This window comes from Lathyrus oleraceus, chromosome 4, assembly GCF_024323335.1.
Source record: "Lathyrus oleraceus cultivar Zhongwan6 chromosome 4, CAAS_Psat_ZW6_1.0, whole genome shotgun sequence".
In the NCBI taxonomy this organism is placed as follows: Eukaryota; Viridiplantae; Streptophyta; class Magnoliopsida; order Fabales; family Fabaceae; genus Lathyrus; species Lathyrus oleraceus.
Genome location: NC_066582.1, coordinates 53,599,395 through 53,671,483, shown reverse-complemented (window position 1 = coordinate 53,671,483; position 72,089 = coordinate 53,599,395). Strand labels below are relative to the sequence as shown.

Here is a 72,089-nt window from a genome sequence, read left to right as displayed (position 1 = left end):
GCATGGTTGTCACTGTATGTGGAGAAGAAGAGTATATTGTCAGTAGTGTGCAAGCCTTCAAATACGTCGAGATGGATGGTGAATTCTTTGAGACTCCTTCTCAGTCATTTGAAGTGGTTCCTCCACTCAGTCCTGTCCTTAAGCCAACTCCCCTTGTGCCCAAGGTTGTTCGTGCTCCCCCTGTCATGATCTCTCTGAAAGATGCTCAAGCCGCGATTGAAAATGGTGATCGTGCTGGTTGGGGTCAACTGATCAATGTACCGTACAAGTCTGATAAAGCTGGCCTGGGGTTTAACTCTGGAAAGATAGTCAAAAATCAGATTAATGCTATGGAAGATGCTGATAGTGATTGCGACTTAGATAGCTGGATTTTCCCAACAATTGGTGACGGACTCAACAATTGGAAGACTGAAGACATTATCCCGATTTCCTTTAGTCAGGAGTAATTGTTATTGTTTATTCTAGAATTGCAAATTTTAATTTTCTTTTACAATCAAACTTCTTAAAGCATTGTGTCTATGCCCGAGGCACAATGGCTAATTTGTTAGGGGTTTGTCATTTTCATAAGCATATTCATATTCAATAGATCAATGGACTTTTTGCATTCAAATATTGCGCTCTTTATCTTTCCTGTCATTTTTCAAACAAGCTATGTTTCTTGCACACACTCACGTAACAATTTGCCGATCCATATCCACTCTGGATCCTGTTGGTAATGACTCTGCTACTGTTCATTATGACTTTGAAAATCCGATCTACCAAGCCGAGGATGGAAGCGAGGAAGATTGTGAAGTCCCTGGAGAACTTGCCCGACTACTGCGAGAAGAAAAGACTATACAGCCGCATGAGGAATCAATTGAAATTGTAAATCTGGGTACTGAAATAAACAAGAAAGAAGTCAGAGGTTTCTTGGGGCACTCGAATTACATTGCCCGATTCATTCCACACTTGACTGCTACCTGCAAACCCATCTTCAAATTACTGAGACAAAATCAAGAAATGGTATGGAATGATGAATGCCAAGAAGCTTATGACAAAATCAGGAAATATCGCCAAGAACCTCCAGTTCCGATGCCACCAGTTGAAGGAAGACCTTTAATTACGTATTTGACCGTGTTAGAAAATTCAATGAGGTGTGTTGGGGCAACATGACGAGTCTGGTCGAAAAGAGCATGCCATATACTGCCTTAGCAAAAGGTACCGACTGTGAAACAAGATACTCACAGCCCGAGAAAGCTTGCTGTGCTTTGGCCTGGGCTGCTCGCCGACTAAGACAGTATATGTTGAATCATACCACCTTATTGACTTCTAAGATGGATTCTATCAAATACCTATTTGAGAAACCTGCTGTCTCCTGAAAGAGTTATCACTGACAATGGTACTAATTTGAACAACAAGATGATTACTGAACTCTGCACGCAGTTCAAAATAAAACACCATAACTCTTCTCCGTACCGGCCAAAGATGAACGGCGCCGTGGGGACTGCTAACAATATCAAGAAGGTCATGCAAGAAATGACAGTAACATACAAAGACTGGCATGAGATGTTACCCTTTACTCTTTACGGTTATCGCACTTCAGTGCGCACTACGACAGGGGCAACTCCGTTCTCTTTAGTCTATGGAATGGAAGCCATCTTACTAGTGGAAGTTCAGATTCCCTCTCTAAGAATCATGAAAGAGGCGGGCTTAGATGAAGATGAATGGATTCAGACTCGACTCGATCAGATAAATCTGATTGATGAGAAGAGACTTGCGGTTGTTTGTCATGGGCAGATATATCAGAAATGCATGACCCAGGCATTTAACAAAAGAGTTAAGAGACAGGTGTACCAACTTGGCGACTTGGTGATCAAGCGTATCATTCTACCACAAGGTGATCCCAGAGGCAAATGGACTCCCACATACGAAGGGCCATTTGTGGTTAAGAAGGTATTCTCTGGTGAAGCCATGATACTCGCTACTATGGATGGTGAAGACTTCCCACATCCCGTGAACGCGGACATAGTTAAAAAATACTACGCATAAAAGAGACCCGCTAGATCGACGTATCTAGGCAAAAGTAAGGGCATCCCGGCGAACCAAAAGGGTTCGGGCAAAAATTAGGGATATATAAAAAAAATGTACACCCGGCAAGTCGAAAACCTGAAAAGGCGGCTTGGGCAAAAAAGGGTATCCTGGTGGACTGAAAACCTGAAAAGGCGGTCCAGGCAAAAATTAGGGATTAAAGCGTATGACTATGTCCCGTTCTCAGTCAACTTTCATCCAAGTTCGAGGGACTGACCAAGCCAATCACTTCTATCCGACAGCAAGGGATGAGATGCTCGAAGACATAATGACAGTAGTAGGCTTAAAATCAATAGGACTTCTTCCACATAGCTTTCTCTTTGTTTTCGACAATTTCCTCTTACTAGGATTTCTGTCTCCTTGTACACAAATCGCCTGTTTATAGGCCTCCTTTCAAAATCAATACAACCCTCTTTCAAAAAAAAGATGCTTTTGTTTTTACTTTTCTGTTTTGGTTGCGTAAATGTCCATTGATTTAATTTGAATTAATATGTGCATTTGAATATGATAAATGTTTACCAAAATATATGCGTAGAATAGCAATAGCAATTACTACCCGACTTCAGGATCGAGGAGAAGGTCTAACCATGCTTCCAATGAATCCGCTACCAATTCTATTCCCCCAGCAAGTCTGTTATTCCTCAGAAGAAATTAGCAGTATTCCCCGGCACAGCCAGTTACTCCCCAACAGAGGTCGGCATCATCAGACAGATTGATCATCTCATCCATCCTCAGCCAAGATCTGTGGAATATTTCTACCATCAGACGGAATCAAGAACCCCCTGCCGAGAAAGGGTCATCGTTACAAATATCTCCAATCAGTAGATGGGGATTTATTTTCCCCAGTAGAGTCCCCAAGCAGAACTTCTCATACGCATAACTCATTCATTACATCATTTCACAGCATACGCATGCATACAACATTCGCATTTATTTTAGCATAACACGAAACATCTCATGCATCATGACATAGCATGAAGCTAACTTTTTCTTTGCAGGTTAATTATCCTCCTGATATAGTCAAAGTAGAAGGTTCATTCAGACAGACACCTTTATCAATCACATTCAAGATTCAGATACATATTTCAAATACAGTTCATGGGAACATTCATTCTGACAACACTTCGATATCCTCCTAACGATGGCATCTCTAAGCCCATCCCAGACATTTATTGCAGGTACAACATATACAGGTTATCAGATACAGCCTAACGTACGGTTCATTCTGATTCAGCCCAACATATGACTTCTTCAGCAACTCCAATGCGGTCTAACGTACGACCCATTTGGACCTTCAAATCCTCAGATGCTGCCTAGCGTACGGTACATTCAGGGGTGTAGTCTAGCGTACGACTACTTTCTTTTTCAGATGCAGCCTAACGGACGGCTCATTCTACAACTCGGATACGATCTAACGTACGATCCATTCTGAACTTCAACAACCCCAACGCGGTCTAACGTACGACCCGTTTGGATCTTACAACCCTCAGATGCTACCTAACGTACGGTACATTTCTGAAGTGTAGTCTGGCGTACGACTACCGCTTTCATCATCAGATGCGGCCTAACAGACGACTCATTCTGCGACGGTCTAACGTACGACCCGTTCGGATGTCCATCCCCTCAGATGCTACCTAACATACGGTACATTTCTGAAGCGTAGTCTAACGTACGACTACCCCTTTCGTCATCAGATTCAGCCTAACATACGGCTCATTCTGCAACTCAGATACGATCTAGCGTATGGTCCATTCTGACCCTTTATCCCCAACAGCATATGACACACTCCGACTCCCCAGCGAAGTCGGCAGCCTAATGGATGACTCATTATACGGTCTAACGTACGACCCAGTGTGGCACCCATGTCTTCAAATTGGCCTAATATACGGCGCGATCTGAAGCTTTCGTCATCAAACCTCCCGGATGGCATCTTTAAGCCCATCTCCATCAAGACCAACTGTCGATTCTCAAGTGCAAATTTTTGGGGCATTCTAGTGTTCAATAATCTTCCACCTCCAGACCACGAATGGCATACACGCCATCCTAACTCTCTCGGTTCAAGAATATTGAACAGGGGCAGCTGTCATACCCCAAAAATTACCCATCATTTTTCCTAAAAAAAAAAAAAAAAAAAAAAAAAAAAAAAAAAAAAAAAAAAAAAAAAAAAAAAAAAAAAAAGAAAATTTTTTTTTAATTAATTAATTAATTAATTAATTAATTAATTAATTAATTAAATAATTAAAATAAATAAATAAATAAAATATAACAAATTATTTTGGACTTGGGTCTCCCTCATTCCAAGCCCATTACCCACGAAATTAGTCTATAAATACTGAAGTTTCAGTAGGGGAGTGACACTTGGAGTTTACACTGGGAGATTTACTGGAGAAAGAAGGAAGAGAAGCAAAACACTCTGAGGTTTCCTTGGAACAAAACCTTGAGGAAAAAGAAAGAGAGAGAACAGAGAAGGACGGATAGAAACTTTGGCATAGGAACCCTGCCTACCCGGAGAATTCAGAGTAAAGAAACCCTGAAGGCAGCCCATCTGCACCGAAGCCATCGCCGTCCAATTCCCGCTGCCTAACTTATTCTGATACTACAAGTGGTCAATCCCTTCAACCTTGAATTGGCAAACAGGTTTGCGTATCTCTATTGTTTATACTTTCAATTGGCCATATCTACATATATAATGTATCATGATTAAATGTTGATATATAATTTGCTTTCGTATGGGAATCTAAATACGCCTGAATACCCTGAATGTTTGACCATGTTATTCCTGTGATAAAATGCCATAAAATTCAAAGTTCCTAACATGGGGCTGTTTTCAAATTCAAAATCCGTGACCTTCGCTAGGCGAGGCAGAGGCGAACGAGACAGTACCTGATTCTTCTAGTCTGTTTTTTTTATGTTTTTATCATAGCCATGCATTATTCATCCTATCCTATTTATTGTTGTGATATTTCTCCGGTGTAATCTTCGATTGCACCCTGATTTGGTGTTCTGACATGTTTCTTTTTTTGAGTTTCGTAAAGGTTCACATATCCCAGGAAAAGGTTATTGGCTAGGTATTCCACTTTATTTGTGGGATACCCTTGTGGAGTTTCACCCTAAATTAATTTTTAATGTATTAATTTCTAATGTATTAATTTTTTAATATATTATTTTTAATAATTTTAATGTGGAGTTTCATCCTAATTATATAATTAATTGTAAAACTTTGCCTTTGAATAAGTGATCTTGGACCTCTCTTTGTTGCCTTACGATTACGATATTACGGTCATGTCCCGCGAACGTGGGGATACCCTTAGCAAAGACCCTTCGGTTAAATCATCATAAAATAAATTATAGTCCCTCGGATGTTGCCTTCGAATATACAACTTTGTCCCTCGATGACCCTCCGATGTTGCCTACGGTTAAAAGATGATAGTCCCTTCGAATGCTAAGGTATCCTCGTAACTGTTGCCTTCAATGACCAATCGATGACCCTACGATGACCCTTTTACATCCAAAGGATAAAACTACTTATTTCTCAATAATAAGGACAGTTTTACCCTCATAAGGATAGGAAATACTCATAAAGACCTTGGGTCGGTATAACTCTTAATTGCTGGCTCACAACCTAAAACATTTTTTCACACCTCACACCTTTCAAAATACCTTCATAAAATCACCACTTGGTATACATTCATACTAGAATCATTACCGAGTTATATTTTTCTAAACAATTTTCAAAACTAAACGAGATAACTACTTTGTATATATTCATACAAGAATCATTACAAAGTTAAATTCTCTTTCCAAAAACAATTTTCCAAACAATTCACAAACACTTTTTTTTCAGACAAAAATAATATAAGTGATCGAGCAATTAAGAGCCCATGGATAACCATGGATACAAAGGGTGCTAACACCTTCCCTTTGTATAATGTACCTCCCGAACCCAAAATCTAAATTAAGGTCTTTCCTGTTCTTTTCCACCTTTCCTTATTGGATAAAAGAAAAGTCGGTGGCGACTCTTGCTAACCGCGACATTGCGATAAAAAGCAAAACACAAAAAGTCCAGTTCACCGTATGACACTTGGTATACATTCATACTAGAATCATTACCGAGTTATATTTTTCTAAACAATTTTCGAAACTAAACGAGATAATCACTTTGTATACATTCATACAAGAATCATTACAAAGTTAAATTCTCTTTTCAAAACAATTTTTCTAAACAATTCACAAACACTTTTTTTTCAGACAAAAATAATATAAGTGATCGAGCAATTAAGAGCCCATGGATAACCATGGATACAAAGGGCGCTAACACCTTCCCTTTGTATAATGTACCTCCCGAACCCAAAATCTAAATTAAGGTTTTTCCTGTTCTTTTCCACCTTTCCTTATTGGATAAAAGAAAAGTCGGTGGCGACTCTTGCTAACCGCGACATTGCGATTAAAACCACAAAAAAGTCCAGTTCACCGTATGACAGGTGGTAACGTGTAATAATGTGGAGAGTTTTTTTTTAGTCATGCTTTTCACTTCTTTTCTTTTGTCTTTCTTTTTGCTTAGAGTGTACAGGGAGAGAAAGAAAAAAAAGTAGGTGACGTTGAGAGAGGTGAGAGAGTGAGTTGTCAAGTGAGTGTGTGGGTACCAATTGTAAAAAATAGGAGTCCAATGCTAATTTCATTTTATTATTATTTTTTTAAAACAATTATTATTATTTAAAATTTTCTATTAAAAATTCCTAATAAATATTTCGATTTGAATAAATTCTAATTATTTTAGTTGAATAATTAACCTAACAAAAAATAGTGATCGATTATAAATATAAGCCAGATATAAATTTGCTCGAAAAATTAAATCGTACACACTAAAATGATCAACACAAAATATACTTATTGAAAAAATACAGTGTTTCTTCAAATGCTGAAATAAATTTTCATCGGTTAAAAGGCTCAGGCGGGTCAAAATGCAACCGAAACAGTCGCTGAAAAATATAACGGGTATACCAGTTTAAACTACATGAATCGTAGGTTAATAATACTGGCATCTGCCATTTTAAATTTGAAATTTTTTACCCGCTGATTCTTGCACGTTCTTGAAAAAAGATTCAACCGATCTGTCTGTAATTTTAATAAATTTATCCTGACTGATATTTTAGGTATTATTAATGATAAAATGCATGTTATGCTGTACATATGATGTAAACTGAAAATTAAATCGAATTTATGAAAATTTAAAATGTCGAGACAAAATTGGGGTTTGACAGCTGCCCCTATTTCATTGTCTTGAACTAGAAGGTAAGAATGACAACAGTCTTCGTACATTCGTAGTGGAAGGTAATTAAATACGAAAAGACCCAAATTTTGTCCTAGGAAATGCAAGGAAGAAAATATAGGAAGAAAATACAGTGAGAAATAGTGAGAGACGTTATCCTAAAGTAAAATGGAACAGTCGAGACTCTCTGGGAATCGTCAGAACAGCATCCTGGACGTCATAATCGAGATATTCCGGTAATAGGATGATACCTCAACTACATCTAAGACTTTCTGGAAAATCAGCAGAACAATGTCTTGAGCTGAAAACACGATATTCTCTGGGGATCAACGGAGCAGTTTCTTACATGATATAATCGAGATATTCCAACAAGGGAATGATACCTCAGTCGTATCTAAGATTCTCCGAGGATACTAGAGTAGTATCTTGAAAACAAATGAGATTCTTCAAATTAATGAAACAATATCTCAAATAGATAAATGAAGCAGTACCTCAAACTGATAAAATTAGATTCTTCAGGTAAATGAAGCAGTATCTCAAACAGATAAAATGAGATTCTTCAGATAAATGAAGCAGTATCTCAAACAGTAAAAGTGAGATTCTCTGTATCGGGTCGAAGCAGCATCTTATATGATAAAATTAAGATGTTCCAGCAAGGGAAAAATACCTTAATTGAATCTAAGACTCTCCGAGGATATTAGAGCAGTATCTCTAAGAAAATCTGGCATGAGACTCTTCATATTGATGAAGCAGCATCCCAAACAGTAAAAGTGAGATTCTCTGTATCGGGTCGAAGCAGCATCTTATATGATAAAATTAAGATGTTCCAGCAAGGGAAAAATACCTTAATTGAATCTAAGACTCTCCGAGGATATTAGAGCAGTATCTCTAAAAAAATCTGAAATGAGACTCTTCATATTGATGAAGCAGCATCTCAAACAGTAAAAGTGAGATTCTCTGTATCGGGTCGAAGCAACATCTTATATGATAAAATTAAGATGTTCCAGCAAGGGGAAAAAATACCTTAATCGAATCTAAGACTCTCCGAGGATATTAGAGCAGTATCTCTAAAAAAATCTGAAATGAGACTCTTCATATTGATGAAGCAGCATCTCAAACAGTAAAAGTGAGATTCTCTGTATCGGGTCGAAGCAGCATCTTATATAATAAAATTAAGATGTTCCAGCAAGGGAAAAATACCTTAATTGAATCTAAGACTCTCTGAGGATATTAGAGCAGTATCTCTAAAAAAATCTGAAATGAGACTCTTCATATTGATGAAGCAGCATCTCAAACAGTAAAAGTGAGATTCTCTGTATCGGGTCGAAGCAACATCTTATATGATAAAATTAAGATGTTCCAGCAAGGGAAAAATACCTTAATTGAATCTAAGACTCTCCGAGGATATTAGAGCAGTATCTTAAAAAAAATCTGAAATGAGACTCTTCATATTGATGAAGCAGTATCTCAAATAGTAAAAGTGAGATTCTCTATATCGAGTCGAAACAGCATCTTATATGATAGAATTAAGATGTTCCAGCAAGGGAAAAAATATCTTAATTTAATCTAAGACTCTCCGAGGATACTTAGAGCAGTATCTCTAAAAAATCAAAATGAGATTCTTCAAATTGATGAAGCAGTATCTCAAACAGAGAAATGAGATTCTTCAGATAAATGAAGCAGTATCTCAAATATTCGTTTGTTGGGGGAATTTTAAGAAAAGACTCATTTTGAGGGAGATATACTGGAAATACTCTGCAGGGGAAAAAGCTCATAAGAGACTTTTTAGGGTACCTCTGTTTGGGGAGCAATGATTGTAAATAAAAATATTGGGAATATCATATTTAATCAAAAAGTTGAAAAATTATTTGCTGAGAAATAATCCCACGAGCATATGCAGGGTAATAACTTTATTCGGAAATGAGAAATGTCCAAGATACACATAAATGACCTTGGATCCTGATATTTTGCATTTGATTTTTATATGATGTTCCACTTTAGGTGGGAATACCATGAATGGGATGATGCATGAGATGCATGCAAGTATGCAATTGCTGGGGATATTTGGGATGTGCATGTAGGAATGCGAATGATTTTTGTTTTGTTGAAATTCCCATTTTGTGGGAGTGTTATGCATGAGTATGCTGATAATTGATATGACTGTGTTTTTTTTGAATTTTCTGTTTGGTAGGAAAACCATGTATGGATGATTCGTGTGATGCATGTGGGAATGCAACTAGGTAATTGGATATTTTTGTAGGGTTTTATTCTTGAGTGTCAATGAGGTTGGACTTTAAATGGGAACTGCCAGATAAGAACTGGTGAAGAAGATTGAACTGCCAAATGAGGACAACACTTAGAGGATATGTTACCAGACGCGAACTGGTGAAAATAATTGAAATGTCAGACGGGACTGAATTTGTTTTTATTTGTCAGACAGGAACTGATTTTTAAAGTAGGCTATCAGACGAGAACTGGTGAAAATAATTGACTACCAGACGAGAACTGGTATCGAAATAGGTGACCTACCAGACGAGAACTGGTATTAAGAGATAATTTACCAGACGAGAACTGGTATTTGGAAAATGATTTGTCGTACAAGAACTGATTTTTGATATAGTTTTCCAGACGGGAACTGGACTTTGGAATAAGTTGCCAGACGAGAACTGGACTTTGAAATAAATTGCCAGATGGGAACTGGGCTTTGAAATAAATTGCCAGACGGGAACTGGTTTTTTTTGAAAAAGGTTTGCCAGATGGGAACTGGGCTTTTGAAATAAGTTGCCAGACGAGAACTGGACTTTGAAATGGCCAAGCGATGTTGGGCTTTGGTGTCAGATTTTGTGTTTCAAGGCTTTTTGATGTCAGGTTCATGTTATGGGGGGTTATGCCTGATAAATGATATGATATGCATGACTTTATGCTAGAGCAAAGCGACGTGACTAATGCATGATGATGATTTATGTAATGATTGGAAGATTTCCAAAATGCCCCTGCGCGGGTATTGGAAGAGAAGGTTTTTTTTTGCAGAAAGGCTTTTGTCTGTCAAAAGGTTATTTTATGGGGTAATAGCGTGATTCCCCGACACTCATCTTGAACTCTGCAATTGATGACGTGTGAAAAAGCTTTCGCTTGAACATCTTGAAGTCAGGGAGATGACTTGCTCCTGTACGACTCATCTTGCCCCAATGTGATGGGTCTTTGCGAACGTTTACCTCGAAAGGATTTCGAAAGCAATTGTACCATAATTTGGAGATGGCTTGCCCCAAAAATTTGATCCATGAAAGGATTTATCCTTGGTTAACTGACTCTTGGAGCGGTTGACTTTTTTGTGCTCTTAAGGTATCTTGCCCCGGTATGAGCGTTGAAGCGACTTAACTCACCCTAACTGAACATTGAAGGGGTCTGCCCCTGGCCAATAGAACCTCTAGGTGATCTTCCCCTAGTTAATAGAGTCCTGAGATGATTTGCTCTGGATCAACTGATTCTTGAAATGATTTTCACATTTATTAACAGATGTTGGAGACTGTTTAAGACTGACCAATTCTTGGAGTAATCTTCCTATGATCAACTGATGTTTAGGTGGCATGCACCTAATTTGTGGGTTATGAGGTAGTCTTGATTCGGGTTAGCACCAACGAATGTCCAAGTTCCTCTAATTGTTCCTTATTGTTGGAATTTCCCTGACGTCAAGTACTGACTTGCAGTTAAAATTGCTTGTTCATAAATGGTAATTTTAATGCGATACTCATGCAAGTTTTGAAAAGAATTTATTTGAATGATGTGATAATGTGTGACGAGTGAACCATTTTAATCCAAACGCAATGATGATTTATCAATGTGAAGGATACAACAAGAAGATTGTACCAAAGTAAAAGATTAGCAAATTTTTAGGAGTCAGTTTACGCAACCTTGATGTAGTATGCTTTCGGAATAAACCCTAATTCAATTAGGTCTTTTAAGGGTTGTAACGTGGCTTGGTTCATGGTTATCGAAACAAAAGGATATAAGGCTCAAATTTTGTTTTAACCCACCCTTCTTCTTAATAAACTCCAGTCCTATGCTCAGTTAATTCGTCATACACATTCAACTTTTAAGAGAGTTTGCAGGTGTAAGATCTCTTGAAATGACAGTCACTTTATTTTGCTCTTCATGGATATTAGTGACCCTTTGATTCTTGATATGGTGGTCACTAAATCTTTTTTTTTATTTTGTTGAGGGTTTTCATGACCTCCTTTGATTTTTGTTTTGATCCCTAACTTTTGCATGGACTGCTTTTTGAAGCTTTAGTCCATCGGGATTGCCCCGGTTTTTGACTAAGTCTCCTTTTGGGGTATCGACTTAGCAGGCTTTTTATTGATTCCCTTTTTTAGAATGTGACTGCCAAGTTATTGGTCATTGAGGAACAACCGTCATAACATTTTAATTTTTCAAGGTTCCTTCGACACTTTAGGATGTGTGCGAAGAATGTCATGTAGTTGATCCACATACTGGATATTTCATCTTGTGATTTGAATGCATAGTCAGATTAACTGAACACTACCCTGCCCCAGGTTTAATGTAAGGTTTTTTAGATCCGAAAGAAACTCCTACTTCAAGCTCGAAGTGGTTGACTAGGGATTAACTCCTTATCTCTCCAGTGTTTGAGAATTTGAAATAATGCATGTACATCATCAGCAGAATTTTATCCGAAAGCATATAGTCAGCAATTATGGGTAACTTGTTTTCGTCATCCTCCCTCAAATCTTTGCTAAAATAAAGGTTATGACAAAGAAAAGTGAATGGGAGAAACACTAATGTATTTTTGTTTTTGATATAAGAGAAGAAAAAAATGAGCGAATGCGAGATAATTAATTCAAAACATGCATCATTACTTCATCAATATTACCATTAAAAACAACAATGTTTAAACACAAGCAGCTTTTAACAACAAAGAAACTACAAATGCAAAAATAGAAACAAATCAGTCCAACGATTGCCAGTGTTGAGGATGTCTGAACAGTAGAGTTATCAACTGGGGTTTGCACAAGCTGAGGTTGGGTAAGACCATTTACTGTAGCTAGCATAACATTCTCAACAACTGTAGTTTGCTGAATGTTATCTTCATTCTTTGCTAAAACTATCATAGCTTCCACAAGTGGGTTTGGCTGGTTTTTCATCGAGTCAACATCTCCTCTTAATGTAATGTGACTTTGCTCTAATGGATCCATAATCTTTCAAGAGCTACTTCAAGTCTGATATGAGTATCAAGAAATCAACTGCAGGTTATGGACGAAGGACGGATGAGTTTTTTTTGTATTTATTTTTTTTTGGTGAAAAATGATATGAAATGTATGATGATGAATGCAAATGCAATGATATGTGTATGAGTGTAGTGACATGTTTAGGATCACAAGTTCAAGGTGTTCTTAGATGGATTAGAATAATGGGTGAATGACAGGTATCTCTGAATAATGGGACCCCATGGGTAGGCTCTACAATTGGTAGGTTCCTAGAGTCAAGGATATTTCTTGAGAACGTCACTGCCGTGACGAAGACTCGTCGGACAATAATATCCTTAAGAAGATCTCGTCTAGGTGAGGTCTTCGTAATGTCCCAATAAGGAAGGCTCTATGGGGATTCTACTACACGACTCTCGAGTCCAGGGTTCTAACAAGGCTCTCAGAGTCATAGATCGAGGTTGGAAATATTACTGTAAGGTAATAATACGTCCAAGGGATCTCATATGATTGGGGCTTTCATATTGACCCAATAAGTCTGGGACTTTTCAGGTAGATACTACATAACCGCCAGATAGAGTGGGTTAAAAGGTCCCTAGAGTCATTGATCCAACTTGAAAATACTATCGTCGTGACGAAAACTCATCGGGCAATAATACCTCAAGAGAATCTCCTCAAGGCGGGGTCTTCGTATCTTCCCAACAAGGAAGACTCCTTGTGGGCGCCCACTACGCAACCACCAACTTAATCTTATGGTTTTTCTCAGACTCGGGTGGAGAGCCTATCTCACAAAGTATCACCGACCAGAGAACCCCAAATAAAACATATTCAATAAATCACAATACAATAATCATGACAGCATAACAATAACAGAATAAATAACAAACAGATAAAATTAACACACAAATACAAAAACTGAACTAAATTAGGCTTCACCCTCTTTTGCTTGGAGCTAGTCCCCAGCAGAGTCTCCATCTGTCGCATCTCGAAAAATACGATTCCTCGCGATGGTCGCGGAAAAAATTACGTTCGAACAGAGTCACCACCGAACTTTATTTATCCCAATGAAGGAATAGGAAAATATCGATAAAACCTTTAGAAAATAGAATAATGGTCGTCGCAACCATATTCGGGTTCGGGAGTGGATTACGTAAGGGAAAGGTATTAGCACCCCTTACGTCCGTTGTACTCAACGGGAACCTTTTAGTTCTAATGTGCGTTTCGTGTGTTAATTTATGTTTGTTTGTTATCTTTGGGTTATAAAATATTGAAAATAGAAATGGATGAGAACCTCGGAAAGGAGAAAGGGGAGGTTTTTTATTAGTGTGCTCGCGAAGATACAACAATCTCCTGCCTACGTATCCTTATGGTATAATAAGGAAATCAGAGCATTCGTAGTTCGGGGACTACGATTGGTTGGTGTTTTTTACCGAACAACTATTTAGATCGCGTTCTAAAGGCTAAATGTTGGCTTGTCTACTCTCGGCGGAGGCTTAAGCACTAGTTTGTTTTGCGCATTAGAAAGGATTAAACAGTGTTCTTTCTGAAAAGAGTTTTGATCACACGAGGGTGACAAGCTGGATTAATATGTTGGATGTTTTGATTGGTTAAGATGTTTTGATCGCACGGGGGCACGGAAGATATATATATATATATATATATATATATATATATATATATATATATATATATATATATATATATATATATATATATATATATATATATATATATATATATTTGATGTGTTGAGATATTTTATTGGATGACGATTACTCGGATATTCGAGTAAGACAACTCGTATCCTAACAGTCGGGAAAGGGAATAGAAGACTCTAGACCGCTTTCTGTTTCATTTGAGTAATTATGAAAAGGATTGGATAATAATTAAGGTGTTTTGAATGGATGACGATTACTCGGATGGTCGAGTAAGACAACTCGTATCCTAATAGTCGGGAAAGGGAATAGAAGACTCTAGACCGCTTTCTGTTTCATCTGAGTAATTATGAAAATGATTGGATAATAATTAAGCTGTTTTGAACGGATGACGAATACTCGGATAATCGAGTAAGACAACTCGTATCCTAATAATCGAGAAGAGGAATAGAAGACTCTAAACCACTCTCTGTTTCATCTGAGTATTTATGAAAATAATGTGGTATATGGTTGACGTATTTTAGAAAGAACGACAAATACTTGAATGACTGAGTAAAACAACTCATATCCAAGCATTTGAGAAGAGGAATTGAAAACTCAAGATCATCTCCCTTTTCGTATAGTTTTGATTTGAGAATAATTTGACTTATGGTATAAGTTGATGGAAAAATGACAATTGTTCGACTGACCGAGTAAGAGAACTCGTATTCAAATAATTGAGGAGAGAAGTTGAAGACTCAAAGTCATCTCCTTTTTCATTTCATTATTATGAGAATATTTTGATTTAATCGGGGTTTGGAAATCTGTAGAGTAACGACAATTATTTGACTAACCAAGTAAGAGAACTTGTATTCAAATAAATCGAGGAGAAAAATTGAAGACTCAAAGTCATCTCCCTTTTCGTTTTGTTATTATGAAATAGTTTGATTTGTTTGTGCTTAGGTGGATGAAAATGACGACTATTTGACTAACCGAGTATGAGAACTCGTATTCAAATAATCGAGGAGAGGAATTGAAAACTCAAAGCCACCCCCCTTTTCATTTCCAAATGAAATGGTGTTTGATTGTGATTGGGTATTTTAATTTGATTTGGATAGAACTACTCGACATTGGACCGAGGTTTTAAATTTGTGTTTTGAATTAAGTGAATTTTATTTAGTGAATTGATCATCTAATCGATCAATTAACGACCGACTAGGTCTCATTGTAAGAAAGCCCAAAAGTAAGCTGTGTGAGGTTGATGGCGATGCTTTAAGCGATCGACTTACAAAGGTGTTTGAAAATGGACTTGATATTAAATAGAGAAATATGTGATCTTAACGGTTTAAAGTGATTTGGAATTGATGATGCAATTGAATGAAATCGTGATTGACATGATAGTGATTTTTTGTAAATGAGTGTGAGATTGTCGTGGAATGAGAGTTGAGATGATGGTGAAGCAAATTAATGACTTTCTAATAAACAGAATTAATTAATTATAATTTGATCAAATCAACTATTTTAATATAATAAAAAAAATCACCAATAATCATTTGATTTAAACCAATATATTCAAGATAATTAAAATTAATTATTAAAATTAATTAATTTAAACAAATCTCGATTAATTAATTAACTTATTAAAAAAAATCCAATGTTATTTATAATATTTACAATATTCAAAGACTAACAACAAGGTCCAGCTAAATTGTATAAACAATAATCTAACAATTCAATTATCACTTGAAATTAATTGATTAATTAAACTATATTAACAATAAAAATAACAATTAGCGTAATTAATAAATCAATGTGAATCCCTTAGGTCTCTCTGGCTGTGGCACGTAAAAGCAACAACACAACAACCAAATTTCTCTTTGGTTCTCTTAACATTAACACAATCATAATCCCTCAAATTTATTAAATATCATAGTAACATGGATTTATAATCCCTCAAATTTATTAAATATCATAATAACATGGATTTAAATTAAATTAAATACACAAACCACTAATCTCCTCTTTATTTGGAATAGGAGAAATAATATTATTAAAAAAATGGTGAGTTACCGGTTGTTTCATTATAATTTAGAAAAAAGTAGTTTTTATTGTACAGGAACAACATAATGTACGAAAACAACACAATGCCGATTAAAAAAAAAAACAAAAAAAAATAAAAATAAATAAAGATTCTCTAGATCTATTTTTTACTGATACAAAACATTGAGTTTTCAAGAACCGCACACAAATAGGAGCATAAACATGGTATATATGACTAAATCTTGAAGAAGAAGATGAAAGAAAGCAAACCTACCAGGAACGATAACGGAATGGAGACTAGGGATAGAGGCACGGTTGTAGTAAGTGCGGATTACAGCGTCATCGGAAGTTGTTGTGGATGGCCGACGTGTGGTGCGGTGAAGCGGATTTCGCACTGACGGTGTGGAAATTATTGAGCGGCAGTGCGTATGGAAGTAACAGGGGGAGCAACGGTATGTAAAAGAAGAAGAAGGGTTCGCCGGCGTTTGGTGGTGTTGCGCAAGGTGGTCGGAGTTGTGAAGGATGGTGGATGCGTGGTGCAGTAGTTTCGCGAGTTTGTTCACAGTGGAGTGAGGGAGTTTTTAGAGAAGAATAATGAATGTGGGTTGTGGTTTGTGAGGAAGGATGATTGAAGTGTGGTTGTCGTTGGGATCTTATTGCAAACCGTTGGCTCACGTGTTGGCTTGGATGTGTTAGCCTGTAGCAGCTTGGCATTTGGAAGTGTGCTACTGTAGCTAGTAGCAACTGTGGCTTTCGGCGCCGGTGTTTTTGGTAGCTGCAGCTGGTAGCAGCTTTTTTGCAGCGCATTTCCTTTCAGTTTGCTGTAGCAGAGAGAATTAAAGTGGATGAGTGAGGATAGCCCGCGTGTAGGTAGGGTGGTAACGTGTAATAATGTGGAAAGTTTTTTTTTTAGTCATGCTTTTCACTTCTTTTCTTTTGTCTTTCTTTTTGCTTAGAGTGTACATGGAGAGAAAGAAAAAAAGTAGGTGACGTTGAGAGAGGTGAGAGAGTGAGCTGTCAAGTGAGTGTGTGGGTACCAATTATAAAAAATAGGAGTCCAATGCTAATTTCATTTTTTTTTTAAAACAATTATTATTATTTAAAATTTTCTATTAAAAATTCCTAATAAATATTTCGATTTGAATAATTTCTAATTATTTTAGTTGAATAATTAACCTAACAAAAAATAGTGATCGATTATAAATATAAGCCAGATATAAATTTGCTCGAAAAATTAAATCGTACACACTAAAATGATCAGCACAAAATATACTTATTGAAAAAATACAGTGTTTCTTCAAATGCTGAAATAAATTTTCATCGGTTAAAAGGCTCAGCCGGGTCAAAATGCAACCGAAACAGTCGCTGAAAAATATAATGGGTATACCAGTTTAAACTACATGAATCGTACGTTAATAATACTGGCATCTGCCATTTTAAATTTGAAATTTTTTACCAGCTGATTCTTGCACGTTCTTGAAAAAAGATTCAACCGATTTGTCTGTAATTTCAATAAATTTATCCTGACTGGTATTTTAGGTATTATTAATGATAAAATGCATGTTATGCTGTACATATGATGTAAACTGAAAATTAAATCGAATTTATGAAAATTTAAAATGCCCGGACAAAATTGGGGTATGACAGATATGAATATCAATTTTGAAGAGAAGGTGAGCCATTGCAGAGTTCTATAGGAATTAAGTTGATGCACTTTCATCGTTGAAGTTCAAATAGTTTCTTATTTGATTCATGTATTATTTCCTTATACCTTTTGATTATGTTTAATTTCATTATGAATAGTTAAAAATTCATCTGTGAGACATGAGTATTTGATCCTAGGAATACCACCGTACTCTTATTTGCATCTACTAGTTTAATATATTGATTTATGTTATTTATCCAATGTCTATCATAATATTTTTTATTGATTGATTACTAATATATTGATTTACAATTTACTTTGTGAAATAGGGGTGAAATTAGTAAACACTTCAAATTAAGTATTTTAGTTTACCACCACATAAGGATAGAGGTGGGTCATTGGAACTCGTATATGTATGTTAAGTCTAAATGCTTAATCTTAATCCGTAACTTGATAATGGACTGATGAGTTTGTTTAAGGTATTAAAGTTTTAATTATTAAGACTTTGTTTGAAAGTTTGGACGGAAAGAGAGGGGAAGACTTTGAAAAAAAGGGAAGGGTATAGTGGAAAAAATGGAAGGATTTTGATTGGGAGGATTTTGGAGGGTTTATTTTTTATTCATAACACAAATTTTTCCTAATTTGAGAAACTCAAAATTTGTATTTGACGAGGGATTTTGAGGACTCACATATATTCTTAAAATATATCTTATATTGTTATAATATTCTAAAAATTAAAAATATAATAATAATAAACATTCATTTATCATTTCTAAACAAAAGCACGGTTTTAAGTTAATTTTCTTTTTTTTTACAAATCCCCTCCCCAAAAACTCTTCATTCTCCTCCCTACCAATCTCGCAAACAAAGTTTAATGGACTAAGATTAAATAATATTAAGAATGAGTAATCACATGAAATTATAACTTTAAGTATAAAAGTCAAATAAGAAATACAAGAGAAAACCTAAATTAGCCTTAAAAATATCATGTGCATACTTGTGCATGACACATGGAAAATTGTTTTTTAATTAAATTAAAAGTAAAATATTTTTCCTCCATTTTATGTAATATTTTGGGAGTACATACAAATGCAACAAAAAACACATTAAAAGAAGATAATCTCACCTAAAATAAGAACTAAACATGTGTACAAAATAAGACAAGACATTTGTATGCTAAGAATGGTTTTTTTAATGCTAAATATTATATAGGCTTACATGCAGATTTAGTTCCCCAATTTAAAATTATTTTTTAAATTTCTATTCCTCCTTTAATTTTTTTTAGCCTTTTGGGTCCTTCTATTAAACTTTTGTTACATTTTTTTTGTCCATCTACATATTTAAGCATGTGACATCAAAAAATCTAAAGTGGTCCTAAGTATGTGGTGTCAAGTTATTAAATGAAAAAAAAATATTTAATTCTTAGATACATTGTAAATGGTCATGAAAATGATTCAAACATGAGTGTGTTTTTAAAATCAATAAAAAGATGGTTTTGCAATGTCTGTAACAAAATAAGATATATTATTGATATGCTCAACTAAACCCGTACATCCTTTTATGAATGTGTGAAATATATGATGAATGTGCCATTGCATTTGTTGAGGATTTCTCAATTGATGGTAACTAAAGAAATGTCCAATGCTTGAAATCTCACATTGATTTGCTTATAAATAATTTTTTTTGTTTATAAAGCTCACATTAATTAAATATTGTGTCTTAAATGGATTTGGATGACGTATGGGCCATAGGTCCACAAATTTTGTTTTAAAAATAATTTCTAAGAATTAAATTTGTTTTAAAAATAAAAATATAAAGAAAAGTACTTTTTAAGAATTAAAATTTTAATTAAAAATAATATTATAATTTTATATTTGTTATTTTTCATTTAATGACGTGACACCACATACTCAGGATCGCATGATGCCACATACATAAATGAAAAGGGATTAAAAACAAAAACCAACAAAAGCTTAGAGGAACCAAAAAATTATTTTTTTTTAAAAGGGGACTAAAAGTTTAAAAAAAAAAAGGAACTAAAATTGTATTTAAGCCTATTATATATAAATAGAGGAAGACAACTGATACCCAAAAGTACAAAGAGCGGAGAAGCAAGGGTACAACAAGGTATGATTTTATTTTATCCAAGTAAAATAATAATTACTCCCAAGGTTTATTCCAACATTTTACTGCTGTAAGAATTACTTATACACATGTCAATATAGTTCTAGACACAGTGAAAGTATATGAATTAAAACATTAATATCATTCAGAGTCTAGATGACAAAAATTCCCAGAGGAATTCTGACTTTGACATTATGACTTACCTTTTTGCTTACCTCATCCTTCTTTAGAATACAAGTTTGGGATTTATGAGTTTTGAAGAGCTTTATTAAAGGATGTTGGTTATGTGATAAACACCAATCCCATAAGTGTTTCTTCATTTTGTATGAATGATTATCTGGTTATTGATTATGTCTTTTCACCCACAATCAAATCTCCAAAATGATAGGTTATTTGTTTGAACTTCTTCAAAGATGTTGGTGTATCATCAACTTCTGGTTCTGACTGTTTATTTTCTTGTTGTGTACTTCCAGAAGTTATATCCTTACAGTCAGAATATCTAATCTCCATATCTGTAAATCTTTAAACTAGCTTTGACTTTTCAGAGCCAAGCTTATCATCAAAATTAACATGAATTGATTCCTCAACAATGTTAGTTTCAATGTTGTATACTTTGTAGCATTTTGAGTGTTCAGAGTATCCTAACATGATATATTTTGTAGCTTTAAATCAAACTTGTTAGTGTTAAACATAAAATAAATACATCAGAAGTAGAAGGAAAGGAACTATTACCAATAGTTCTTGTACCGATTATCTTACCCTTTTGATCTCCTCCAGAACCTACAGAGCCACGAGGTTTAAGTTCCAGATCTTGGAACATATGCCTTTTTTCCCTTTATGTGGTTAGAGCACCCACAGTTCATGTACCAGGATTGGTGTCCCAACTTTGTTGCTAAGGATAGCTACATATATTATTTTATCTTTTGGTACCCATGTCTTTTTGGGTCTTTTGTGGTTAGTTCTCCAAGAGGTTTTATCAGCCCAAGGTTTATGTGCAAAATAAATATTATGTGTGTGACCATATGTGAAGTAAGAGTATGAAGCGTTTGTTTTTATCACAATCTATTTGGGTTTAGGCTTGAACATAAAGTTCTTTGATTTAACATAACCAATTCCTCTTTTCACGTTCCCACTTACTCTATAGATCATCGAAGCCAACTTGCTTCTATCTATGTTTTTTGCTATGAATTTTTAAAAAGATGCTTCATATCTCTTGGAAGCACATTCAGAGTCCATATGAGTTTCTAAGAGAATTTATTTTTCAAGTTTTTCATTCTTGCTTTTTATGTCAGAGTATATTTTTTCTAAACTACCGACTCTTTCTTTTAAAATAGATTTTTCTTTCAGCAGTTCACTATGGGCTTCAAAATCGACTACATGAATATGTTTCAAATTCTTGTGTCTTTTTTTAAGCTTATGAATCTTTTCAAGAATCTTAACCAAGGATAATTCTAATTCCGAATGAGTGAGATGAGAAAATACTTCGTTAGAGTCTAAGTCTGATTCTGAATCTAATTCAAATTTAAATGCTTTAGTGCTAACTTTCAGAGTCATGTTAGTCTGCTATTCTTCAGAGTCATCTTTTGAATATTTAGAGTCATCCCATTTTCCATCATAACCTTATTTTTCTCTCTGAAGAATTTATTTATAGGCTTGAGTCTTGGACACTCATTCTTATAAAGTCCATGCCATTTGCACTCAAAATAGGTAACATCCTTGTCAACTCCAAACTTCTTCTGCCCAGAGATTGACTCAGATCGTCCACCTTTTATTTGTAGCCTATGAACTTCGTCTTTCTTTGCTTCTAGAGTTGGGTGACCCTTTTAGAGAGTAGAGCCATGTCTTCTTCTTCTTCAAAGCTTTCTTTAGAATATTCTTCTTTAGCTTGAAAGGCTTTAGCATTATCAGGCTTGCCTTTGGACTTCAGAGCCACATACTTTACTTTCTTTTGGGCTCATCTTCTTCAAGCTCAATCTCGTAACCCCTTATAGAACTTATAAGTTTTTATAGAGTCGTACTGTTCAGATCCTTTGACACCTTAAGTTATGTCATCATTGGCCTCCATTTCTTTGGCAGACTTATGATGATTTTCTTTACGTGGTCAGAAGTGGTATAACCCTTATTCCGAACTTTTAATACATCTACAAGAGTTTGAAATCTTGAGAACATCTCCTTAATCATTTCATACTCTTCCATTTTGAAGGCTTAATACTTATGAAATAAAGCCAGAGCCTTAGATTCCTTTACTTGTTCATTTCCTTCATGAGTATTTCTTAAGGAATTAAATATAGACTTAGCGGAGTCTTTGTTTGTAATCTTTTCATACCATGAATAGGAAATAACATTCAACAATGTAGTTCTGGATCTATGAAAATTCTTGTGATCCTTCTTTTGTTGCTAATCTATTTTTCTTATTTCAAGATTTGTACCATTTGCATATGTAGGGTATGTGTAACCATCTATTACCATATCACATAAATATATATCACAATATATGAAGAGATTTGTGATTCTATCTTTCCAATAGTCGGACTTTTCTCCATCAAAGATTGGATGTTTAGAAGAGTAATGATCTTTATTATTGTTTGCATGTGCCATTTTATGTTTAAAAAATTAGATCTTTATCTGACACAGTTAAGTGTTTGATACAAAATAGTCAATATCAGAACCGGATCTTTGATGCCAATTGAAGGTCAAGAAACACATGAAAGAGGGGGGGGGATTGAACCGTTAACTAGGTTAGTTCGGTCCACTTGTTAGAGTGATTTTGCCTTCTTAATAGGACCTAATCCAATTATCAAATTGATTACAATCTCAAAGACTACTCGTTAATGACTTCTCAAGGATTATAACTAAACTTAGTCCCTTAAGATATTACAGATCAAAGACTACTCGTCAATGACTTATTGAGGCTACAAACTAAAACCTAGTCTCTCAAGGAATTTAATAACTATTAAATACAAGATTTGTGTTTATAATATTGCTTATAAATAAGCAGTTACAGAAAGTGATAGAATTACTTTACACTTAAGAATATATGAAATTGAGTGCTAAGTGTTTCTCTATATTTTATATTTCTCAATATTTATTTTCGCTGTTGAAATTCTTTCAGCATTCGTATATATGTTTCGTCAATGAAGTTTGTTGTAAAAGTTCTTTCTTTCCCAACATTCTTTGTCCTCTTTATATAGATGATGAATAATACCGTTGGAAGAAAAAATTAGAAACTTCATAAATTCTACAGTTGTAATAATGGTACAAGGTTGAGTAGAAAATCGTGGATAATGGAGAGAAAATCTTTGATAGTCGTTGATAGTACATTCCTTGGGAATATCAACATATTTGTCCTTTTGATTTCGCCGCTCAAATTGCACTATCTTATATAATATTCATTCAGTCATTTTCTCTAGATCACTCGCTACATATTAGAGATGATTTGAAGCTTGATCCGAGTTCAAATCCTTGAAGGTAAACTTCAGAGTCTAGTGGAAATGAGGCTTGAATCTATCTGGGAAGTTATGGATTGTTTACTTCAGAAGCGTTGATTAAGATATCCAGAGTTAACTTTAATTAAGCACTTCTTCGTATTCTAACTTTGGTTCAAAATTTTATGATGTCCAGAGTCCAGAGTCTCTCTATCCAGAGTTTAGAGTTTATCTGTCCAAAGTCCAGAGTCCCGAGTCTTTTTTATCTAGAGTCTTTCTATCCAGAGTCTAAAGTCTGTTTTGTTCAGCTTTGTTCAACATATGGCTTATTCAGAGTCTGCTATATTAAGTGTCTAACTTGTTGTTCAGAGTCTGCTTTATTTAGTATCTAACTTGTTGTTCAGAGTCTGCTCTATTTAGTATCTGACTTGTTCAGATTCTGCACACTCAACAAACGATTAGAGTACAAAATTCTTCTTTATAATTTGTTATCATTAAAACTCAAGGACATCTCACTCCCCTAGGATCTACAATAGCCTTATACTTAAGAAGATTTACCCAAATCGAGATCTTATCCAACAATAGCAGCCAAGAAAACACCACCACTTAAGAAGGGGTTGAGTTGCCCCAAATGAATGGTGTAATAAAATTCACTCTCGTAGTGGGAAAGATAAACGAGGAGGATTACTCCTCGAGAGTAGAATAGATCGAGTCAATAAAAAAGACACCAACTTTGCCATGTCTCCACTACCATATGTCAAGATCTTGAGATGTGAGCACATATCGAACTAAGAGGAAAAGATGTTCGACCATCTCCTATTCATACATAAAAAAGGCCTCATTCATCTAGAATCCCAATGAATAATCCCATATACCCAAACCCAACCTCAACAAAAAACTTACCAATATGACTAGAGACACTATAAAGCCTAAGAAATCTGACCCTACGAGGAGTAGACCTCAGTCAAGGGTCGTCCCAAAAAGAGGTGAGAATATCATTATCCAATCTTATGCGAATACCATCCACAAACCAATCAGTTTGATCACCTACTTTACAATCCAACAAAAACTATCTTTGCATCATATAAAAGATTCAAACCCCCAAAAAGAATAGACATTATTAAATCCATATCTGAAAAATAAGATATATCCCATAATCTCGTCAAATGATTAATGTTTATAATTACACATACAAAATATTTGAATTATACTAAAAATATGAAATCACTCTAACCTTGTTCAACCCATGACATCCATGCATCCATCTGTCTTAAAAAGAGTTTTAAAATTTTGATTACAAAACAATAGTAGTACCAGTTCTAGTTAACCATTACCCACTGACCCGGCAGTGCAACCCTAGACCCGGGTCAGACCAGACTCATCAATCCTCGCAATAACTTCCACACTGTCTGCGTCTTCTTTCTGAGACCTCGCCGCCGCCGTTCCTCTTCCCGTTCTCCCATCCACGTCACCTCCCTCCCTCCCTCCCTCGTTCCTTCGTTCTTGTTCTTCTCCGTTTCCGCTCCATTCGCGTGCACCGTCACCTCCTTGTCCTGACGATAACCTCGTCACACTGAAGCCTCACCTCCAACTCTTTCACCATGGCTTCAGCACACATCAGAGACATTCTAACTGCTTTCAATCCTTCTCTCGATTTCTTCGCCATAACCACCGGCGACGGTCGAATTAAGGTATCTTCCCACTCCATTCTCTTCATTTTGCGCTTTTAACATCAGTATTTGCCACTTTTCACTATTCATTTCTCTGCAATTTCTCTTTATAGATATGGGATACGCTCAAGGGTCAAGTACAAACCGAGTTCGCGGATTTCAGTTCAACTCATGATACTAATTTATTTGATACAAAAGGACATCTCTCTGTTGATTACACATGTATCAAGTGGATGTCTTTTGAAAGAAAGGTACCTAGGTTTTGTTGTTATTTGTTTTGGAGTGTATTTTTTTTTTGGGTAATATTCAGGAATGATACTTAGAATTGTTTTATTTGCAGAAGAAAAGGAAACACTCATCCTCTTTGTTGGTGCTTGGAACTGGTAGTGGTGATGTTCTAGCACTTGATGTTTCTGCTGGTCAATTGTCTTGGAAAATCAATGATTGTCATCCTGGGTGAGACATGAGTTTGTCTTGTGATTTTCAAGTAAACTTGAGTGTTACAGTATTTTAGTGGATAATAATAACACTAATGTTAATGATTGAACACTATGGTGTGATAATTAGAAATGGTAAATGTAACCATTGTTAATTAAATGAATGTGATTATTGGGTTTAAACTTTGAATTCCTTGTTGTTATATGACAAGTTGATTTTTATTCACATTATCTTGCTTCTTTTTGTCTTTCTTACTATTCAGTTTGACTGCAGAGGTGTCAGGGCCATTTCGTCTCTGGCAAATGGATCAACCTTTTATACTTCAGGTGCGGACGGGATGATATGCGCAATAGATTTCACGACAGGAAACCTGCTGGAGAAGTTTAAAGCTTCTTCGAAGGCAGTAACTTCTATATCAGTCTCCCCGGGTATGTATCCTTTGTGGATATTACTGAATTCTTATTTTTTTAAATGTGGTTAGGACATGAAACCACTGATTGCTGTTGGGATACTAACCGAATCGATTTGCATGTCTGAATTGTATGCGACATATTGTATAGTTTGATTGAGGTTCCTTGAATTATTTTTTTTACCCTATTGTGCGTTTTAATTGACAACAGCATTGCAATTTTAATTATGCAGTCCGTCTAGTTGCGTGCATCCTACTTTTGTTATTATTAGAATGAAAAGGTTTACCTTTCTGCCCCATGTTTTGTTGATTGGATGTTAAACTATAAGCAACATGTTCTGGTCAGAAGGGTTTCAGTGAGGCATGATTAAGATAAATCTGCAATGTTTAGGTAATATTAATATTATGATAATGATTTCTGATTTAATTGTTCTTTTACTTACTTTAGATGGCAAGAAATTAGCTACTGCAGCAGCACAGTTGAAGATTTTTAACTGTTCTAATAAAAAAAAGATTGAAAAGTTCTCTGGTCATCCTGTAAGTTTCATGTTTTTTTCTTTTCTTTCCATAAACTGTGATCATACCGTATTTTTTGTCTGTATACTAATTGTTTTTAATTTAACTATCAGGGATCTGTTCGGTGTATGGTCTTCACCGAAGATGGCAAGTATATCCTTTCGACTGCCGCTGCTGAAAGATATGTTGCTGTTTGGAAACTAGATGGCGCTAAAAAGCAGTCTGCCAGTTGTGTTCTTGCAATGGAGCACCCTGCTGTTTTTCTTGATAGCAGGTGCATTGATAAAGGAGAAGATGATGAGGCTGTGTTATGTGTTTTAGCCATATCAGAAGTTGGTGTTTGTTATTTATGGTTTGGAAATAGTATTGAGGAACTACGAAATGCAAAACCCACAAAAATATCATTATCATTGGAAGATATGTCCACCAAAAATTACAAAGGCGCACTCCCTGCAATATATGCAGCAAAATTACAAAGCATCCAGAAGCCGGCCTCTGGGCAGGTTTTTCTTGTTTCTGGAATGCTTGTAAAACCATCTTTTCAAAATATTCTATTGCACTCCGGTACAGACGTGAAGTTGAGTGTCTCTCGTGATGGCGTTCTTCTTCCAATGAGTCAATCTATAGTCAAGTCTAAGAAGAGGACAGATGTACAAAGAGGTAAGACATTCTTTGCCTTTGGTTAACTCTTTCCTAGGGGCACTCTCTTATTATGATTATTTTTGTCAAGGATTAACCATTTCAAAAGCTAAATCTATTGGGTGGAAACTCAAATGGTTTTATATTTCCTACATTTTCATTTTATTATGCCTTGTTTGTTGCTCATAATCTTGTTATTTGATCATGTTAGCCATTTTAAATTTATCACTTAAAATAAGTTGATCTTGTTTTAGTAATTGATTCCTGATCCTATTTTAGTTACTAACTGGTGTTCTATATTCTGACAGTAACTGCACTAGATCGTGCTAATGCTGAGGATGCCTTGCTTCCAATTCCTAAAGTTTTTGATTCTCATGAGAAAGATAAATCATTTCAAGTCATTTCGGGCAAGGATGTAAAGGACGATTTGCTTACAAGTGGCACTGATTCCATGGAAATAGACGGTACTACTAAGTTTTGTCATATTTTATTGTTGTTGAGTATAGTATCATTTTTGGAAAAAATATCAATTATTTCGATGACTGGATGTATTGTATTCCTTTTTGGCTTATTGTATTTGTGCGCTAAATAAATCCATTCTTTTTCTAAAAGATGGAAGTTGTGGATGAAGTATTTATGAACCTTACATAGATAGCACATAGGTGAGGGGGTCTAAAGATAGAAATATTGCAAAGAATATGTACAGTAAGATCTCGATGTACCTCGTTGACTTCTTGGAATTTGTGTTTGTGTATCTCGTATAAACTTTTTCCTTATACTTTTATTTATTAATAATTTCTTTTTAAAATTCTCGAGGACAATCTAATGAATGACAATATGTTGCTACCATATGCTGGCTTAAAAGCAATCTAAGTTGTAAATATTACTCGTGTTCAACCTTGTCAGTTATTTGATTTAAAATGATTATAATAACCGAACAATAAAACACTTTCTGTTGAATGTTCTAATAATTTTTATGATAACAGCATATTTTTGATTTTTCTATTGCAAAATCATGGGATTGAATTGGTTATGGTTAACAGCATAACTAACCGCAAAATACCTTTCTGCATATTCGCGCAGCTCGGTTGATATCAGAAGATGGATTGACACTTTTTTTTTTCTTCCTGCTTTCCGTAATCTGTTTACAATCTGTGCAGATGGTACTGTCGAAAGTGAGACTGGTGTAATTAGCATGGAAGACCGGATGAGATCACTAGGATTGCTTTACAGTGAGAGTGATTGTGCATCAAATTTTGAACTTTGTTCTAAATTGTTAAAGGGTATTGATCTGGAAGCCACTCTTCCAAAGAAAAAGGTTAGTTATGAGTCAGAATGGTTCTCTTCTGTTCTGATATTAATTTTGGTTCCATCTGTTCTGTTATCTATTTTTTTTTGTTATCATTGTAATATGTTTGTTATCCATTGTTTTTAAGAATCACGGGTAAATGTTTATGCACGCAATTTTAATATGCATTTATCAGGTAAGAGCAGCTGTTTTGTCTATGGAACCAAGTGAAGCATTCAAGCTACTAGAAGTGTTGCTGGTTATATGGCAATCAAGGTTTCTTTTCTTTTCTTGTACTTTCTACTGTAAGGTGTTTTGCATATGATGGAATGTTTTCAATTTCCACTTGTTATTTCCTAATTTTTTATTGCAACATAAAATGAGCAAAAGTTATCTAGGATTTATGTAGATCCTCAGTTCTGTAGAGTTATATTCTTGTAATTGGAGTTTATTCCTGTCTTCTTATTGGTGGTTCATCAATGTAATTCAATTCTTTGAGGCCATTCTAGTTCCTGAGAATCATTGTCAAAAAAGTGTAAGTTCCTGAGAAGCTATTGCGGGTTGCTGTGTTAGAATTAGGAAATAAAGAGAAAGAGGAATTCTGTTATGGTATTCATCTCTATGAAGAAGTTACAGTAGGTGCTTATATATACTATAACAAATAGAATGACAGCTAAGCATTTTGCTACAGTAGAATATAATACTAACAGAATGACAGCTAAGCATTTTGCTACAGGAGAATATAATACTAACTTATATCTCTAATATTCCCCCTTAGAAGCTGAGGGTGCTTCAATCAAACATCTTTTGTTGAACACTCTAAGTTTGTCACGAAGAGGAAGGAACTTTGCTGCAGAAAGGGGTTTTGTCAAAGCATCTGCCCACTGATCTTGAGCAGGAACATGAGACACAATGAGGCTTTTGCTGAGGACTTTTTCTCTCACAAAGAAAATGTCCAGTTCCATGTGTTTTGTCCTGTTATGGAGAACAGGATTATGGGCCAAGGAAACTGTGCTTAGGTTGTCACACATAATTTTAGGAGTGTGAAACTGACAGTGAAGTTCAGTGAGGAGAGACTGAATCCACAGCATTTCGGCAGCCAGTTGAGCCATGCTTCTATATTCTGCTTCTGCACTGGATCTTGCCACCAGTGGCTGCTTCTTTGACCACCAAGAAATCAGATTTGGGCCTAAAAACACACAAGCACCAGATGTTGACCTTCTGTCATCAGGGTCAGCTGCCCAGTCAGCATCACAGAAGCCCAGAAGAGACATAGGTTGATGCCTGAGAGCAGGTTGAAGAAGTAATCCATAATGAAGTGTACCACTTAGATACCTTAGGATTCTTTTCACTGCTTTCCAGTGCTCCTCTAGAGGGTTAGACAGAAATTGGCATACTTTATTAACTGAAAAGGATAACTCAGGCCTAGTTAATGTTGCATACTGAAGAGCACCAACAATAGAACGAAATTGGGTGGGATCTGATAGTGTGTGAGAGCCTACTTTGGACAGTTTGCTGCTAGATATCATGGGAGTTGGCATTCCATTAGCAGTAGACATGTTCACCTTTGCAAGCAAGTCAGTCACATATTTAGTTTGAGAAAGAAGTAATGATCCATTAGAAAGATGTGTCACCTCAATGCCTAGAAAGTAGTCCAGCTGTCCTAGGTCCTTGAGAGCAAACTTGTTGTTGAGACTTGCGATAAGATTATCAATGAAAGAAGGAGAATTTCCAGTGATAATGATGTCATCCACATAAACCAACATCATTATAGTGAGGCTGCTAGTGTGGAGAAAGAACAAGCTAGGATCACACTTACTGGCCTTAAAACCATGCTGCATTAGGGAGCTTTTGAGCCTATCAAACCAGGCCCGGGGAGCCTGTTTTAGCCCATACAAGGCTTTGTTGAGCTTGCAAACAAGAGACCTGTCAGTAGCTTCAAACCCAGGGGGTTGAATCATATACACCTCTTCCTCAAGAAGGCCATTGAGAAAAGCATTATTAACATCTATGTGCTTGATGATCCCGCACAATCCCATTTTTGGCTCGAGTTGTCATAGGATGGACATTGAGAGGATTGAGAATATGAGGACTGGGAACAGTACTGACAACAGGATTAGAATTAGCGGCAGAATTGGAACCAGACCTGTCAGAATTAACAGAACCTGGTGAGGAGGATGGTGAGATTGTGCTGGCTTCAGCTAAGTCAGAAAAGGCAGGATTGGGTGAAGGGGAGGGAGACTGAGATACATTTTGTTGGCTTGAGAGAGGTAAAGGGCTGGATGGAGATGAGAATGCAGTATCTGCAGCTGAAGGGTGATTAGAGGTTGATGAAAACTGCCTGTTAAGGGAAGAAGCAGTGGGACTAATATGTTGGAGAGGAGGAACACGGTGAGTGGGAATAATGGGTGGAGAGGCAGCAAATGGGAGCCAAGACATGTTAGAGGAAGTAGAGGAAGTGGAGGGATGGAAGAGGTCCAAATAAGGAAATCTGGATTCATGAAATAACACATCCTTAGAGAGATAAATATTTCCATCTGCTGCAAGACACTTGTATCCTTTATGGACAGATGAGTATCCCAAGAAAATGCATTCCTGAGATCTAAAAGCAAGTTTGTGGGAATTATAAGGACGTAGGAATGGGAAGCAAGCACAACCAAAGACACGGAGACTAGAGTAGTCAGGAGGTTTTTGCATTAAAATGGAGTAAGGGGACTGGTTTTGTAATGAGGAACTAGGCAGCCTATTAATGAGATAGGCTGCAGTGACAAAGGCATGATCCCAATACTTGAGAGGCAGCTTGGAATGAGCAAGCAAAGCTAGGCCTGTTTCAACTATATGACGATGTTTGCGTTCAACTATACCATTTTGATGATGAGTATAGGGACAGGTGAAACGATGGACAATACCTAACTCAGTAAGATATTTGGTGAAAGGCTTGAACTCACCACCTCCATCACTTTGAACTCCTTTAATTTTGCAATTAAATTGGAGTTCGACCATGGTTTTGAAGTGAATGAATTGGGTGAGGGTATCAGATTTTAACCGAAGAGGAAAGACCCAAACAAATCTAGAAAACGCATCAACACAGGTGAGAAAATATGTATAACCACCTGAGGAGTGAATGGGTGCAGGCCCCCATAGATCACAGACAACAAGTTCAAAGGGATGGTGATAAACAGTGGTAGAGAGGGAGGATGGAAGTCGATGAGACTTGCCCAAGCAGCAAGCAGAACATGAGGCAGTGGGAGGTTTATGAGGAATTGGCACATTGCATATTTTAAGAACTTTAGCAAGAGCTTGGTGATGGGGGTGGCCAAGTCTTGTATGCCATAATATATATTTACTAACAGAGATGGAGGTGGAGCAGGGGACAGATGAATGAGAATTAGAAATATTAACAGTGGAAACATGAGCTGTAGGAGAAGACTGTAAACTAGAACCAGTGGTAATTTCATTAATATGGGAAACAGGATTACAAGAGGAGATACAATTGCTAGAAGCAGCTGAATTACAAGTGGAACTAAGATTATTACAAGAGTTATAACTATGAAGCTTGGACAGAGACAAAACAGGATTGATAAAGCTGTAGAGTCCATCGGCTCCAACAGTGCCACGAAGAAGAACTTCAGAAGAATCCTGCGATTTAACAAGACAAACCTGAGGATGAAACTCAAAGAAAACACGGTTATCTTGTGCAAATTTACTGACACTCATAAGGTTCTTAGTGATGTGAGGAACAAGAAGAAGGTTATGAAGCATTAGAGATGAGTTAGGATGATTGGATAAAGGGAAATTCATGGAACCTACAGAGTTAATGCACAAACCTTGGCCATTTCCCATATACACTTGTTCAGCTCCAGTCAACGAGGAAGCATCAGACAAATTTGAAGCATCAGGCGTGACATGGTGAGACGCACCTGAATCAGGGTACCACAACTGGTTGCTGAAGCCAGAATCTGAACCTGTGAGAAAAGCTTGTGGTTGAGGATGCCTAGGTGGTGTTGGCCGTGGAGCAGCAGGATATCCAAAAGAGGGAGGATAAGAGGGAGATCGTGGTGCCATCATGTAAGGATTGAAGGGAGCTCTTGGTGAGGGAACGGAAGGAGCACCTGAATAAGAGTATCTGTGGTAGCATACAGAGGCATCATGTCCAGATTTATGACATATCTGGCATGAAACCTTCCCAAATCGACCTCCACCACGACCGGAACGGCCACCACCACGACCATTACGACCACCGCGTGAACCATAACCATGATTTTCAGAGTTGGCAGTCACATGACTAGTTCCAGTAGGAAAATTAGGGTTCAAATCAACACCGGAGAGCTCAGTTGAGGGTGGTGCTGATGGCGGCGAAGCCTGTGTGAGATTCACAGTCACAGATTCAGTGAGAACAGCTTTACGATTCTTTTCAATACGCGATTCGTGAGCAAGAAGACTCGACTCAAGTTCATCCAACGAACATAGATCTTCTTTGCTATTCATCGCAGCAACAATAGGATCGTATTCTTCAGGGAGAGCGTCAAGCACGACTTCAATTAGGTTACGATGAGGGACAGGATCTCCGATCGAAACCAAGGACTCACTGATTTCACGAACGCGGACAACAAATTCCGTGATTGTGCGGGATCCTTTCGTCAGGTTTCGTAACTCAGATCGTAGTTGACGCGCCTTAGTGGTGAGCAAGGTGTTGAAGTAACGATGAACTTCAGACCACACTTGCCATGAGTATGTGCAATCCACGAGTTTTGGAAGGAGCGAATCGGAGATTGTAGAAAGCAACCAGGTGCAGATGAGCGCATCCTGTTGTTCCCAATCAAGAAACTCTGGATTTGCGTCACCGGTAACAGGATCGGCACCAGGAGTACAACGTGGAGGCACAAGCGGCGCCGTCACGAACCGCTGGAGCTTGTGGCCGCGAATCACACCGTCAATTTGTTGTTTCCATTGTTTGAAGTTCTTATCATCCAGCTTAACGGAGATGAGATGAGAGAGTTTGACATGAGAAGAGGGAAAAACGCCCTCGGAATTAAACGGTGATGCCATGGAAGCGCTAGATCGCAAAAGAAGCTCTAGATACCATGTTAGAATTAGGAAATAAAGAGAAAGAGGAATTCTGTTATGGTATTCATCTCTATGAAGAAGTTACAGTAGGTGCTTATATATACTATAACAAATAGAATGACAGCTAAGCATTTTGCTACAGTAGAATATAATACTAACAGAATGACAGCTAAGCATTTTGCTACAGTAGAATATAATACTAACTTATATCTCTAATATGCTGCGCTGACATGGGGAGGATGCTCTCGGTTTATTGTTTTAATAGAAAGACAGCAACCCAAATGCTGCATGGGGGGACCTTTGAGAAGGTGGTGCTGAAGCGGGTGCCACTAAAAGTTTGGGTTTGTCTTCAAGATTCGAGATCTTGGGAGCAGGAAAACATGAAAGATGATGAAATTTCAAAAGATCAAGAACCATTTTGTTGTTGGAAGCCAAATAGAAAGACAGCAACCCAAATGCTGCATGGGGGGACCTTTGAGAAGGTGGCGCTGAAGCGGGTGCCACTAAAAGTTTGGATTTGTCTTCAAGATTCGAGATCTTGGGAGCAGGAAAACATAAATGATGATGAAATTTCAAAAGATCAAGAACCATTTTTGTTGTTGGAAGCCAAATAGATATGTTAAATAACCAGAATGATAATCAAGGCTTTATATGTTTGATGCCTTTTATTGCACTATTTTCAGTTTGTCACAGAGATCACTTTTTTTTTTACAATTAGATGACATGTACTTGATAACTGAACTTTATGATATTTTTTAGTATTTCATTTTCCAAGAATGACAATATTCCAGCACTTGTTACTCTTGACTTTGACCTCATAAATAAATCTTTATCGACAGGTCGTCTAGCAGGGAGTCTGTGCTTCCATGGATGTACAGCATAGTAGTTACTCATGGTCATAATGCTGCTGAAGAATCTGCAACACATATGCTTGATTCGGTGTACAAGGTAATCATGGACTAAATTCTCTTTCTCATATACATGTGTGGTATTGGCAACTCAATTTTAAAATGAAGTTCAAATATTAATTCTAATTCCTCTAATTTAGGTCCACATTTTCTGCCATTATTCCTTCTTGTGAAATTGTGATGGATGCTTCATTACTGTCCTAAGTTGATAGAAGTTACTCTAGTTGAGTTTCATTCTATGGTTAAATTTGTAAATGTTTCTAGTCGCAAGACTTGAAAAATAGTGAAATGACCAACGAATCGGTTAATTTAACAAGGTTTATGTTGATATTGTTCTATGAAGCCTTGTTGGCTTATTAATATTATCGGTGCAAACATATCTGAAAGGAATTATGCCTTTATTTCATAATTTTTTTTTTTTTTTTTATTTTTAAATATGCATGTCTACATGTTTGTTTACATTTTTATCAAATGGTATCAAACCATTTGGTAACCTAATATTATAGACAGGATCATTTCTATGGTCAACATATCCTAACTCCAACACCTGACATTGCTTAAAGTGCATTGAAGTTGCTTTTGCACTTCTAGTTTGTACGTTTCCCGTTTAAGAACCAAAGCTTAAGAAGGGCATTATAAATTATAATGTGTTTTTTTTTTCGCAATAATGTTCGTCTAGCCTTTTCTTTGGAATAAGGATTAAAACATGATTTAAAAAGCTAGTATATCATCTGATTGTATTTTATTGAGAATTGCTAGGAACACTCTTTCCAACCCTTATTCTTTTATTGAGTGAAATCAATGTAGGTCCTATATAAAGTGGGGGCACCCACACAAGTTTCACCCAATAAGAGAGCGAGTGTTGGAAAGAGAGTGTTCCAACACTCCTCTATTTTATTCACAAATTTTGTGATGGAGCATTGCATATAAGTTTTGTATTGATTGGTAATTTTTGTTGAATAATTGTTTTTTATAAACATTAAGTTAAGGTTATTCTGATGAGTTTCTTGTCTAGCTTGCCTCTTAAGCTTATTCTGGCTAAAGATATAGCTTTACTAAGATAAAGTGTACTGTTTGAGAATTTCAGTTTTTGCCTTCACTTTTCAGATTACAAGTTCCAGAGCGACAAGTCTTCAGTCTTTGTTACAATTATCAGGTCGTCTACAACTGGTTACATCGCAGGTATATTCACATTTTCTAGAATTAATTTGGCCACTGGGGAATGTTGGATTTTTTGGCCTCATTTGAATATGCTTTCAGATTGATAAGGCTTCTCAGAAAATAAGCCATCCGGTGAATGATCTCCAAACAGAAGAAAGTGAAGACGAGGGTGAATATTATCACGAGGATGACGACGATGAAGAAGATGATGCATCCGAAATAAGTACAGATGATGAAAACTAGTCTTCCTTTTAATGCACGGTATTACATATACAGAAGTTCTCATTTGTTATGCAATAGCTTTACAAATATTTGCAAGGGAGTTAAATCTAAGGTTTAAGGATATACAATTTTACCTGGGGTCAGGACTCCGGACCAATCTTGAAACTCAATACCAGGATTTAGTATGGAATGTCTAGATATGCTTAAATTGTTGCTGATTTTTTTTGCTTCCTATTGCCAAAAAGCCTTTTGCGTGGCATTGTTCATGGTGTAGATATTTTAACTTAGATATTTATTATGTTGTATCATGAATCATGATGTTTATGGTTCCAAGCTATTATATAGGACCATATTTGCTTAATGATTGGAGTTTTTTTATATATACAGATTACGAATTCCCAATTGTCCCAATTGATGCTAACGAAGATTTGGAGGAATAGAGAATAGATACTGGATTCCAACCAGCTTTTTGTTCACAATTTTGTTTACTTTCTCAGAAAATTTTGGTTATTCAGATTTGTTAAAAAAAAACGATCCTTAGATTATGTAATTTGATTTGTCAAAACAAATAGATTGTGTAATTTGAGATTTTACTGATTAATAGAAGAAATACATAATTGTAGTTCATGTATTGCTACATGAAGTCATGCTCAAAATACTCCTCTCAAGAATATGTGCTCCCTATAAAAAAAACACATTTGCATGCATGAAAAGGTGATTAAAAGCAGGGCATGTATGAAAATATGATTAAGTTCCCCTCTACCCCCTGGCATCCGTGTTGCATGCATGCTTTCTTGCGTAACAGTTCTTGAACATAGCGAATCGTGATGATAGTTATATTTGCGGTGTTAAATCCTTGTTAGAAAATATGCGTTTCTGTATTACTGATCCAGGAAATTGCATATTTACATTAAAATTGCTTAGAAGAAAGGAATCATGCAGCCTGGAAGATAGGAATATTATTCTTGTTTCCATTCTCATGACAATTTAATACTATTTTTATTTTCAACCTAAATTTCTAGTGTTATTATGTTACAGTATTGGAAAGTAAATTAAACCCTTACTTTTCATGTAGTGTCTCTCTTCTATATGTTTAACACTATACTAGACTATTGTACATGCATTTGGATTGTCATCGCTGAACATGGCTGCTATGTCTACATTGTTGTTATTGTAATCTCCACTGTAGTGTTCCATATAGCTGTATTGTGTGTGCCATGATGGTGATCTCACACATTCATATTCAGTAACATAAGAAGATGGCATGTATGTATTATAACTATGCATGACATTCAATGGTTGGAATCGGGATGACTCCTGTAGAAATCCAGGGCCATTATTGTTGCGTCTGTCCCTCTGTTCAACATAGTTGTTGCCAGAACTGAACCTGTTGACATAGTTCAGCCATGTTGGTTGATGATGGTGTGTCATATGATCCTGTTCTACATCTTCAGTTTCTGGTTTGTTCTGCCACTGTTGTCTAGCATTGTGCCATGTAGGTGTTGGCGATGACGGTGTTGCCTCGAGCATTGGTTCAGGAAAGGAGGTTCTGTGAGCTTGTGGACCTTCCTTTGGAATCGGCTGCGCCGTTGCATCATCTAGGTCTGGTGCATTTTCTTTTGGTTTTGGTTTTGGTTTTGGTTTTGTTGCTTTAGATGAAGATTTTTCAATATTAGAACAAATAATGGTGGCATTCTTCCTTGCCTTGTTCTTAATTGCTTTGACAATTTTTTCTGGATCTGCCCATCCAATAATTGTTAGCCTTTGTCGATCCAAGTCGATACGAAGATCATGTATACCTGCAAAACAGAAAGTTCATAAAAATAGTTATACGATCATAGTGCATCTTTTAGAAGGAAAATCATGTCAAATTAATATATACCTACCATTGATGTCATTGAGTGCTTTCTTGATCTTCTGCGCACATCCGTTACAATCAACTCGAACTTGTATATGCGTGATCCGAGATGTCTGCATTTGATGCTTGCCATATGTTTAAATTGATTAAACCATAATTAGTCACAAACAAAACAAAAAAAAAATCATAAAAAACATGTTACAAAGTTACATTGGATTTGTAGGGCCTTACCTGTGACTCCTGAACCATGGAGAGCTGTAAAGTTAGAAAAATCAAGAAATGTTGCTTTTATTAATAAGGAAGTAAATCATGGATGAAGAATATTTGAATGGAATACATTAGAAATATGTAAGGAATATGTAAAAGGCAAGATATGTGAAAACACAAAAAGGCATATTTGGAAGAGCACAGAGAGAGACATGTATATATACCTTACTTTAACTTGACATCTCTCCATATATAGTTCATAATTTTAAGATCCACCTTATTTTGTTTGACAGAAGATTTTGATAGAAGTTGTATGAATGAACATGATTTGTACTGTGTATGTGACTAAAGTATGCAGAAACTCAATGATAAAAAAGTAAAATTAAAAGCTCTTATATTGAAATGTTCAATATATAGTTTCCAACTTATTGTACAAATATATATGCCAAACCACTATTCTCTAGCCATCTATGGCCACAAATATCTTAAAGACTTATTAAGGAATTCAACTCTTAGCAACCATTCTAAACGCCCCTATAATATGGTTGCACAAAATAAAATAAAAACAAATATAAATTTGAATATCATCTATGATACATGTGATATGTAATAAATAAAGAATCAAGCATAGACTTGTGGATTTTCCAGCAGATAAGACTCCACAACTTTGTAAATTCCAAGGGTGCTTTCTCTTCCTTCCTTTACATCTTCCTCATCAACATCAAAATCTCCAATGGTTTTGTAACTGCTTGCCATTTTACATACACAACCTCCATCATTTCTACCCTCAAACTTCACCTCATAAGTAATAGATTCAAGCTTGTCCCCTAATGGATCCCCTTCAATCATTGTGTATTTGCAAATCAAATTCTCCTTATCAAGTACATCAATCTTTTGTTTCAGATATTTGAAGGGACTACCTGCATCACAAAAAAAAATACAATGTTAACATCAGACTCAGAACTAAGTCATTAAGACAATCGCCTTGTATCTTAAAAGATCTATTTATTTTTAAAGTTAACTTTAATAAAAATTTATATTTTATCAATAAAGATTAAATCAAATATCTTTGTTATTGATTAAAAAATATTGAACAAAAGTTAGTAATTTTACAAAAACACTATTATAGGCCCTGGTTTATGAGTGATTGGTTTCTAAGTGTTTACCTTCATTGAAGTTGACTTGTTCAATGCTTCCAGCTCCTCCATCTCCTTGGATTACATTCACATCTTTCACAAACTTTGGCAAGAGCTTTGGAATCAAATTTCTGGAGTCTATGATCAAAGCCGTAAACATGCGCGACGGCGAGACAGACGAAGAGTACTCATTTGTAAAGGTTGTGACTCCCATAATGTTTTTTTTTTAGATTGAAGAAATTATAAGGATCAAAATTGTGAAGGATATGGATCAAAAGAGAGAGATTCTGGTGTTTTATAGATCAAGCAGTCCTTGATATGAAGTTTCTTAGAAGTTATCTTGGATAGAATTTAATGAATTTTGAATTGAAGTTGAGAATATGACATAAATGGACTTGTGTTTTGTTGTTAGCATTGTTCAAAGATTGAATTTTTTTTTTATTTGAAGACTTTCAATGATTGTGGCTGCTGGTTGTATTTTTGTTTCAAAACTTAGGTTAATTATTCATTATTCAAATTTATATGCCCCACATATAGTTGGCTATTGGTAGAATAAGGTTATATTTCCAAGATCATTATAGACTTTGATACGTTGATTCATATTTCATAGTTCAGAATCAGAATAGTTTCTTACCTACCTCGTGCATGTAATTTTTCATCAAAGGTTGAAGAGTTTGAACAGTAGCTAAGAGAGGAAGCAAAGAAACATTTTATTCAATACTAGGTTTGCATAAAAGTCAAAGTTCAAACTAAAACGCATCAAAAGGATTCATTTGTTCCACAAAATTGGTTAAAGAAGATTATTTTACACAAATTTTAAGGAAATTATAAAATAAATAAAAAATACTATGATTCATAAATCATGTTTGTTGAAGTTTGAATGATAATTTAAGGGCAAATATGCGGTTGAGGAATAAAGAAGTTTGATTTTCGAAGGCGTAATCGATTATCAGAATTGGTGTAATCGGTTGTCACTAGAACTGAATTAATTTTGGAATTAATTAGCTTCAGGTGTAACCGGTTACAAGTCCGAATTTTTGTTTTTTCTGCTATTGTACATGGTTAAACTGCATTCCAATCATTGTGTAATCTCTATATAAGTGTGTAGGATGCACTCTCACCCTAGTTAATGAAATATCTCATTCTCATCCTCAATTCTCTCTCTCTCTCTCTCTCTCTCACACACACACACACACACGCACACACATCATTCTCCTCTTTCACTCTCCAAACACCAAACTTACTCATTCCAAGTTTCACCAACTTTGGGGTTGTTTGTTCTAATATTTGGCATCAAGAGCCTAGTTCAGATCCACAAACACTTTATGTGCAACATGAATCCAGTTTCCAATGAAAGAATCTCTGCAAATTTACTCATTCTTGATGTGAAGAACTATGACAAGTGGTATAAGCAAATGAAGGTGTTGTTTGGCTATCAAGATGTTCTTGAGGTGATAAAGAATGATGTTACTCTTCTTGTTCAGAGTGCTACTGAAGTGCAGCAAGTAACACATAAAGAAGAGAAGAAGAAGGATTACAAAATGTTGTTCTTGATTCATCAATGTGTTAATGGTGACAATTTTGAAAAGGTTGGTGATTGCAATTCATCGAAGCAAGCTTGAGAGATATTAGAGAAAATATATGGAAGGGCTGACTAAGTAAAGGTGGTGAGGTTACAAACTTACCAACGGTAGCTCGATTTGATTCAAATGGGGGAAAAGGAGACAATCAACAATTTTGTGACGAGAATCACTCACTTGGTGAACCAAGTGAAGGCGTGTGGAGAAACCATTATGAAGCAGTATGTTGTTGCTAAGATCTTGCATTCTTTAACGCCAAGATTCAATAACATAGTTATGGCGATCGCGGAGTCGAAGGATATTGCGACGATGAGCAAAGAGGAGCTGCAAAATTCTCTTGAGGCTCATGAGCAAAGGATGGAGGACATGAACAACGATAAGGCAAATATAGAGATATATTTGCAAGCTTGTTTCAATGAGAAGGACAAGAGATCGAAAGGAAAATGACTCTTGAAGAACAAAGGGAATTTTCAGAATTTTGGTGGAAAAAAGTTCCAAAATTCAAAGAATTCGATGAGTCAAAGGGGTGAGAGCAACTACAACAAACATGGTGGTCATGGCAACTTTAGAGGCAAAAGAAAGAGATTTGACAAAAGCAATGAGCAATGCTAGAAGTGCCAACGGTTCAGTCATTTTGCGAAAGAATGCAATGCGAACAAGAAGGAATCTCAAGGGGATGAAGCCAAGGTTGCAAGACAAGAGTTTGATGAAGAAAATACACTCTTGGTCATGATCACATAATCAAATTATAGCAATTTACAGCTGCGGGACAGCAGCTGTAGCAGCTCAAAGAATGTAGAAAAATTGGGCTGCAACCAGTTGAATGATACAGTTGATTAGTTGGGTGAAAAGGAAGACACCATGATGAATATGAAGGGAGTTCAATGCAGGGAGGAATGATATTTAGACTCAGGTTGTTCAACTTATATGACGGGAAAAAAGGATTGGTTTGTCAAAGTCAATAGTGCCATGAAGAACAAAGTTAAGTTTACGGATGACACCACTCTAATGGTCGACGATATCTATCATATTTTGATCATGAAAATGGATGAAGGGAATTCCTTGATCAAATATGCCTTGTATATTCTGGAAATTAAATGTAACCTTCTAAGCATTGGCCAGTTGCTTGAGAAGGGGTACAAAATTCATATGGAAAACAAAAGGTTGTGCGTTTTGGATGCAAATGGAGTTTTGGTCCTCAAAGTGCATATGGCTGCCAGTAGAACCTTCAAGGTTGACTTGAAGGTTAAGGAGCATAGATGTCTTGCTACTTCAGTAAGTAGAAAATAATGGATGTGACACTATCGTCTTAGGCATCTCAATTTTAGAAATCTCAAGAATTTGCAAAAGAATGATATGGTAACGAGGCTGCCATCTATCAATATACCAACTAAAATGTGTCAAGAATGTGTGTAAGATAAGCAACATAAGGGAAAATTCAGCAATGATACATACCCAAGAGCCAAGAGTCGCCTTGAGATGGTGTATTAGGATGTGTGTGGGCCTATGCAAGTAGATACCATTGGCGGTAACAAGTATTTTTTCACTTTTATCAACGATTATAGTAAGAAGCTATAAAACATACCTAATCAAGAGAGAGGATGGGGTATTCAAAGTGTTTCAGAAGTTCAAGTCCATGGTGGAGAGGCAAAGTGGTCACAAGCTCAAAGTGCTCAAAACGGATGATGGAGGTGAATATGTCTCAAATGATTTTGGGAAGTTTTGTAATAAAGAAGGCATTGTACGTGAGGTAGTACCAGCCTATACAACACAACAAAATAGTGTAGCTGAAAGGAAGAATCGATCGATTATGAACATGGTGAGAAGCATGTTGAAGGGGAAAAACTTGTCGAAGGAGCTATGGGGAGAAGTTGTATCTACAACAGCCTATTTGTTGAATATGTGCCCTACTAGGAAGTTGGAAAATGTAACACCGGAGGAAGCATGATCGGGGTTTAAGCCAAATCTGAACCACTTGAAAGTTTTTGGTTCCATTGCATACCGACATGTTCCAGGTCAACTTAGAAAGAAGTTGGATGATAAGAAGGAGGTGATGATTCTTGTTGGATATCACTCTATCGGTGATTACAAATTGTTTGATGTTGTTAATAGGAGGATTGTGATTAGTCAGGATATGATGATCGATGAAATGAAGCAGCTGTAATAGGGTGTAACCGGTTACCATAAGTTTATAACCGGTTACATGCAGGCTGTAACCGATTACCAGATTCCTGTAACCGGTTATAGGTACTATTTTTTGGATTTTGAGGTAGCAGGAAGTACATAACAACATACCATCGAAGCCCGAAATGAAGGAAATGTCAGGATGTCAACAAGGTAAAAGGGTTTGCCTCAGAGGCTCCAAGATTGTAAGTTGTTTCGTGATAATAAGGTCAATGATGGCGATTTCGTCCATTTTGCACTTATGGCCGAATCCGAACCCGTTAGTGCGGAGGAGGGTTTAAGTGATCCAAAGTGGATCTGTTCTATGAAAGAGGAATTGGAATCCATTGAGAAAAATAGTACTTGGGAGCTAGTTGATCTACCAAAAGGGAATAAGGCAATTGGAGTGAAACGGGTGTTCAAAGTGAAGGAAAATCCGAAGGGTGAGATTTTGAATGAATCACTTGAAAAGGAGGTATATGTAGGATAACCCCCTGCTTTTGTTGTGAAAGACCAAAAGCTGAAATTCTACAAGTTAAAGAAAAAGCTATATGGTCTAAAGCAAGCCCCAAGAGTTTGGAATAGAAGAATTGATGGTTTCCTAAAGGAAATTGGCTTTAAGAAATGTGTATAGGAGCATGGAATGTATGTGAAGACGAATGCTAGTGAATGATTAATCATCATCTGTCTATATGTGGATGATTTATTGATCACAAGAAGCAATGGTGAGTGCATTTCAAAGTTTAAGAGTGAGCTTATGCATGAATTTGAGATGACGGACCTTGGTTTCATGACTTACTTTCTTGGCATCGAGGCCCATAAGTCCAAAATGGGGTTGCTTATGCATCAAAAGAGATATTCTCTTGAGATATTGGAAAGTGTGAAATGAAGCATTGCAATGCTGCCATTTCTCCAGATGAACCAATGTTGCAATTGTCTAAGAATGAGGATGAGGAAGATGTTGATCCAACTCAATATAGGGGGTTGATTGGATCTTTGCGTTACTTCTGCAATACGCGACCCGACTTAACATTTAGTGTCTGTATTATGAGTAAATTTATGGAGTGGCCGAAGGTGTCTCATATGGAAGCAGTCAAGAGGATCTTGCGCCATGTCAAGGGTTTTGTTGGCTGCAGAATACTCTTTCACGCAGCGAGTATAGGCAGAAAATGCAATCTGCTCAATTTTACCGATTCTAACTGGTGCAAAAATAAAGATGACCAGAAGTCTACAGCTAGATACATCTTTATGTTTGGTATAACACCAATCTCTTGGTGTTCAAAGAAGGAACCAATAGTTGCATTTTTATCTTGTGAGGCCGAGTACATTGCCACTTCGTTATGTGTGTATCAAGCCTATGGCTTATGAATATATTGGAGGAGCTGAGCAACAATGAGGGTGAGGTTGTCACACTCTTCATTGACAATGCTTCCGCGATTAATCTTGCTAAAAACCCAACTGTACATGGAAGGAACAAGCACATATAGAATAGGTTCCACTATTTGAGGAAAATAATTGGTGAAGGGTGGTTACAATTGGGATACTGCAGAAGCGGGGACCAAGTTACTGATTTGTTGACAAAGGGAGTCACAAATGATGTTTTCAAGAGGTTGAAGATGAGCATGAGGATGATAGACTTGCAACACTTGAATTAAGGTGGTATGTTGAAGTTTGAGTGATAATTCAAGTGCATATATGCAGTTCAGTAGCATAGAAGTTTGGTTTCGAAGGCGTAAATGGTTACCAGAATTGGTGTAACCGGTTACCACTAGAATTGATTAGCTTCAGGTGTAACCGGTTACCCACTTTGGCGTAACCAGTTACGAGCCCGAGTTTTGTTTTTTTTGCTATTGTACTCGGTCAAAGTGTATTCCAATCATTGTATAATCTATATACAAGTGTATATGGTGCACTCTCACCCTAGTTAATGTAATATCTCATTCTCACCCTTAATTATCCATCTCTCTCTCTCTCTCTCTCTCTCTCTCTCATTATTCTCCTCTTTCACTTTCCACACACCAAACTTACTCATTCCAAGTTTCACCAACTTTGTGGTTGCTTGTTCTAACAATGTTTGTATGAAATTCAAAAATAGCAACTAAATCGTGATTGTATTGAAAAATGTATATTCTTAGGTCAAATATAGTTACACGTCTGAAATTTGAAGGCCGAATCGTCTAGAGGTGGAAAAAAGTTTGGGAATTTATTAATGAACCATATATACTATTTAGACACCACGTAAAAATTCAAAAATGCCTCTCAGATTCTGGAGATATATCTTCGGACGCACCTCATGCAATACAACTCATTTTGAGCCACACCCATTTTAATAATTTAAATTATTCCTAAAATGCATTTTTGAAATGTCTCCGGAAATACATTTCCGAAACATTATAAAACATGCAAATATAAATCCTTCACTATACTATCCTAAATGAAAGTAGCAACGATGTTGGATGGTATTATAACTCAGGTTACATTCTGTATTACCGTCACCACCATTAAAAAACTCAAAGTATCACAATAAGGATGGTATTATCAGACATAACTCAAAGTATCACAATAAGGATGGTATTATCAGACATACCATTATTGCCCAAAGGTATATAAGGGGAACCACCTTTTATATGAGATAATGGCCATACCACTAAAGCTAAAATATTTAGGTAACCAACTTTTATTTCAATATCTCATGCACTAGTTCATCTCCCTATCACATAATTTGACATCAATTTTACTATGTCAATTATATAGCACCCTTGTAGGTATAAAATTGAAATTAAAGTGCATTTTGGATGGCGTTTTACCTTTGTTATCTGGGATCGAGAGAGTTCGCATCTATTGGGAGTATTTGCTACTTAAATGTACAACACAATGATTAAGGTTTATTCGTGTAATAAATATGCAATTGTTTTCATTAAGTTCTACCAATATTTAACATTCTTCTTCTTACTTATATAGGCTGAAGTCGATGATCTGCTTGAATTCCCGTTAGCGCTCGACTCTTTGTTGGGTTTGACAATGGCATTTAACGTCAAGTGGAAACCAAGATGGACTAGTTCTTTCGAGATGAATTTGTAATCAAACAAATGCAAGGTTCATAGAAGTCTAAAGATACCCATTGACACCAAACCATAATTTTGAGCATAATTGACAATATCATCCTTATTAAGGAGAATCTTATTAAAAGAGACATCCAATGTCATCTTTTGAGTCCTAGATACAACAATAACTTTAAAATTATCGAGCATTGCTTTATAGAGTGTATATGGATCTTCTAAATACGGTTTGGGTCCCTCCTTAGTATAAACTTCAACTTAGCGAACTGGTTGGTGAAATGATGAAACCCTAGCTATATAATTAAAAACATACATGCTATATAATCCACATAACACACCATGCAATGTGTTTTTGGTTTCAACAATGCGCTTAATCTTAAAGACAATCATTCACCTTAATAGTAATAATAATAAGAAAAACAACAAAAAGACTCAACATAGGCGGATCCTCAAAAACCTAACTTTGAATAATGTCCTGCTGATGGTAATTTATTTGTTGAAAGAAGATGTGGCATTAATGTTGTAATATGTAACGAGCATGGGAGAATAAGATAGATTCAACAATACCATGACAATTGAGGCTCACACCATATCCATAACAATGGAGTTTGTCTTGGATTGTTGCTTCAAACATGTCATCTCCGATTTTGATTATGAGTTGATGGTGGAGGCAATTTAAGGGAGAAGAAAGCCTAAATCAACATAAGGATCTATTAATACTATTAGACATAAGTTAAATTGGTTATGGATGACCCAATATACTCCTGTTGAAAATAATAGGGTTTGAATTGAAGAAGGGGGTTACTCAATACATCCTATATATTTCTCCAAAATCGTATGTCTTCTAGACGCACCATGCAGTTTTACACAACAAACTTTGCATGTTTTATTAATGTTTAACATTCTCTGTGAATATACCTGCAGAATGTTACACAACTAATATTGTCAAACGTTCAAAGTGGAAGAGGGCTCCTCCGTAAGTTAATTTTCAAACATCAAAGATCACCTGCGAATTTCCTATGGATTTTACTCCAGAATTTCCTATTAATTTTTATTTTGCAGCAATACCAAAAATTTACTATTTCCTACGAATATATCTTAAACTTTTGCTAGAGATAATAATATCCAAATTTTGACTTCCAAACACACTCTTTTAGTCATTTTTTTGAGTGAAATCATATAAACAACATGATACGTAGTGCATTCAGAAGTTAATTTCTAGGAAAAAGTATTTTTAAATTTTTATAAATTTTATGCAAAATTATACGAGATCCTTTAAGTTATTTTTTGTAATAGACCGATCCTTTAAGTTTTTTTTATGTAACAATTTGGTCCTTTAAGGTGATTTATACATCTTTTTTCTAGTATTTCGAACATTTAGAAATGTGTGGCCGTTGTATTTTTGGTTGTACTTCATCATTCTCATACCATTCAAAATAATTGCATCAACAATTAACACATTCACTCTGTTAAATATGGATAACGATGCACACGTTTGATAACTTAAAATACCAAGTTGTTAAAAAAAACTAAAAGAAACAATCGGTTAAAAAAAATAACTTAAAAGAACCTCAGTATAATTTTGCCATCACCAATGAACCATCACCAATGAAAAAATTCTGATTGTCATTTTAATCCAATTCAATCTATAGATAAATTCAATTCAACATAGTATAAAGTGTATTTAAAGTTAATTTTAAGACAAAAGTATTTTAAATTTTTTAACTATTTTTTTAAATTTAGAATAAATAATCACAGTTGAAACCTCGATTAAGGTGATGAATCAAATAAATAACGGGTAATGCTAACTTGTGCCTCAAGGGCACAAGTTAAGAGATCAATATAGAAATAAATTCTTGAAAATTGTGTATTGAATTTATTAAAAATTTATAACTAATAATTTTATTTATTTTTTCAATACAAATTTTCCATTTGTGGGTTTCTTAACATGTGCCCTTGGGGCACAAGTTAGCATTACCCATAAATAACTTGTATGACTAATTAACTATTTTTTTTAAATTTAGAATAAATAACTTGTCTGACTAATTAACTATGTGATAAATCATTTATATAAAAACATTAATAAGGGTGATGAATCAAATCAGTCTCAATGAACCCAAAAGTCTAATGCAAGTCAAGTAAATTAAATTAGTTTAATTTTTCTAATGTTTGGTTCCAAACCAAATCAAAAAAATCCAACTTATATTAATTTGGATATCCATCCGAATAAAACCATAAAATTTTTCTGCACTACTATCTATTAAATTGATTTAATAAAAAGTAGAAAAGTCAAATATTTAGCTTTTATAAAATAAAATAGATATTTTTTTTACCCAAGAGTAAGATTGTTTGAGTTGTGTTTAGCCAAACCCAATATTCAATCTTGTAAAATATTTTAGTTTGAATGAAGTAAAATAATCATCAAGTACATAATAATTTGATTTTAGCAAACCCACCAATTTTTTTAAATCTATATCCACCAATTACCTAAACACTTGGTTGAAATAATAGGAATTTTAGAAATTTTGAATTCGAATTCAATCATAAACAACAATATTAAATTTTTTTTAAGAAAAGCTTTTACTCCCTTTTATATATATATATATATATATATATATATATATATATATATATATATATGTATATATATATATATATATAAATAAAAGATAGATGTTTTTTTAGTGTTAATTAAATTATTAAATATCCTCCTAACAAGTCATATCTAGCTTTCTAGAGTTAGAGCAAATTGGGCCCAAAGATTGGGCTAGTCTTACATACAACCCGAACCCGTCACTCTAAGCCCAACAAATCACCTTAACAAAAACCCGCCTCTCACCTTTTTCACTCTCTCCGTTCTTCAAGCTTGAGTCTCAGAAACCCTAGAAAAAATGGCGAGTTTTCTCACCACTCTTTCTCATCCTTTCTTCCATTCCTATTTCCGACTCTTCTCACTCTAACACTAGCATCTGTATTGTTTTTTTCTGAACTTTTTTCAGCCTTTCAAGAGGTTCGTTGAGATTGGAAGGGTTGCTCTTATCAACTACGGTAAAGACTATGGTAGACTCGTTGTCATCGTCGATGTCATCGACCAAACCAGAGTATGCATATTTATATATCAATTTCGCTCTTTACTATTTTTTCTTAATTATCAGATCCAAGTGGTTCCAATGTTTAAGCTTAGGTTTCTTAGAAAATTGAAGCGAAAAAGTTTGAATTTTTCATTACCAAAAAATTAGGGTTTTATTGGTGAATTAACGTTTTCTATGGCCAGTGGTTTTGATTTGTGTCTGTGTGTTGAATTTAATGTAGTTTCTAGCAATTTGTTAGTAGCCTAGGCAAAGTTAGAATTTGAAATATAGTTCGTGGTTCCGTGAAGGCTTTTGCGATTTTGTTAGTTACAAGTGTTGTAACTGTGATTGCGGTGGTGACAGTGTGAATTAATCACGATTTGTGGTTAATAATAGTATTGGTATCTGATACTGTTTTGTTGTGGCCTTTTTCGCGGTACTGTTTTTTAAAACCTTCTCTATGTATAGTTTGATTTGATACCTTATTGTATTAAATTTGGTTGAAAAAATTGTGAGATTGGGTTGTGTACATTTTTGTTGAGTTGGATATGCTTGTTCTAAATTGTGAGATTGGGTTGTGTACATTTTTGTTGAGTTGGATATGCTTGTTGTAAATTGTGTACGATATGTTCAAACAGGCTCTTGTTGATGCTCCTGATATGGAGAGGTCCCCAATAAATTTCAAGAGGCTTTCACTCACTGATCTTAAGATTGATATTAAGAGGGTTCCCAAGAAGAAGGATCTTATCAAAGCTTTGGAGGCTGCTGGTTGGAACTACTTTTAAACAAGAATCTGAATTTGCTGTTGTATTCTTTTGTTAATGGTTTGTTTTGTTCTTAAACAGATGTTAAGAACAAGTGGGCAAAGAGCTCATGGGGTAGAAAACTGATTGTGAAGAAGACTAGAGCAGCACTCAATGATTTTGATAGGTTCAAGATAATGTTGGCAAAGATCAAGGTTTGTTTCAATTTACACACCTATGCTTCTTTTTCTTCTTGTTTCTGATATTAGTAGTATCAGTTGAGTGGCTTGTATGGGGTTGAATTGAGTTATTAAGTTGAAATTATTCATTTTTGGCTTATGCAGAGGGCAGCTGGTGTTAGGCAAGAGCTTGCTAAGCTGAAGAAGACTGCAGCTTAGGTGTTATTTAGTGATCTATTTTTGAATCTTCCAATGATTTTCTTTTGATTATAGTACTTCCCTGTTTGTTTTACGATATTCTATGTCATCGTTGAGTGACTTCCTAGAAAGGCTCATATTAGTGGATTGATGTTCTGTACTTGCCAAGTTTTTCTTTTGCTTGGGGATGATTGCATATTTTGGTTTTTAAGATGTTCTAAGACTAATAGAAATCTCACTGCATATGATGGCAACTGCTGTTTATTTGCAACTGTATTTTTATCATTATAAGGGTAAGTTCCTCTAGTAAGTTACACTAGTATAACATACGCTCGGCCAGTCTCTTTAAGATTCTAGACCCACTTGGTTATGTTCACTTTGAAGATAACATGCTTTATTAACTTCTTTTTTGCAATCCTAATTATTTTAATCTACCAACTGAAGTTTAAAAGTAAACATGTATAAAATTTGAGATACTACACTGATTAGAGATAGGCTTGTAATTGGGTTTAAAAAACCGGATAGACTTGTAATCAGGGTTTTAAAAACTGGATTCACTGGTCGAACTGTTGAGTTATTAGTTTTATTTGAATGTTAGTTTGGGCAAACTATTAATCAATGAGAACCGATTGATTGAATGTATGTTTTTGTTTTTCTCGTCTAAAATGACACTATTTTTGATAATTAAAATAAAATAAAATATAAGTTGTTTAAAATTTATTAGGAATAACTTTCATTTCTTAAAATAAAATATATTATTAATAGACTTTTTAGAATTTGAAATTTATACTGATTATGTTTAAAATTTGAATTTATGTTTAAAATTTAAATTTAAAGAATTAACTTGTTAAATTATGGAGTTTTAAAATTTAGAAATTGCCTAGGTAGTGTGATTCTTTTAGATAGCCGGTTCATTTGCCTGCTTTATTAATTCTATAATTTTGTTATAAAGATCGGTTTAATGAATTGAATTATCCGATTTAATTTGGTTTAGTCATATTATAGGATTTATTCACTTTTATCCGGTCCTTAAAAAATAATATAGAAGTCCTTAATATACAGAAGCATAAAGAAATTATTATTAAGAGGTATACAAACAACTTATGAATAAGCTCTTACAAACTCTTTTTCACAATGCACATTTGAAATGATTATTATTTAACTATTGGAACATAAAGCAACACAACAAACACAGAAAAGACAACAGAGAAACAGATAAACGGATCTCATCAATTAACAATCTTTGTCGTAATCAGGATTAGCCAAGAGAATACCCTCAATAGCCTTGGTGAAACCATCAGATCTCTGAATTCCACCTTCCAAATATTCTTCACTAACTTCAGCATCACCTTTACTATAATACTTAGTTGTTGATTTCACAATGCACCCTCCCTCAGAGGTTGGAACAAATTTGTATTCAAAACATATTTTCTCTAGAGGTTGATCCGACAAAGCAATACCTTCATATACACTATAACTGTACACATAGTTTTCTTTGTCTACCACATCTACATGCTGCTTAGTAGACCCAAGACCTACAAAACAAAAATACTTTTAAATGAACTAAAAATAGTGTAAACTGTTAGTCCATTATTGACACAGTATTTATTTATATCTATGTATTAATATAAATAAATTATTTATATTTATAAATTAACATTTTTTTTTTAAATTAAATATTTGATTACCTCCCACAAAAGTAATCTTCTTGATGGTTCCAGGACCTCCATCTCCTTCGAGAGTTTCAGCTCTCTCGATGAATTGTGGTAAAGCTTTTTGGTAGACGATGTTTCCATCTTCCACAATGGCTTTGTATAGTATTCCAATGGGGACTGAAGAAACATAATCGCTTTCTGAAGTGAAAACACCCATGATGATGATTAAGGATTAGACAATGTATGCTCTTTGTTTTGGTGTGGGTTAATATGTTGGCATATGCATTCATTTATAGGAGATGAAAATGGTTACTGTGAAGTTCCCTCTAGAACACGAAACTTTATTTAACTTGTTTAAATTTTCAACTTCATGTTGATGACTTGTTTATACTTTATTTGTCAAATTAATTGAATTAATCTACTTGGTTTTTGCTTAAGGCCTTATTAGATATTAAGCTAAAAGAAAAAGTCTCCACTCACATGTTGAACATAAACCTCTATGATCTATGGATGTTAGATTAATTTTATATATATACATACTTTCTCCGTTACTTTTTAAGTGTCATTTTTTGACTTTTTAGACGTATCAAGAAAGTTAATCATTATTATTACTTTTCAAACAATAATTCTTCTTTTATCTATAATACCCTTAATTATTTATTACATTCACTTTATTTTTTCTCTCTCTGCAATCATTATGTAGGGGTAATTTTGACAAAATTGTAATTAATACTACCTTGAACTTTGCAAGTAACAATTAAAAAGAAACATTCTTTTTTAAGAAAGTGACACTTATAAAGGAACGGAGGGAGTATATATATATATATATATATATATATATATATATATATATATATATATATATATATATATATATATATATATATGGGTTCATAATCTATTTACCCACACGAGATTGTCTATTAGCTAGAGGGATTTTAGATCAAAATAATGCTGCTTGTGTGTTATGTAACCGAGTCCCAAAAACTAGTGAGCACAAATTTGTCCATTGCCAGTTTGCGATTGAGTAGTGGTATCATATTTGTAATTGGATTAGAGTGTCGCTCGTTAGAAATGTTATGGGAATTGAGCATTTCTTAGTGTTTAGTGAACTATTTAAAGGGAAGAAAAACAAGAAGGTGAAAGGTCTCATATGCTTGCAACCACATGGAATATCTGGATTATGAAAAATAATATTATCTTCAATCGAGAATCAAAAGCCATTATTAGGGTTGTGAACTATTGGGTGCACATGCGAGTGATTAAGTCTCTTATCGACTATGAATATGCATAACGTTGGATTTATAAGAGAGATAATCCATATAATTAATGACTTAAGGTTTTGAATGGAGACACGATGTCTCTCTCTTGTGGCCGTAGAGCATTAAATGTCCCGTTGGTGTTCCTGATTTTCTCAGAGTCTTAAATAATTGATATCAATGCTTTGTTTGATCTTCCAGTTCAGAAAAAAAGGACAATGTTGTGAAAAAGTCGTTAATAAGAGAATAATCTTTATTTTTATTGTTAATAATTTACCTTCATAGAATAGAAGACTAGTCATTATGAATTATAATTACAAACACTATTATATATAATATGAAATACAGTAGAGAAAGACGTTAAGTCAATTTTCCTGTCATGTTATTAGATCGGAAGGTTTGATCAAACCTACAAAATCTTGCATCTTAGTTGAACAAATGGTTCTCTCTCTTGTAACCATGTTCTTTGTCCGTGTTCGTTTTGAAATCGTTTCTTTGGAAATAGAGACCATGCAGCTTCTTGCAATTTTGACTTTTCGGTTGCCATTTCATGATTTCGTCTTTGTGATTTTCATTGCTACAATGTCATCTCGATTATGTGCTTATCGCAAACAAATATGTGTTTATTGCAATCGATTCTTTTTAAGTTGGTTGCAATCGATTCTGTTTCATTTTATGATATCTAATTATCATTCGATTGATGGCGATTTAATTTGTTTCGGCGATTGCTGGTTGTAGATTGTTGTTTGATGATTGCAGATTATTGTTCGATAGTCCCTTCGATGATTGGTGTTTTGTTGCTCGGTGATAAGATATTGTTTTATCAATTTGTTGTTCGGTGATACTAGTTTTTTTTTGGTAACTGTTGTTTGGTGCACATGGAATGCAACAAAAAAATCAGTTCATTGGAGATTTAGATAATTATTTTTAGTTTCTACACACAACAACAAAATTTAGTTTTGGGGTGTATTGGAGATTTAGATAGTGGTGTGTTTAGAGAGAATTTTTTATTTTTTCGTTCAAAAATAATTATTTGAGAGAGTTCCCTATTTTTTCATTCAAAAAATAGTTTGTTGAGAAAGTTTGTAATTTTTCCGTCTAAAAATTGTAGTTTAGAGGGTTTGCAATTTTTATGTCAAATAATTGAGAGAGAATTTGCATTTTTTCCGTCCAAAAATTATAATTGAGAAAGAGTTTATAATTTTTTCCGTCCAAAAATTATAATTGAGAAAGAGTTTATAATTTTTTCGTTCAGGAATTGTAATTTGTAGGGTTCACAATTTTCTACTTAAAAATTGCAATTGTGTGAGAGGTTTGTAATATTATCATTGTAAAAATTACAAGTTGAATTATGATTTTTTGAGTTTTATTTTTGAATTTTTTGTTCTTTTTCTTTTTGTGGGTATGCTTTCGCATGCGTAAAAATTTGTGTTTTTGTTATTTTTCCAACATTATAAAGTCACCTAGTTGCCGTCTCCAAGGCACCAACAGATAAAGTTGCATTAGATGAGTGGGAAATTAAAGATGCTTAAATAGTTACTTGGATCCAAGCATTTTCGGTTTGAGCTAGAGATAGCTAATTACAAACAAGGTAATTTATCTATTCAAGAATATTATTTTGGATTTTTGAATATATGGATAAAACACTGTACTCTTATTCATGCTGAGGTTCTCAAGACTTCTCTCGCGCTTGTCCAAGAGGTTTACAACACCAGTAGCCGAGATTTGTTTCTCATGAAACTTCATTTAGAATTTGAAGTTGTCAGAGGTGCTCTACTTAATAGAAATTCTGTTGCATCTTTGGATACATGTGTTGAAGAACTTCTAAGGGAGGAACAATGTCTCATTACACAATGATCCATGTCTCATGAAATTGTCATTTCAAAGTCTATATGCTTATCCGAGTAGAGGTATAGATTGTCATATGAGACATGTTCAATGTTTCTCTTGCAAACAATTTTGACATATTTCTTGTAATTGTAGTAAAAAGTTATGTAATTATTGCAAGCAACAAGGTCATATTATATCTGATTGTCCCACGCGTCCTCCATAATCAACCTAACATTCGGTGCAGGCGTTTGGTGGAACTACAAATTCTTTAGTTGGTCCTCCTGTTACTAGTGTTTCTAATTGTGGAACTCTACAACCTGAAATAATTCAACAAATAATATTTTCCTCTATTTCAACCTTAAGAACAGAGACGGAGTCAGAAATTATGAGTAATGAGGTCAATATATATGAGTAGCGGCGTCATATAAGTAGTCTCTTCTTTTATAAAAAATAAAATCATAATTAGTTTCAAAATTTATGATTTTATACTGATTTTTTCAAAAACTCGATATAAATTTTATATGTTAAATCTATTTTTTAAATTATAACAGGGTCCTAAATTTATTGGATCGGTCCTAAAAAAGAGAGTAGAAATTGAGAGACATTTTATGGTGAGAGAAAGAGGAATATATGTGTGATTTGTCTTTGCTGAGAAAGAGTAAAATAGGGTTGAATAGGAATAGAGAAAGAAATGAAAATGAATTATTTTATATTTTATTGAAAATATTTATTTAATGAAAATTATTTTTTTCTTCAAAAATTAAATAAATAGAACAAGCAAAATATGGATTAAGTTTTAAATTTAATAAAATATTAAGAATAAAAAATAACATTATTCAAAATTTATTTAATAAATGTGAGTCATTTTAGAAGTTTTTTTAATGGTAGTATATCTATTGTATAATTATTATTTATAATATTAAAAACTAATATTGTAATTATGGTAGTGGGGTCATAGGCCCACTCTTTGCTTCACATGGCTCCGTCCCTGCTTAAGAATTAAGGGTAAGTCTTATAATATTATACATCGACGGTTTCTTAATTCCCGTGCATCTGATCACATGACAAGTTCCTGTGAATACTTGCAAAAATTTACAGTCTTATCATGGTAATAAAAGAATTCAATATGCTGATAGTAATACTATGTCTATCACTAACGTAGGTGACATAAACTCTGATTTTTGGGATGTACTTGTTTCACCTGGTATTGCTTCCAATTTATTGTCTATTGGTCAATTGTTGGATAAAAATTATAATGTTAACTTTTTTTTTTTCGCTGGTTGTCTTGCGCATGAGCCGGTGATAGGGAATGTGATCACGAATGGGCATAAAGTGGGAAGATTGTTTCTGTAACGCCTCGACTTTAAAAGCAAGTATTTTATTTAATTATTGATGTGTTTTATTCATTATACATGAATTGTGGTATTTTTCTGTGTGTATGGGTATTTTGGTAATTTAACAATTACGGGGGTTATAGAATTTGAGAGTAGAGAAGTAAAATATTATTATTGAGGTTATTGGAGATAGTTAGATATATTTAATTATTTTTAATAGGTTGAAAGAGGTAGAAAATAATTTTTTTTTGATAAAATAATTATTTGAATTAAATATTTGGTTAATTTAAATAGTTTTCTAATTTAAATAATAATTTATGAAAAATTGAGAATGTGGGAGAAATTAAGTTTCTAGAAAAGTTATAAGGTTAAGTTGTGATAATGATGTGTTCTGGGTAAAAATAGAGAATTTGCAAAACCTATTAGGTTATATATAAATAGAAAAAAAATCGGAATTTGGAAAAAACTGTTACGTGAAATTGAGAGAAGTCAGAGAAGTGGCTAGGAGAAACCCTAAGGGAGAGCTTTAGGAAGGAGTAACATGAACTTAACCTAGAACTCTACAATTTTAAGGTAGGGGAGAATTGTCTTATTGATGAGTGATTTAGGTAGCCAGGACAGTGTCATATTAGAGCCTTGGAGTAATGCTGTTTTTCCCTAATTTGTATGATATGTATGATTCTGGCCAAATAAGGTTTGGAAAAACCTTACGGGTATGATCAATGAAATTTATGTTCATATGATTGCTCTGAGACCCAAATAGGGAATTTATGATACATCCCCTATGGTCTTTATTGTGCAGCTTGTAGGTTTACATTATTTGGTTGATTGTTGTGGTTGATCGTGGTGATCTATATAAATCCTATGCTATGCTGTTTGATCACATTTGTAGAGTTGAGATTTTGTCCCTGAAATTCGAATGACTCTATTTGGGTCGTTTGGTTTCCCAATTACTTTTGTTTGATGAACTATATATGTTTCCCTAGTTTTTCCTAGAATCGATCCAACTTTTCAAAAAATTCCCAAATACTGTAAAACCTTTTTTTTCTTTCAAAAAACGAGACATTTTTCATGAAAAAAAAACAGAAATTAAAAAAATAAAAAATCCAGACATTTTTGAAAAATCGGATTTTCGGGGATGGGGGGGGGGGGGGGGGGGGGGGGGGGGGGGGGGGGGGGGCTGCGAGGCGGCGATCGATAAAAAGGGTGGTGTGGCCGACAAAGCCGGATTGCACGTAGGCGCGAGCCTACGCGGAAAAAAAGTCGTCGTACGACGACGACGATTTTCCATCGTCGAGCAACGGTTTCGGTGGTTTCAATGATTTTGGGTTTTTCGGCAATTTTCTGAGTTCGAGACTTCTTTGGTGATTTTTGATCAACTTTTGATGTTGGAGCCCTTTCGGTGATCTTAGGATCGCTTTTTAGTAATTTGAGTCAAACTGTCCGCCTTTATGTTTAATAGAGTTATCACTGTGAACCTTCACCATTATAACACATGGGATACTTTAGAGTATTTTTGGTATACTCTAGAGTTGTTTTTGGGAATTGAGAGGTATTGAAGTGTTTTAAGTTTCCCTAAGAAATTTTTACGAGTAAGGGGATTGGGCTAATAAATAACTTTTCTCTTTTTGATGAAAAACAATTAATTGTTTAAACCATAATTTTTTAGTATAGTAATCCAGAGGGATTACAATGACAATCTTAATTGGTGATTTTTGATGAATAGTCATTCGAACGGATTATAGTGAAGACCTATGATTGACAACCTATAGGTTCAGAAGTGAAACCTTATGATGATGTTTTGATAATTTTATGATGTTTATGATGATATTATGATGTTGATGATGTTTATGATTTTATGATGTTGATGATGTTGCATGCTTACATTGTACATGACCATGCATGCATTTATTTCCGAGTTAGATAGAACTTCGGTCCAATGATGTCTTAATTCAGAGAGGGACTATGACGGTCTCACGTCCAGAGAGGGACACGATTCAAGAGGAATCAAAGATATGGGTTAATCAGTAACATACCTCTGATTCAAAACACTTGGTACCACATGCATTTTTGATGAGAAGTTGGTGGCATTAGCATTAACATTATCATTCACATTATTATTTGATTTTGATTGTGCTTTTGGGTGTGAATGATGTATTCATGAACTTGTTATTACTATTCTGTTGCTGAATTTCACTGTTAACATTTGTAAGATATATTCTCACCCATTTCTTGTTTATTTTGTTGGCTGTGTGCAAATCGATGCACAAATACTCAACAGGAGTAGTCACTTGTGAGTGGATGACTGTCTTGGATATTTCTTCATTATTTTTTTATTTATCGCTTTTAGTTAGTTGTCATCTGTTGTGGTGTGTAAAACCGGGAATGGGCGCGTGATTTGTTTTGGAGTTTTTTGTTGAACTTTATTTTCGTTATTTGGTGGTTTAATATATTATTGATGATTATGAGAATTATTTGATTTTCCGCTGCAAGTTTGAAAATATATTGTATCAAATACATGATTTGTGTGAAGTAGCATTCCTAAACAGTACAATTTTCTCTTTTATATTAAGAGTCGGGGTTTAAAGTATTACATAGTGGTATCAGAGCAGGTCGGTTGGTCCGACCATATTTTTGTGATTTTATCTATTTCCTGGTGTACGATAAGTGTGTGGACACCATCAATAAAATGTTTCTTCTAATAGTTGTTTGATGTTGTAAGAGAGAAATGACTGGAAGAAATGATCGTGCAATCGTTGATGCCTTGACAACTTTGGCTCAAGTTTTACAAGCTCAACAAAATCCACAAGATGAAGATGCTGAATCCCGTGGGCTAGACAAGTTTTAGAGAAACAAGATACCAACTTTCATAGGAAGGTATGACTCGAAGGGCGCTCAAGTTTGGTTGCAAGCGTGCAGACACTCAAAAGGTTCAGTATGGTACTCACATGCTGTTAGAGGAACCAAAGTACTGGTGGAATAATGCTAGACATAGATTCGAGGCTAATGTTATTCTGATTATTTGGGCTATTTTCAGGGGCGCATTCTCGGAAAAATATTTCCCTACTGATGTGCGTAGCAAAAAGGAGATTGAATTCCTTGAATTTAAGCAAGGGGATATGACTGTTGCAAATTATACCGCCAAATTTATGGAATTGTCTAGATTTTGCCCTCACTATAATGGGGTAGAAGCTGTCCAAATGTATTAAGTTTGAAAGTGGACTTTTCCTGGAGATCAAACAGTTTATTGGGTATCAGGAAATTAGTCAATTCTCCGTTCTAGTCAATAAGTGTCGTATCTACGATGACGACAGTTGTACTAGATCCTCTCATTACAAGAGTCTCAATGATAAGAGAGGTGGTAATCAGAATTGAGGGAAGCCGTATGTCATTCCTGATGGTAAGGGTAAACATAAATTTAGCATAGGAATAATGGTAGGAAGAGTCAAAGTGGGGGAGGTGCTCCTGCTCCTCTCAAATGTTTCAAATGTGGGGTACTTGGTCATCGTGCTTCAGAGTGTACGACTTTGATATGCTTAAAATATGGGAAGGCATGACATAGAGCTACTGAATGCAATAATACTGGTGTTGCTTGCTTCAACTATGGTGAGACCTGTCATATTAGTACACCGTGTCAAAAGCCTAAAAAGACTGAGGATGTGAAAGCTGGTGGAAGGGTTTTTGCTCTTAGTGATGCAAATGCCTCTAAGTCTGATAATCTAGTCCGAGGTATTTGTTTCATTAATGACATTCCTTTAATTACTATCATTGATATTTGTGCGACACATTATTTTGTATCTACTGATTGTGTGAAGAGATCGGGTCTTGTGGTGTCTGCTATGAATGGTAGCTTGGTTATCGATACTCCAACGAATGGGTCGGTAACTACTTATTTAGTTTGTTTGAATTGTATGTTGGCAATATATGGTAGGGAGTTTGGCATAAACTTAGTTTGCTTACCGTTGAGTCAACTTGATGTTATCTTGGGTATAAATTGGTTGGAGTTCAACCGTTTCTATATCAACTGCTATAACAAGACAATATTGTTTCCTGAGTTTGTGGAAGAGAAATGTCCTCAGCTTATTTCTGCTAGACAAGTTGAAGAGTTAATGAAAGACGAAGCTTAAGTGTTTGTGATGTTTGCTTCCTAGAAAATTGAGGGTAAAGTGACATTGGATGACCTGCCTATAGTGTGTGAATTTCCAGATGTGTTCCCTGATGATATTGCTGATCTACCACTAGAGAGAGAGAGGTTGAGTTTGCCATAGATTTAGTACCCGATACTAGACCCGTGTCGGTGACACCTTATATAATGTCTCCATCGGAATTGAGTGAGCTAAAGAGTTAACTAGAAGATCAAGTGTATCACCTTGGGGAGCTCCAGTGTTATCAGTGAAGAAGAAAGACGACAATATGAGATTATGTGTTGATTATCGTCATCTTAATAAGGTCACCATCAAGAATAAGTATCCTCTTCCCAGGATCGACGCCATTATGGATCAGTTAGTGGGTGCCTTTGTTTTTAGTAAGATCGACTTGAGGTCGGGTTATCATCAGATTCGAGTGAAGGATGAAGATATCTAAAAGACTACATTCAGGACACGATACAATCACTACGAGTACTCGGTGATGTCATTCGGTTTGTCTAATTCCCCTGGTGTATTTATGGAATATATGAATAGGATCTTCCATCCCTATTATGGTCAATTTATAGTGGTGTTTATTGATGATATTCTAGTATATTCTAAATCAGACGAAGACCATGCTAGACATCTTCGTACTATTCTCCAGGTTTTGAAAGAGAAGAAGCTGTATGCCAAGTTATCCAAATGTGAGTTCTGATTACGAGAAGTGAGTTTTCTCGATCATGTGATTTCAAGTGGCGGTATAGTAGTGAACCCTTCTAAGGTAGATGCAATGCTATAGTGAAAGGCTCCGAAATCAGTTATCGAGATCAAGAGTTTCTTAGGGTTGGATGGTTATTACTAAAGATTTATTGAAGGATTTTCTAAGTTAGCTTGCCTTTGACTCAGTTGACTCAAAATGGTCAAGCCTTTGTGTGGGATATGCAGTGTGAAGAGAATTTCTGGGAACTAAAAAAGAAGTTGACAACATCGCCAATGTTGATATCATTAGATCCGAAGGATCCTTTTGTTGTATAATATGATGCATCCAAGATGGAATTAGGCAGTCTACTTATGCATAAAGGGTAGGTTGTAGCTTATGCTTCGTGACAACTGAAGGTTCATGAGAGGAACTACCGTACTCATGATTTAGAGTTTGTAGTTGTGATATTCATGTTGAAGTTATGGAGACAATATTTATATGGTTCGAGATTCAAAGTATTCAGCAATCGAAAGACTTTGAAGTATCTATTCGATCAGAAGGGGCTGGATATCAGGTAGAAGAGATGGTTGGAGTTTTTGAAGGACTGCAATTTTGGTTTAAACTACCATCCCGTTAAATCCAATATTGTAGTAGATGCTTTGAGTCAGAAGTCCTTGATATGGCAATGTTGATGGTTAAGGAGTTGGATTTGATCGAGCAATTCAGATACTTGAGTTTAATGTGCGAGGTGACTATGGATAGTGTGAAATCGAGCATGTTAAAGCTAACTAGTGATTTTCTTGATGAGATCATAGAAATTCAGAGCCGAATGTAATCTTGGATGATTGTCTGTCATCAACTAATAAAGACGAATATTTTAGAGTTAATGAGAATGGGATACTAAAGTTTTGGAGTAAAGTTTGTGTACCTATTGTGTCGGAACTTAATAAAATCATTTTGGAGGATAGTCACCCTAGAGGTTTGAGTATTCATCTTCAGGATACTAAAATGTACCAAGACCTTAAGAAAATGTTTTGGTGGCCAGGAAAGAAAAGAGACATTACACAGTTTGTATATTCATGTCTTACTTGCCAGAAGTCGAAGATTAAGCATCAGAAATAGTTTGGACTTATGTAGATGTTGGATACTCCAGAATGCAAATGGGATAATATATTGATGGATTTTGTGATTGGGTTGCTGAATACTCATATATGGCTTGATGCGATTTGGGTGATCATGGATAGGCTGACTAAATCGACACACTTCATTCCGATTAAAATCAATTTTCCATTGCAGAAGATGGCTGCAATTTACGTTGCTATAATTGTGAAGCTTCATCATATTTCATCGAGTATTGTGTCTGATAAAGACCTGAGATTCACATCTAGGTTTTGGGAGAGTTTACAAGAGGCTTTAAGTACTAAGCTAAAGTTGAGTTCTGCTTATCACCCACAGATCTATGTTCAGACCTTAGAGCAAGGATGTGCTTGGGAAAGTTTTTTACCACTTGAAATTCTGGTATCAGATATGAGATGTCGAAGGTAATATCACGACACTAATATCAAATAATACAAACAGGATAAAGATAAAGAACAATAATGCAAGAGACACGAGCAATTGTAAACCCAGTTCGGTGTAACTCACCTACGTCTGGGGGCTACCAAGCCAAGAAGGAAATCCACTAAATAGAATCAGTTCAAAGACTCTCAGTAAACAACACAAGTTACAGTCTTTTTCACCTAATCTCTACCCGTGTGACTTCTACCTAAGAACTCTTAGATATGAGATCCCACTCACTCCCCCTCAATCACACCAGTGATATTAAACAAGAATTACAATGAAAAGAAGACACTCTTCAAAGACACACACTTGATCTTACTTAGCAGCTTCAATCAAGTAGACAACACTCATGCTTAAAAGCTTTGAGTGACAAATTACAACTCAAAAATCAGACCAATTCAATCATCTATGGATGAATTGAATGGCTTACAATTCACACGACCGCACAAGATTTAAACCCTTATTCTCTCTAAATATTTCGTTCCTTATTTCTTGTGTATTAAATCAGGTTTTCCATGTCCTTTTTATAGAAGCATTCAGCTGGGCTTGGACATCATAAAACCCTAAAACTATTTTCCATTCAAATCTTCTTATGACAGTTGATTAGATCTCCTTGGAAAATAAGTAAATCACGTTGTAATTACTGATTGATTGCGTGTTCAATTAACTCATCAATCATACACAGATTGCCATTAAAAGCGCAATCACAAAATACATAACATTCAAACTGAATGTTCTGTATACAGATGTCATGACATCGGGTCTGACATCCTGGAACAATCCTGCATAATTCCATTTTAAATATCCAACAGGTACATAATATCAGATGTCATGACATCAGGTATGACATCCTGAAACAATCCTGCATAATTATATTTTCAACATCCAGCAGGTACAAGATATCTTATGTTAAGACATCACATGTAACATCTTGTGAACACTCTTGGTTTTACCAAAATTGCTGCCAACACCTAGAACCAACAAACTCCCCCTTTGGCAAATTTTGGCTAAAACATATATCAGTCCATTTTGTTCACAAGAAAAAAAACACATCAGCAGTTAAATAGCAGTTTAAGCATCAACAGAAGCAAACACAATTACTAGCTATAATAGCAACTAGTAATACACACATGTACATGGGTACTTCTTCTCCCCCTAAGTCTGTTCACCTACAGACATCTCCTTCAACATCTGTAACATTCAGAATTCAGAATCACATTCTGACATCTCCTTTAACATCACATGTACAACCACCTGTACAACACAAAACATTCTTCTGTTCAACATCAGACATCTCCTTCAACATATCAGAACATAATATCATATAACATCAATCTGTTCAACATCAGCTGTCACCTGTTTAACCTAGCTACAACAGCACATAATAACTGCGGCTCTCCACATCTCCACACAACTGCAGTTCTCCACATAATACCTTATCCCCCTTTTTAGTCAAAATAGACCAAAGTGACCAATTAGACAAAATAAATGTCAATTAGTCTAGCAGAGAATGTCACAAGGGATGTTATAACATATAAAATGTTAAAACATAAATGTTAGGTGGTACAAACCATAGTTATACACAGCTGTAATAGCTAAGATAATCAGAAATCCAGGGAACTCATAAAGAGCCCAAATATTACATCATGGCATCAGAAAGACTGCAAAAAATCACAAACATCAAATAGAAAAACAACAAATTATCCAAGCATCCAAAACATCCAACACAGCATCCAAAACATCATCAGAATCACACATCATTAACAGGGGGACCATCACCACAACCTAGTCTGAGGAGGTAGCATATTCTTCACCTTCAGATTCAGAACTACCACTAGATTGATCTTGAGAATTGGACCTCTCACTTGAGGTATGGGCATCTGACTCCTTGGCTTCACCAACCTTATCCATCTCTTCTTGCTCCAAGCTACTAATGAGAACCTCTAAAGCCTCTTTCCTAGCCTTGGCAACCCTAATCCCAGTTTCCAGCTCCTTACAAGTTTCTTTTAATTGAGCAATCAGGCCACCTTGAGAGGCTGGCTCCTTCCTTGCAGATGTCATGACAATGTCATTGACATGACTGCCTTCAAATTAACTTGTAGTGATTGGATAATGGAGGTTTCCTTCGACTGGGGATATCACTTGTGTTTAGAATACCAGGTTGCTGGCTTACAATAATTCCACAAATGATAGAGGGAAAGGCAATAGGCAACTTTACTGCATTAGTGGAGGCATGCCTAACAATTTGTTCAAACATGAACCTTCCAAAATCAAAGTTGAGCCTGGTTCCAATAGCATAGATTATCCTTCCAAGACCATTAGAGATAGTTGAGATATGGTTTGTTGGCACCCAGTTGGCTGAACCAATCTTATGCAAGATGGCATATTTTACAGTTAATTTGCCAACTGATAAATGCTTCTTACTTGGTCATTCCTTGACTTAGCCAACAGTGATTGTCCTACAGACTTCATTGTCTGTAGCCTCTAACTCAACAGCTCCTTCAGTTCCTCTTCCTAGGAATTTATTGATGATAGTTGGGGAGAACCTTACACACCTTCCTCTCACAAACACCTTGCAGAATTCCTTGCTATTTTTGTCAGAAATATCCTCTGGGATATTAACCACAAACTCCTTCACTAATTCTTCAAAACATTGGGGTAATGCAAAAATTGTTTTCATCAAACCAGCAGTCTTGATCAATTCCATAACCTCCTTCACTTCTACAACCTCCTTCCCTAGCTCCCTCTCCACAACAACTCTCCTCTGTATAACAAATTTCCACTTGGTAGCACCATCTTCCAGATGGAAGGAAATGTTGTCCAAATGTACAACTGCAACCTTAGCTGGAGACTTTTTAACAGTCTGCCTTTTAGCAGGAGAGATGTCTGGGACATTTTCTTCGACATCATCTTCAGAATCAGAGCTTTCTCTAACTTTCCTCTTCTTGACCTCTACTTTACTCCATGATTTAGAGGGTCCTACAGCAGCAGTCTTCTTCCTAGTTCTGGCTGTCAACATCTCAGCCACAGTCTTCCCTTTCCTGGTATTCATTTTCTTTGCAACACTTGGTTTCAAATGATGAACCAAGGTGTCATCTTCCTCTTATGAACTCTCTTCCTCCAAATCAATAACCTTTTCAGCAGTTTCATGAGAAACATCTACTAGTTTCTTACTAGGCAAGGTTTTACCTAGAGAGCATAGTCCCTCAGCAGCCATGTCTTTCTCTGATCTAGATGAATCATCATCTTTCTCAGTTTGAGGTTCCACCTCAGGTGAGGGGTCTCTTCTAGACAGAGGGGTCGAAACACCCTTGACTGCATGTCCTTCGTTTAGAATCCTAGTTACCAGGTTCCTAATGATACGATCTATATAGTGCATGTCATCCTTAGGAGGAGGGTTTTCAGAGTTGTTACCTTGATTGTTTCCTGTCGTGGAAGAAGGACCAGGTGCGTCGCCTGGGATTACAGAAAGAGGAATAACCTCCAAAATGTCTTCATCCAGAAACTCCATGAAGGGAGTCCTTGCTTTGTGAGTGGGTTTTAATCTAGAGGATGAGGGATGTTGTGACATTTTGTTGAACTTTTGAGAAAAATCTTGTTGCCCTAGCAGAGGTTGTCTGAGAAGTTGGATGAAGATGGAAATGGTTGTGTTGAGGTAGTGTGTGGAAATGGTATAGATACTAGTTCCAATACTAGGTAATGATTTACCATAAATGAGGCACTTTCTTTTAAGTGGGCAGACAATATTTTTATTACCTTTTTCACTCCACTTTAATTACTATAAATTCTCATGAATACAAATCCCCAATTTCCCTCTTAAACATTCAAACTGATTAGCATCCAAAGCTTTTGTAAATATGTCAGCTAATTGCATTTCAGTAGTAACATGCTCCAGTGCTATGATTTTCTCTTCCATAAGTTCTCTAATAATGTGATGACGAATATCAATGTGCTTTGTCCTGCTGTGCTGAATAAGATTTTTGGAAATATTTATAGCACTCAGGTTGTCACAGTACAATGTCATGACATCTTGTGTGACATTGTATTCAGTCAACATTTGTTTCATCCAAACCAGTTGAGAACAACTACTCCCAGCTGCTATGTATTCAGCTTCAGCAGTGGATAGGGACACACAATTTTGTTTCTTGCTAAACCATGATATCAAATTGTTCCCCAAGGAGAAACATCCTCCTGATGTGCTTTTCCTATCATCAACACTTCCAGCCTAGCCAGCATCACAGTAACCAGTCAGCATAGATCCAGATCCATGAGTATATAACATCCCATAGTCACTGGTGCCAGTGACATATTTCAGTATTCTCTTCACTTGGTTTATGTGACTGACTTTTGGTTCAGCTTGATATCTATCACAAACACCTACATCAAATGCAATGTCGGGTCTGCTTACTGTGAGATATAACAGACTACCTATCATGCTTCTATATAGACTTTGATCTACACTGACACCATTTTCATCTTTGGAGATTTTCACATGTGTAGGAGCAGGTGTCCTTTTATGACTTGCATTCTCCATGCCAAACTTCTTAACAATGTTCTTGGCATATTTGCTTTGAGATAGAAAGATAGAATCTTCCATCTGCTTGACTTGTAGCCCAAGAAAGTAGGTCAGCTCTCCAACAAGGCTCATCTCAAACTCAGACTGCATTTGTCTTACAAAATGTTCAACCATCTGATCCGACATCCCACCAAACACAATATCATCCACATATATCTGTGCTACCATGAGTTTTCCTCCTTCATTCTTCACAAATAGGGTCTTGTCAATACCTCCTTTCTTGTATCCATTGTCAGTGAGGAACACTGTGAGTCTTTCATACCAAGCCCTAGGAGCTTTCTTCAACCCATAAAGGGCTTTCTTCAATCTGTACACATGCTTTGGAAGATTTGGATCTGTGAATCCTTTAGGTTGTTCAACATATACTTCTTCATTTAAGTAGCCATTCAAGAAGGCATTTTTTACATCCATTTGGAACAGTTTGAATTTCAGAATACATGCCACTCCAAGCAATAGTCTAATGGACTCAAGGCGAGCTACAAGAGCAAATGTTTCATCAAAATCCACTCCTTCAACTTGAGTATATCCTTGTTCTACTAATCTTGCTTTGTTTTTAGTAACCACCCCTTGTTCATCAGATTTATTCTTATACACCCACTTTGTACCTATGACATTTGCTCTTTCAGGTCTAGAAACCAGTTCCCATACTTCATTCCTCTTGAATTGACCTAACTCCTCCTGCATGGCATTGATCCAGAACTCATCAATCAAGGCTTCCTCGACATTCCTAGGCTCAATCTTGGACACAAAGCAGCCATGTGAGATCACTTTCCTTGATCTAGTTGTGACCCCTTTATTTGGATCTCCTATGATGAGATCTTTGGGATGGTCCTTCTGAACCCTGATGGAGGGTCCCTTGTTGATTTTGTCATCTTCAGGTTCAGCTTGAGGAGGTTCACTCTCCTTATTTTTGTCTGAGAAGTCAGCTGGGGGATCATTCAGAGATGTCTCGACATCGTCTGTGACATCAGTCTGTTGGTCATCAACCACAACATTGATAGATTCCATCATTACTTTAGTTCTGGAATTAAAGACTCTGTATGCTCTGCTGTTTGTTGAGTAGCCCAAAAATATTCCCTCATCACTTTTGGGATCCATCTTCCTTCTTTGTTCACGATCAGTCAAGATACAACATTTACTACCAAATACATGGAAGTATTTGACTGTAGGTCTTCTTCCTTTCCAGACTTCATATAAAGTTGTAGGAGTCCCTTTCTTTAATGTTACTCTGTTGTGAACATAGCAGGCTGTGTTCATGGCTTCAGCCCAAAAATGGTAGGGTAATTTCTTAGCATGAATCATATCTCTGGCTGATTCTTGAAGGGTTATGTTTTTTCTTTCCACCACACCATTTTGCTGGGGAGCAATGGGAGATGAGAACTCATAATGAATTCCTTCTGAAGAATAAAATTCAGCAAATTTGTTGTTCTCAAATTCCTTCCCATGATCACTTCTAATTTTGATAACTGGACTTTCATTTTCTCATTGAAGTTTTAGACAAAGATCCTTGAATACTTCAAAAACATCAGATTTTCATCTTAGAAAATTTATCCAGGTGTATCTGGAGAAGTCATCCACCACTACATATGCATACTTCTTCCCACCAAGGCTTCCCACCTGCATGGGTCCCATTAAATCCATATGGAGGAGTTCCAAGACTTTGGTAGTGGTGTCATGTCTGAGCTTCTGGTGTGACATCCTTGTCTGTTTTCCAATCTGGCATTCTCCACAGACTTTTCCTTTATCAATCTTCAAGTTGGGAATTCCTCTAACAGCTTCAACAGATATAATCCTCTTCATACCTTTAAGATGCAGATGGCCCAATCTTTGATGCCATATCTTCATTTCTTCTTCTTTGGCCAAAGTACACATTGAAGAATAACCAGTTTCTTGAGAACTCCACATGTAGCAATTGTCTTTAGACCTAACTTCTTTCATGATCACTTCATTTTCTTTGTTAGTAATCAGACATTCAGTTCTAGTGAAGTTTACCTTTAGACCTTGGTCACACAATTGACTGATGCTTATTAGATTTGCAGTCAATCCTTTAACAAGTAGGACATTGTCAAGGTCAGGAACTCCAGGGAAATCAAACTTACCAATCCCCTTGATTTCACCCTTTGCTCCATCACCAAAGGTTACATAGCTTGTGGCATGAGGATGAATGCCAGTTAGCAGGTTTTTGTTTCCAGTCATGTGTCTGGAGCACCCACTGTCAAAATACCAATCTTCTTTGGCTGAAACTCTGAAGGAAGTGTGAGCTATCAAACTTGTAACATTAGTCCTAAGAACCCATTGCTTTTTATTGACAGGTCTGTGATGTTTGGGTCTAGGTTGATAATGAGTAGGTTGAGGGTAACCATACAGCTTATAGCAGAAAGGTTTAATGTGGCCAAACTTTCCACAGTAATGACATCTCCATTTTTTGTGCTTCCCTTTTTGCTGTCTTCCTTTATGATGTTGTGACATATGATGTGACATCGCAGGTTTGCTATCAATATGGCTGTACTTAGGTTTGGATTTAGGTTTGCCACCAGTGTAACTGCACTCAGCCTTAGATTCATTGAACCCAATGCCAGATTTGTCTCCTGTTATTTGACCAGTCTGGAGAATCTTGTCTAAGGTGTCAGATCCATTGTTTAGAATTCTTACATACTTGGTCATCTCATCCAGTTTAGAATTCAAGAGTACAACTTCAGTCTTCAACTTGGAGATGGTTTCCACATGTTCTGCCTTCTCATTCTCCAGCTGTGCTATCACTTTCTTCTGGATTTCAACTTGTCTACACACCTTTGCACTTCTGTGACACAACTCTCTATAGTAGTGTCCAATTCTTCAAAGGTTACTTCATCATCACTTGAATCTTCATCAGAACCCCATCTTCCAGTCAAGGCAGTCACAAGATTTGCAGACTCTTCTGTTTCACTTTCATCAGACCAAGTGGCAGCAAGACTCCTCTTCTGTTTCTTGATGTAGGTCCCACATTCAGTTCTAATGTGACCATACCCATCACATTCATGACACTGAACTCCTTTTCCTTCTCTGGGCTTTTCATCTGACCTTGTTCTTCTTCCAATATTGTTGGATTTACTGATGTCAGATGCGATGTTCTTGACATTTGCCTTAGATCTTACATCCATCTTTTTTATAAGTCTGTTGAACTGTCTTCCCAGCATTGCTACATCATTTTCCAGATCTTCATCAATATCTTGACCACCTTTCTCCTCTTCCCCTTCAGTGTTTGACACGAAGGCTATGCTTTTGGCTTTCTTTTCAGGTTCATCACACATTCCCATCTCAAATGTTTGGAGAGATCCAATTAACTCATCAATTCTCATATTTAAGATGTCTTGAGACTTTTCTATGGCTGTCACCTTCATAGCAAATCTCTTAGGGAGAGACCTGAGTATTTTCGTTACTAATTTTTCATCTGACATCTTTTCTCCCAGAGCTCCTGAGACATTAGCAATTTCAAGGATATTCATATGAAATTCATGAATATTTTCATCTTCTTTCATCCTTAAATTTTCAAACTTGGTAGTGAGCAACTGCAATCTAGACATCTTCACTCTAGAGGTGCCTTCATGAGTAGTCTTGAGAATGTCCCAAGCATCTTTAGCCACCTCACAGTTATTTACCAATATGAAGATATTCTTGTCTACTCCATTGAATATAGCATTCAATGCTTTAGAATTTCCAAGGGCTAGATCATCCTCCTCCTTGGACCATTGTTCTTCAGGCTTCTTATCAGTTGTAACTTCTCCTTCCTTAGTAACTACTGGATGTTCCCAGCCTGTTAGCACAACCTTCCAAGCCTTATTATCCAGAGATTTTAGGAAGGCTACCATTCGAGGTTTCCAGTAGTCATAGTTAGATCCATCCAAAATAGGTGGCCTGTGAACAAAACCTCCATCTCTCTCCATAGTACTAGAAAGTATCGTCCCTAGATCTCACCCAGAACCATACCAGGATGCCTGCTCTGATACCAATTGAAATTCTGGTATCAGATATGAGATATCGAAGGTAATGTCACGACACTAATATCTGAATAATACAAACAGGATAAAGATAAAGAACAGTAATGCAAGAGACACAAACAATTGTTAACCTAGTTCGGTGCAACTCACCTACGTCTGGGGGCTACTGTAACACCCTTCTAAATACCCCAAAATATTTAATTAAAAATAATAACACATTAATCAGAGTAATTATGCCCCGAAGGGTGTCACACAATTATTTCACAACATTCATCAAAATAACCTGTCATGCTCATTTATTTAATCCAAATAAGGTTCTTTGCATAATTCGCAGCGGATACTAAAAATCAACATTTAAATCATGTACCACTTTACATGTAAAGTTGATCAACAACAAAATCAAACATATTCAAACATCCCATCCCGATGTTACATCTATCAGAGCATGACCCCTTAGGAGACTACTCTAGACTCCCAGCATTTACTTCTATTCACTCATAGCTGGTTACCTGAAAAATAGTGTAAGGGTGAGTTCCTCAATCAATATAACAGGCATTATACAACATTAAGTAATGTTAAGTAATTGACGCATCAAATCACCCCAACCAGACTACACACTCCATAACGGCAGTATCAACGCAACATCATATTCAATAATAACATACAACATATATATATAGGTATATAATCTCAACCCATGCTCCACACCAATAACGCAACACGACGATTAACTCACTAATTCCTCACAATGGGAAGTAGCTACAGCCCCACCGGCTATGCCATGCATTCATTATGCAATGAGACTCTACACATGCGGTACCGACTCCTCTTGAACATATAGTCCAAGCTCACCGATCCCTCTGGATACGGCTACTGAGCTCACTAGTCCCACTCATTGAGATCTAATGACTCACTCACTAATTCCTCACCATGGGAATTAGCTACAGCCCCAAAGGCTAGACTATGCACGCTACTCATTTAGTATGCAAGCATCAACAACAATCCACAACTCACTAATTCCTCACAATGGGAATTAGCTACAGCCCCAACGGCTAGACTATGCATGCTACTCACCTAGCAATGCAACAACAACAACAACTCAAGAATAGACATATGACAGTCTATTCACAGATGCA

The 72,089-nt window shown here is 35.7% G+C and overlaps 6 protein-coding genes across 7 annotated transcripts; 3 read left to right on the top strand and 3 right to left on the bottom strand.

Annotated features, from left to right (window-relative positions):
* Positions 1-24,674: 24,674 nt before the first annotated feature.
* Positions 24,675-36,368, top strand: LOC127073252 (uncharacterized). The gene is made up of 13 exons (XM_051014394.1): positions 24,675-25,114; positions 25,207-25,344; positions 25,434-25,549; positions 25,805-25,959; positions 26,389-26,477; positions 26,570-27,116; positions 27,404-27,559; positions 28,256-28,413; positions 28,580-28,659; positions 34,290-34,398; positions 35,466-35,540; positions 35,619-35,780; positions 36,129-36,368. The coding sequence occupies exons 1-12, from the start codon at positions 25,025-25,027 to the stop codon at positions 35,760-35,762; spliced, it is 1,857 nt and encodes a 618-aa protein (XP_050870351.1). The 5' UTR covers positions 24,675-25,024; the 3' UTR covers positions 35,763-35,780; positions 36,129-36,368.
* Positions 36,369-36,678: 310 nt separating this feature from the next.
* Positions 36,679-38,172, bottom strand: LOC127073253 (uncharacterized). 2 transcript variants are annotated; one of them, XM_051014395.1, is made up of 4 exons: positions 38,031-38,172; positions 37,831-37,854; positions 37,628-37,724; positions 36,679-37,540 (listed from the first exon to the last, which is right to left on the bottom strand). In XM_051014395.1, exons 2-4 carry the CDS (start codon positions 37,846-37,848, stop codon positions 36,846-36,848), a joined length of 810 nt encoding a protein of 269 aa, XP_050870352.1. In that variant the 5' UTR covers positions 37,849-37,854; positions 38,031-38,172; the 3' UTR covers positions 36,679-36,845. The 2 variants fall into 2 exon arrangements, with proteins under 2 accessions (XP_050870352.1, XP_050870353.1); XM_051014396.1 differs by having other exon boundaries at positions 37,628-37,712; positions 37,831-38,037.
* Positions 38,173-38,175: 3 nt separating this feature from the next.
* Positions 38,176-39,363, bottom strand: LOC127073254 (pathogenesis-related protein STH-2). The gene is made up of 2 exons (XM_051014397.1): positions 38,973-39,363; positions 38,176-38,726 (listed from the first exon to the last, which is right to left on the bottom strand). Exons 1-2 carry the CDS (start codon positions 39,154-39,156, stop codon positions 38,428-38,430), a joined length of 483 nt encoding a protein of 160 aa, XP_050870354.1. The 5' UTR covers positions 39,157-39,363; the 3' UTR covers positions 38,176-38,427.
* A 9,196-nt stretch (positions 39,364-48,559) lies between these two features.
* LOC127073251 (probable 60S ribosomal protein L14) lies at positions 48,560-50,245 on the top strand. Its single transcript, NM_001426825.1, has 5 exons — positions 48,560-48,638; positions 48,744-48,845; positions 49,454-49,583; positions 49,661-49,773; positions 49,903-50,245. Exons 1-5 carry the CDS (start codon positions 48,636-48,638, stop codon positions 49,954-49,956), a joined length of 402 nt encoding a protein of 133 aa, NP_001413754.1. The 5' UTR covers positions 48,560-48,635; the 3' UTR covers positions 49,957-50,245.
* Positions 50,246-50,916: 671 nt separating this feature from the next.
* On the bottom strand, positions 50,917-52,021 carry LOC127073250 (nodulin-13-like). Its single transcript, NM_001426824.1, has 2 exons — positions 51,624-52,021; positions 50,917-51,470 (listed from the first exon to the last, which is right to left on the bottom strand). Exons 1-2 carry the CDS (start codon positions 51,805-51,807, stop codon positions 51,169-51,171), a joined length of 486 nt encoding a protein of 161 aa, NP_001413753.1. The 5' UTR covers positions 51,808-52,021; the 3' UTR covers positions 50,917-51,168.
* A 6,871-nt stretch (positions 52,022-58,892) lies between these two features.
* LOC127135982 (uncharacterized) lies at positions 58,893-60,140 on the top strand. Its single transcript, XM_051062595.1, has 2 exons — positions 58,893-59,215; positions 59,576-60,140. Exons 1-2 carry the CDS (start codon positions 58,893-58,895, stop codon positions 60,138-60,140), a joined length of 888 nt encoding a protein of 295 aa, XP_050918552.1.
* Positions 60,141-72,089: the final 11,949 nt, after the last annotated feature.

Bases quoted from the DNA above. Each gene is read 5' to 3' on its own strand.
- LOC127073252 (XM_051014394.1), top strand. From the start codon at position 25,025: ATGGCTTCAGCACACATCAGAGACATTCTAACTGCTTTCAATCCTTCT. The intron at 27,560-28,255 runs GTACTACTAAGT...CAATCTGTGCAG, and splicing joins TGATTCCATGGAAATAGACG to ATGGTACTGTCGAAAGTGAG. The intron at 28,660-34,289 runs GTTTCTTTTCTT...CTTTATCGACAG, and splicing joins CTGGTTATATGGCAATCAAG to GTCGTCTAGCAGGGAGTCTG.
- LOC127073253 (XM_051014395.1), bottom strand. The intron at 37,541-37,627 runs GTAGGTATATAT...TCTGTTTTGCAG, and splicing joins AGCACTCAATGACATCAATG to GTATACATGATCTTCGTATC.
- LOC127073254 (XM_051014397.1), bottom strand. From the start codon at position 39,156: ATGGGAGTCACAACCTTTACAAATGAGTACTCTTCGTCTGTCTCGCCG. The intron at 38,727-38,972 runs GTAAACACTTAG...TTTGTGATGCAG, and splicing joins ACAAGTCAACTTCAATGAAG to GTAGTCCCTTCAAATATCTG.
- LOC127073251 (NM_001426825.1), top strand. The intron at 48,846-49,453 runs GTATGCATATTT...ATGTTCAAACAG, and splicing joins ATGTCATCGACCAAACCAGA to GCTCTTGTTGATGCTCCTGA. The intron at 49,774-49,902 runs GTTTGTTTCAAT...TGGCTTATGCAG, and splicing joins TAATGTTGGCAAAGATCAAG to AGGGCAGCTGGTGTTAGGCA.
- LOC127073250 (NM_001426824.1), bottom strand. From the start codon at position 51,807: ATGGGTGTTTTCACTTCAGAAAGCGATTATGTTTCTTCAGTCCCCATT. The intron at 51,471-51,623 runs GTAATCAAATAT...TTTGTTTTGTAG, and splicing joins GAAGATTACTTTTGTGGGAG to GTCTTGGGTCTACTAAGCAG.
- LOC127135982 (XM_051062595.1), top strand. From the start codon at position 58,893: ATGACTCGAAGGGCGCTCAAGTTTGGTTGCAAGCGTGCAGACACTCAA. The intron at 59,216-59,575 runs GTATTAAGTTTG...GGCATGACATAG, and splicing joins GGGGTAGAAGCTGTCCAAAT to AGCTACTGAATGCAATAATA.